Raw genomic sequence first — 72,089 nt, 5'->3', positions numbered from 1 at the left:
ACTAATTTACGCTCAGATAAGATATTGAGAGAACGCTGGGATAACCTTGCTAGTGCTGCCTCACTTAAGGATGTAACTGGATTCTGGAAAGAAGTTAAAGCCATGAGGTCTATGGGCTCAAATATTACTCCCATAAGCTGTAATATATCTAGCGAATTATGCGAGGAGCACTTTGCCAGAATCTACACAGCCCCCATGAAGATCTCTAATAGCCATACCTGCCCCTTAGTTTTAAAGGTTGTTATAACTGTAATTGAAGTCGAGGATGCCATAAAACAAAGCTTAGGGAATAAAGCCCCAGGCCCGGACGGGCTACCAATCGATCTTATAAAACATGAACCAGATTTTTGGGCCCCCCTTTTCTGCAATGTTTTTAATAACCTGACCAATACGGCTATCCCGATTACCTGGTCGACTAGTATCATTGTGCCCATTTTCAAAAAAGGTGAACGATCCAATCCCAGCTGTTACCGCCCAATTTCCCTAATAGACAATACTTTGAAGATCTTGGGCAGGGTTGTCTTCAACAAGATCAGGAATTGGGCTGAAGACAACCAAATTTTAAATCGTTGCCAGCTGGGCTTTAGAAGCAATGTTGGAACTGTCGAACAGTGTTTGAACTTAAATCTTATTCTGGGCAAATATACGATTGCTCAAAAAGTTTCACTCTACTTGGGTTTTATGGACTTAACCTCAGCCTTTGATTTTGTTAATAGATCACGTCTATGGGAGATTCTTTTAAATTATGGGTTGGATGAGGCTTTGGTCCATTTCTTGGCGCATTTGCACAGGGATTTGAAGGCACGGGTGAGGATAAGTAATGATGCGGAGGTTTCTGGGGATATTGCCATTGGCAGAGGGGTTAGACAAGGCTGTGTTCTAGCCCCTCTACTTTTTATTCTTTACATAAATGAACTACATAACTCCCTGTCTAAATTGACCAATGATGTAGCGAAAATTAATGGCAAATTACTCCCCGTGCTTTTATATGCTGATGACGCGGTACTCATGGGCCGCACCCCCAATGCACTTCGCACTTTAGTTACGGGGTTCGTGTCTTTTATGGCCGAACTGGACCTTTGCACTAATTTAAAAAAATCTTACATAATGATGTGTGGGCCGAAAACACATTGCATTCATTTTATAACATCGGGCAGCGGATCACTATCATGCACAAGCACTTTTCCTTACCTGGGATTAGTTTTTTCAGAATCAGGCTCTTGGCAAGCCCATGTAGCCCATAGCAGAAACAAACTTTCTAAAGCGGTTAATTCTATAATTAGCCTTAGGCAGCCAAAGGAAGTAGAGGTGGTGCTACCTTTAATCCAGATATACAAATCGCAATGTGTATCAACGGCCACCTATGGCGCTGAAGTCTGGGGGTACGTAAATTGTAGCGGGATCCAAATTGAGGAGAATAGATTTTGCAGAAAAATTCTCGGGGCTCAAATTTCATCTCCAACTTATATATGCCACAAAGAATTGAACCTACATTATGTGGAGGATTTTATTAGGTCTCACCCAGCTATATTCTGGCTAAAAATATGGCAGAACCCCGCTGCGATTTTAACAAGAGAGATAATTATAGATTGCCTTAAATGTGACAAGGGTGGCAGTATACCCTGGCTTGTTGCAGTCAAAAACAGTTTAGCCAGTGTGAAGTTGGAGCACATTTTTTTATGTCCACTAGCACTGGAAGGCACAAGTGTAAAATCACTCAGGGGGGCGCTGTATGATCTGTATCATAAAGAAAGACAGAACATCGAGTATCATAAATCATCGATTGTTAGGTACATGCCCCTTCTGGAGGTACCGAGCACCCTACATCACATGCCACAGAAATATCTCAGGAAGAACATAGGGAGATGGAAAAGAAGCTTACTCTTTCGCCTTAGGGACGGCAGTATAAAATATTCACTCTGCTTCCCTATAGGATTCAACAGTAACCTTGAGCAGTTGTGTTGCCCATGCGGTATTGGCAGTAAACAAACATTGTTACACTTTTTACTTTTTTGTAAATTTTACGCCAGACACACAAAACAGTATCTAATCCCCTACTTTAATGTATGGGCCATTTTTGATTTTAAATTAGCATACTTTGAAATTTTACGGCTAGGAAATGACGATTTGATTTTCCGAGTAAGCACGTTCTTACAAGTTGCGGTTCGCTCACGTGCTTCCATGAACGAACTCTAATGCGCTACAAATTTTGTAATACTTCCTAGTGAAATTCATTTTTTATCTGTGCTTTTATAATGGTCATCAAATTGCCCGTAACCAATTATTTTGATAATGCTGCTAGTATTGGTAGAATTGAAAATGGGGCCTTAGTCAAATTATATTTGCACCCTGATGCTTATCATTGCTTGACTTATTGCACGTTATCGCACTTTACTTGTAATATATTGTCGACTTTGCACACTGGTCTAAATGTCATACTTTGTTAGTAATGCTGCTAGATTCTACAGCCCGTCCAACCTTTTTATCGTGTTTTTACTACTGTAATTTTGTATTTGTATCGGATGATATTGTATATTTATATGTTTTAAAACTTGTACTGTACTTGCCATTGGTAGTGATGAACTGTGCTTTTATGGATATTTTTTTTAATCCGAATTATCTATCTATCTATCTATCTATCTATCTATCTATCTATCTATCTATCTATCTATCTATCTATCTATCTATCTATCTATCTATCTATCTATGTATTTAATAAAGGCAGACAAGGGTTTCCCACAACAATTGAATAACTTGCACCCAATTCACAAACATTTTTCTTTGAGTAGACGTTTCTTACTTCTGGTTTAGTCTTGAATTTCTAGGAGTGAATCATCCTTACTAATGGAATAAATCATTGTGAGTCTAGCCCTTTGGAATGGCACAGTCTTATTGGGGTTCTGTTATAAAGTTTGTATGTGAGAGCATCAACTACAAGAATAGAGTGCCACAAAAATGGCCAAAATATAGAAGAGGTAAGTATATTTAGGTAATTATGGATTTAATGTTCGTAACTCCACATCTGCGTACCTTGAAAATATGTATACCTTCAAGGTACATATATATGTGCAGGTAAGCATTATAAACCTACACATACTTACATTGTTGAGATTTTGGTTGTCGATTTTTTTGCAACAATATTTTTAGATCACAATATTAAGAACATGATGTTCTGGCTCTATTCCATGTAAAACTGAAGCTCTCGTGAACGTGGTGCCATAAGTGCTTGGCACATACAAGCAAAAGATTTCTTAGGAATATCAAAACTTATACAGCATCAAAGGCCTTTTCCTTATACAACGTGGAGAAGTGTGCCTCAATGATTAGAGTGGCAGACCCTGATGCAGAGGTCTAGCCCGGGACCAGGGTTCAATTCCCTGCCTCGGCGGGTCTTGGGCTCAAAAATTCCACGGACCTGATAATTCTCGCCTCGGTGCCATTCCAATCATGGATTCCCACTCTGCAACTCTGGGCAATAGCTTGCTTAATCTCCACAACGGCCCCCACAACGCTAAGGATGCCTGGCCTCCACCTTGGGGGTGCCCAGGAGTGGACACCTCACAGGGAAAGCCAGGATGGGTTCCACAGCGGTATTCGTACAAGTGCCTTGAGACCCTTGCGGGTGAGTAGTGTGCTATACAAATATCAATTTACAACGTGTAAGGGCTTGAAATCCTTCGGAGCGCTGGCCAAAGTAGAACGTAATATTGCTTGATGAGTATAGGTGAGAAGAAAAACGTGGTTGCAGAAATGTGAATCTTGCTATATACCACAACAAAACTGTGAAAGTGAGCACGGTCGAGCTGAAAGGTATTGGAAGAAAATGGGTCACACAAAGAAGACAATGCTTTTTCAAAGCTAGTAATATAGTTAAAGTTTACTCGATTTCTGAAGCAGCTAGTGCAGTTAGAAGCCCAGTGCTGATCAACTTAGGCCCTTAGATGTAGTGAACTGCTATGATTGTTCTGTTTCATTGTGATATGTGCAATGCAGGGTGATAACATTTTTGCCTTTTTACAACTTATGCCATCTTCATCCAACTATAGGTTTTGAAGCGCTCAGGGCCGGGAGGCCTTGAGTGGACTTTATCATGCTTAACACATCAATATTACAAAACTTTACCTAAATATGCAAAAGAGCCTTCTCGGTCTTCAGTTAGATGTATTTCAAATACCAGATGTATTCATGTGCAATTTCAGAGACTGACTTGCACTGTATGTTTAATATTCAAATGTGTTTTATGGATTTTGACCACAAATATGTGTGAGAGATTCTTAGAGATCAGCAATTTTCCAATTTGAACATGATCACATTAGCAAAAACTTTGCAAGTTATTAGGCAAGCTGCTAGGTACACCAAGGATACTCAACTTTCGAACCATCCGATGCCCTCTCCATCAAACCACACCCCCTCTTCTTAACTAGAATAGCTGTCTGCTTGTAAGTCGCTGGTAGAGGGCTAGCAGTTTTCAGACATTTAAGGCCACGAAGTCGGTCTTCTTAGCACACAAGACTCCTATTTCAGGAGATGGCAAACTTGGCCCCTTCGTTGGTCTGCTGTCTCAAACCTGTCTTTATGGGGTGACAACAAATTGGGTTTATTATTAATAGTAAACTGCCCATAGAAAAGCAAGCACGTAAATGAGTTATTGAGTAGCTATTTGTTCCCTCTGATATGCACATTTCCTTATTTGGGTTCATCACTTTGCATCAAAGTGGGAAACGCATTTATCAAGGCTAGATTGTTCAACCTGAACAGCAGCTACATGAATGGTTGCACCGTCACTCCCTTTGGGGAACAAGGGTTTATTTTTCAACAAAAAGGACGAGCCATTAGGTAGAACCAAGACCAGGTGGACTTGGTGTTTGGCAACCCAGGTTTTTGGCAGTCGGTAGAGCCGACAGCGGGCCCTAAGAAAAACTGTAGCCCTTAAACTATTTTGGGGCATATTATCAAGAAACGGCGTTAAAATTATCGCTTTAGCGGCAGTTTTCTGCCGCTAAAGCGGCGATAATGGGCTTGATAATATGCTCTTGTGAATTCCCATAGAAGCCCATGTTCTGGTGTCAACATGGGCTTCTATTGGAATTCTCTGTGGCATATTATCAAGCCCATTATCGCCGCTTTAGCGGCAGTTTTCTGCCGCTAAAGCGGCGATAATGTTAACGCCGTGCTTGATAATATGCCCCTTTGTTTCTTACAAATGAGATATTCGACTGAGATCTGCTAGCCAACAACGTGTACAGTATGCCACTCCCAGAGTCCTCTTGGGCCTCAGCAGGTTTGACCATGTCTCTTCAGCTTTCGGTAGCTTGGCCTGGATTTTTGTGGCACAGCGAATCATATTTAATCCCTTTGTTTAGTTCACAAACTGCTTTACTAAGCCTTCCCAGCTTTCGAGGAGAAGTACTTTAAACTCCATGTCCATTCGCAACAGTTTAGATCAGAGAGCCTTCCTGGGTGAAATTTCTTTCACAGTAATCTGGAGCGCAGCTTGGGAACGCGCTCTTGCCACAGGTAATATTAACTCATAAGTTGTATTTCTAAAAACAGGTAGTTTAGTAAATCTACCATGGCCCTTGCAAAGCTCCGAGTATTCAGTGACAAGTGTAGATAAAGTTCATAAATTCCAACATAGGTGAATAGACAGACAGACAGACAGACAGACAGACAGACAGACAGACAGACAGACAGATAGATAGATAGATAGATAGATAGATAGATAGATAGATAGATAGATAGATAGATAGATAGATAGATAGATAGATAGATAGATGGATGGATGGATGGATGGATGGATGGATGGATGGATGGATGGATGGAGGGAGGGAGGGAGTGAGGGAGGGAGGGAGGAAGGAATGGATGGATAGATAGATAGATACATAGATTCTTGTTAAATGTTGCAATATTTTATTGAAGAGGTCACTAAAGCTAATGCCATTATTCTTCTAGTATACGCACCTACAAACCACCATTTGCAACCGCCCAGTACTATTAAAAAGCTTGAGCATTAGTCGAATAATATTGTAGTAATGGAGGTGGATCCTGATAGTTTGATATCTTACATGTTTTTGCACAGTCCTTCCTTGACCCCTTGGGTCTCAATGCGCTAGGTACAAGACAAAGCAAGGGGCCTATTCACAATGTGTATTTTGTAGTGTGTGAAGTATTACTGCACTTGTAGTTCTCATGTACAACAAAATGCTATTCACACACCTACTGGATGAGACTTCCGCCTCTGTCTTTCCTATCTTTTTTAGTGCAGAGTTTTCCGCCAATGTGGTGGAGATCTCTTCACACATAGGTATATTGTTTTGTAGTTAACGTGTGACAGACAAGATGGTGTGGCTGGAAAGTGGGAAATATTTCTACTAAATGGGAAGGGATTAGGGAGGGATTAGGGAGGTGTATGGCGGTGTTAGGAGAGAGGTCTAGGGAGCAACTTGCTAAATGTAAACATCTAATCACAAAAAAGTAAGGGCCCTATTTATGAGGCTTTGCAACACTTTTGCGCCACCGTTGTGTCACTTTTTGTATTTGTATTTACAAACTGACACATCTAAACAGATGCGTCACTTTGTAAAGCTCTGCACTACATTATACCGGCGTCAGGTATAATGCATGCAGGGTGGGCGTCCCCCCGCAAAAAGCCTTGTAGAAGTGGTGCAGTAAATGATATTAGATTTCACTGCACCACTTCTAGGGACAAATGCAGTTTTGCTCAAAGTGTTTATCTAGTCTTGAGAACATATAGAATTATAGGGGTGCAATTGAAAGCGATAGGAATATTTTTCACTAAGGGAGTCTTCGCAGGGGCAGAGGAGTAATAGGGAGCCATGCATAACATGGTATCCTCACCCCATGCAAAAGATTTAAAAAAATATATATAACCACCCCCTCTATGCTCCCCCTGCCGAGATTGGAATATAAATCTTGTTTCCTGCAAATCAACGACAACCAACCTCTGCGTTTACTTTTTTACCCACACAAACTGATAAAAGAAATGTCCTCCCTCCTACCAACTGTCCCCAACACCATCTACTTTTAACCTAATTCTCCCTAGTGATATAAAATAAATGCCTGCCCTTCGGCCACTCATCTTCCCCCACATTTTGTGCTACAACTCCTACTCCCAGCTCCAAGCCACGCTCTCCACTCTCACATCATGAGAGCAGAGATCTAGCACCACCCTGACAGTAGCTCTGTGAAAGCCGCTGGTCTGTGCGATATGCTTTTCCTCGTGAGCAAAGGTCTAACAAGGCCTCTGCCAGTAGGGAAATATTGAGGCTGATGTAGGGAGCCCACCCCCTACTTTCTCCAATTTCCCTTGTTAAAGGGCAAGTGAGACGGGCAAACACAATTTGGTCCACTTGTTCGAGTCTCCGCTGACCATGCCAGGACGTAAGCACAAAGGAGAAGCAAATTGTGCTCCTGGAGATAACATAAAAGTGGGAATCAGTTTTTGTTTCCCACTGTAGTTACATCGTGGCATTGACTAACTGAATTCTGATCCAGTTATTCAAGCTGATGGCTTCCCAATGGAAGCAACATACAACAGAACAGTTATCTGTTCCCACTTCTGTGACATCATGGCATGTGTACATTAAAGGAAATAGCTGAAACAAACCGAAACAAGATGTTCACTTAGGCTGAATAGATTATTCAGTTTTTATATTCAAATAAAATCCAATAATTCAAAGCTCTGCCATATATTCAGACTTGAAGCATACTGACATATACTATGAAATCTTAAGTTTTCAGAATTTTTCTGGTGTGACTTCCTTAATCAAATACTGCACTGGCTTATTTAATACATGGGGCCTTATTCACAAAGGTAAGTATACATGCAGGGATCTCCACATTTGGAGCTCTCCAGCTATGGCTAGGTGGAGATCTCCTGATTGATGGAATTCACCACTTCCATGCAGAGTTCTCTGCCAAGATTTAGACATACAAGTCTAAACTCCCTCAAATGATTCTAGGGCCGAATTTAAAAGCGTAAAGTTTTGGGAGTGTCTGTGGAGATCTTCAGCACTATTACCCAATTTAATGATAACCAATTTACAGGGGACAGAAGGCAGCGTTAGCCATGTTGGGATTCTAAATGATAACCATTAGAATACTGAAGATGTCTGTCACAAATGTTACTTGCTGAGCCTTATAAAATGTTGAAGTCCCTATATTCCAGTTCGTCTCTATGACGCTTCTTCTGAAATGGCTGTGGAGGAGATAAAGTGGGGAAAAGAAGCACATGCGGTACGGAAAAGGTTTTACAAGGTAGGGGATAAAGCAGCGGGCATTGGGAAGACACGGTGTATGCATATTTAGTCTGACCAATCCTTTGCCAATTCTACCATAGACGCTTTTGATCTCTACATAATAATACACCTCGTGAATCAAAGATCTTTTTTTGTGGAGAAAGAGCATGTATAAGAGGAGAAGAATAAGATACATCTAGAATAGGAATAGGGCCGCCCAGGGTACCCATTTCCATGACAGGGAGATCAATCTTTGACATTGGGTAGCAACTCTGAACTTACTGAAATCCACAACTACTACATCATGAATACTCACAATCATTATCCCAGGGGCAAAAGGTTTGGTCTGTGATGTGACTGAGGGCCACACTGATGGGGGGAGGTTGCAGTAATGTGGGTCTAGGGGAAGTGAAGTGTATACATCTAGAGGCTGAATTGCACAATGAGAAACCAGAAAATCTGATATTAATCCCAGCTTCCCCATATTACCACATTGTGTGATCCTAGGCAGTTATTTTATTTCACTTTCCCTCCTTTTTCTATGTTATCACATATGAGGACCTCAAAGCACATGACTTCTGGATGTGTGCTGTACAAAACCTTTTCCTGTGTTTGATTTAAGTTTAATGTTGTTCATGTATAGTAATAACCTCGGCAGCCTAAAGAGTGCAAATAACAGCAAGTTTGCCTCTTATTTCACTATTGGCATTGTTGTCGAGTGGGTTGGGGGGAATTAATGTTTCTAAATTCATGTTTGAAAACTATCACATAAAATAAAAATCCTCAATGCACTGATATAATCAGATGTACTAAAATTAAAAGGTTCTGCATGGTAATGAAATACTCTTTTTGAATTTTGAAGAGACTTTATCATATTTTTTAATTTTTGCTGCACAATATCTTTACACTTTTGCTACAAGATATCTTGAAGGTGTTCCTAAAGTTAAGCAGTGCAGGGCTCCCTATTTACTTAATTTCTTTAACACCAATTAACCTTTAAATAAATACTTGCCTGTTTATTTTACATTTATTAGGTTGCACGTAGGCAGTGTGCATGTGCTGTCTTCAAGACATGCTGTATTCACTGTATGGGCTTTCATCCCGCCTAATGGCTTTTTATTGGTTGCTTATATTGTTCTTTAGAAAGATTTGCTGTCTGATGGTTAATCTTTTGTTTGTGGCCCTTCTTTGGGTGCTTGGTTCCCTCGCAGCAGATGTTACTAATTGTTCTTTTTTGTTGCCCATCTGAACGCTTTCACTGTTTCTTCTGGCCGGCCATCGTACACAATAGCAGTAGTATTTCACTCATTGGTCCTTCTTGTTCTTGCTGTAGTAAGTGCTCACGTTTAAGAGTGTCAATGTTTTTTTAGTGCTTCACTGGGAGATGATTGGCAGTGTGGTTAAATGGTGCAAATTGGCACATTATTTTGTAAATTACACACATTTGCAACAATTGAACAGTGTTTACTATGGAGGTCACGTTACTACATTTACTTAATTTAGTGGGTTTGTTTAACCTTCTGGTATTTCTTTGCTTTTCTTACTGATGAAAGTTTGCCCACATTTCTATTATTTCAGTATTTTAAGTTAACAAATTGCTTTATACACACCAGAACAACTTGCTGCCAATTTCCATTTGCATGCACTGTACGGTGGTAATTCCTCATTCTTAGCCCTCTAGACAGTGCTGGTAGCTAGTTCTCTAGTCTCGTCAGTAATTCCTCATTCTAAGTCCTCGAGGCAGCGGTGCTAGCTGCTTCTCTGCTCCCAGAGATAATTCCTTATTTTTAATCCTCTAGACAGTGCTTAAGCTGCTCCTCTGGTCCCAGTGGTAATTCCTCATTCCAAGTCCTCTAAGCAGTGCTGCTAGCTGCTTTTCTGTTCCCAGTGGTAATCCCTCATTCTAAGTACTCTAGACATTGCTGCTAGCTGCTACTCTGGTCCAGTTGATAATTTCTTATTCTAATTACTCTAGGCAGTGCTGCAGCCGTGTCTCTGGCCACAGTGGGAATTCCTCATTCTTAGTTCTCTAGGCAATGCTGCTACCTGCTTCACTGGGCCCATTGGTAATTCCACATTCTAAGTTCTCTAGGCAGTATTGCTAGCTGCTTCTCTGGTCCCCATGGTAATTCAATTTACGTCCTCTAGACAGTACTGCAAGCTGCTACTCTGGTCTCGTCAGTAATTCCTCATTCTAAGTCCTCTAGGCAGTGCTGCAACTGTGTCTCTGGTCACAGTGGTAATTCCTCATTCTCAGTCCTCTAGGGATTGCTGCTAGCTGGTTCTCTGGTCCTAGTGGTAATTGCTCTTTTTAAGTCCTCTAGATGCTGCTAGCTGCTACTATGGTCCCGTTGGTAGTTCCTCCTTCTAAGTCCTCTAGGCTATGTTAGTAGCTGCTGCTCTGGTCCCAGTTGTAATTCCTCATTCTAAGTCGTCTGGACAGTGCTGCAAGCTGCTACTCTGGTCCTAGTGATAATTCCTCATTCTTGGTGCTGTAGTCCTCTAGACAGTGCAACTAGCTGCTTCTCTGGTCGCTTCGATAATTCCTTATTCTAAGTCTTCTAGGCATTGGTGCTTGCTGCTTCTCTGGTCCCAGGGATAATTCCTCATTTTTAGTCCACTAGACAGTAAGGCAGCTGCTTTCGTGGTCCAAGTGGTAATTTGTCATTCTTAGTCCAATAGGCAGTGCTGCTAGCTGCTTCTGGTCCAAGTGGTAATTCCTTGTTCTAAATCCTCTAGAAAGTGATGCTAGCTACTTCTCTTGCCCCATTAGTAATTCCTCATTCTTAGTCCGTGAGCAACTGCTGCAGCTGTGTCTCTGGTCACAGTGGCAATTCCTGAGTCTTGGTCCTCTAGGCAGCACTGGTAGTTGCTTAGATTTGCATATGGCTGGGTTCAAACTGGAATGGCATGGTGAGCACAGGGGTGAATGTATGACATTGCTCTGCATTCTGTCCATCAATTGTTCTTTTTGCATTTGTCACCCCGAGTGCTCTCCATGCTACTGGAGTTAAGCTATCCTGGGTGATGAGGGGTGAAACCCTGAAACCAGTCCTAGGATGCTTGTTTCCAGTCCAGGGAGGACCTGGGTTGGCAGTTTGGGCTGGACTGTTCCCATTGAACACAGGGTTAAGACTGATTTGCATGTGTCTGGGTTCAAACTAGAATGGCATGGTGAGCAAAAAAACGATGGATTTAGGCCCAGATCTCTCTAATGGGGTGAATGTATGACATTGTTCTTCATTCTGTCCATCAATTGTTCTTTTTACTTTTAGAAAGTGGGCATTTTCTTGCTTTACCTTTCCGTACCTCTGTCTGTCTGTTGGGTCCACGTCTGGGGGCGGATGACATTTGTGCTCTTTGTGCATTCACTCTAGACAGGCAAAGAAAGGGAGCTGCGGTGTGCCCTGCCTATGCTGATGGCCCATCACCTGGCTGATGGGACTTCCTGAGCTACAGTGGTGGGAGGAGTTGTCACTGACATCTGAATAGGGCTGTGCCTGTCCTCACACAAAGCTGTCTCCACTCCTATGTAGTGTGTCTGGAGCCAGGCCAGGCCAGGGAAAGGCAGGGTCTTGTGCACTACAAAGCCATTTCTTTGAAGTTTGCCTGTTTCAAAGGCAGAGACTGATATAAGTACTGGATCTGTAACACCATAACTTCAGAACACTGCTGGACTTCTGCCAAGAAGAAGAGCTGAAAAGGATTACAACCCTGTGTGCGGTGATATACGAGTGAGTCTTTTTCATACCATAAGCCCATTGCCAGGAATGCCCACATTTGGGCTGATTCCTAGTAATCGGTATATGGTATTTTTCCACATATATCATGCATGAGTGTGCATCAGACACATATGCAGTCGAAATGCACACACACGCATCAATATATTTGGAAAAATCACTCCCCACTGCCGCAAGCTCCCTGCCTCCACACCGCCGGCCCAGTGGACAACTTGTAATACGGTGGTATTTGGACTGCCAGCAGTGAGCTTCTGGCGGAGGCGGAAGCTGTTCTACGGCAGTCGAACCGCCAAACTCGTAATAAGGCCCTTCATGTTTTTATGAACATGTATGTCATTTGCCTTTGGGGTAGCATACTCTATGTAGTACTTGGCATAGGGGCATGCAGGTGTACAAGTAACTTACTGAACTGAAAAGACCGTATCTCATCTTTTAAGCACAAACCAGCCTGATGTTTAGCACACCTACTGCATCTCTCATATGTGACTTGTGCATAATAAAACTGGGATTTACATGGCAAATCAATCTACAAGTAAACGTAGGAGTACACCTGTAGCAGTACCATGACACGTTTAAGTAAATGTGCCGGTATGGGACTGTCTATTTTAGTATCTCTATGACTCTCTAACTATCTATGTAAGTGGCAATAAACAAACACCTCAGTGCCTGTGCTATGGAAAGGAGAGCAATTTAGATGTGACTACAACTATGTTTGAATCTGCTGCATGCACAGGTAGTTCCAGGGTAAGTGATTGAATGCATATGTGCTTCTGTAGCTGTCCGACAAAGTAGTGTAACAGAACTACAACATCCAGAATTCAAAGAAAAACACTCTTTGAGAACAGCACATAATATATAAAAATGTAAATATTTCCATATCTTCTAATGTCTTGCTAGCTAAAAGTTTAACTCTTAATCTACAGTTTTTTTACTACCATTACACAATGTAATAAGTAGCAAATGCACAACACACTAATTCAAAGCAACAGATTGTGAACCACGTTCTCAGGCACCTAGTCTGCAAGTTAGAAAAACTGTTACATTCTCATACACTCATAAAGCATCTTACTCACCTTGTATTAAACATACATAGCTACTCACAAATCACTCATACATTACAGTGTATAGTTCCAATATTTTCTAAAAAATATCTGATACTGAGAAGAGTATTTTAGCGCTTTATGTTTTGTTTCAGTTTCTTTTGATAATTTCCATAGGAGTGCATTATAATCATGAGTATCCTCCCCTCACATACATTTTGTGTGACTAATTTGGGACCAAAAGGGTTTATGCTCAAGATATCATGGATGTTTTCATCTTACAATGTATTCCATGTGTATTAGAAATGTAACTGAGAACTTCGGACTTCACATTAAACCCAAGAATAGTGTATAATTAAATGTATTTGTGAAATAGTTTATAATATCATTGTCATAACCATGTAGTAGCAATTGGGTATGCATGACATCGTGGGTGATAAAATAACATGTTTTATGGGTCACAGAGAAGCTGCACTGAAATCTGTGTGATGCTAATTTAGCCAAAGCAGTAGGCCCGAGTTGTATTTCTGACTCATGTCCCTGACTAGCATTTAACATTATTTTGCTTGTACTGTGAAATGTTGCATGTATTTATTTTCCCACTGCAGGTGGACACTACATCATTAGTTGAAAGAAGGGTCCCTTGTTCAGTTGATAGTTTGGCCTGGGAGGGAATGCACTTAACAAAGACTAAATGAATTCTCTTGGAGCCGGAGAGGGCACCAAGAGAATGAGGGAGGGTTACTGTGTGAAGCAGAAGGTGGAGAAAGGAGTCAATGAAGGCTGCTGGGATAATGGAGGAGCCAGTATTGGAAGGCTGCTTTATACTAATGAAGTTAGGGACAACTGACACTCTTCTTGTGGACTTTTCGAGGTACCGACCTTTCCTGGTGATTGTGGCATTAGGTGACATAACCACTGTTAGAGTTTCTCTTAGGAGGGCTCTGATGACTGACACCTTTTTTGCTCGCCTTGACCTTGCTTAGTTTAGGATTCCCCTCTCCGTAGTGCAGGGATAGTTAGGGTACTTAGGTAATATTTCTTCTAAAGAATTCAATGCAATCAAACTTACATTTTTGCCTTTTAATAATCTATGTACTATTAGTTTATCTTTTGTTATGTAGGGTGAATCAGTTTCAGAGGTTTGGCTTCATTCTATTTTCTCTGTATTTCTATACTATTATGCTTAGACTGATATATTGGAATCTGTTTCAGAATTTACAGTTCCTGAGAAGTTTCTGTTTCGGAGTTGGTGAATTGAGGAGTTCCTTACCTCTCATGCTGTTTAAGAGGAACCATCGACCAAACATTGAGGAGACACATTTCCGAGCTAGCAGATCGTAGCTAGAGAGGATGTTTCTGCACTTGCAGTAAGAAACAAGTTCCAGGTTAGTTCTATAGCCCAATGGAAGTGTTCCATGCGTGGAACCCAAAAATGAGAGGAGGGAGATGAGCGTAGTTCTGGTGGCGTACGTAGTAACCAGTAGGGGAGAGGAAGTGAGTATTAACAGGGCAATGAGAGTGGTGGTTGTTAGATTGCTTTGAAGAGTAGGCTGTAGGATGTCTGGCGGAGATGCTGTGAGAGTGGTGTTAATGTGGTGATAAGTTGCTGAAGTTGTTATTAGTTCCAACGTGGCCTAAGATCCTGGGATATCTTAGTAAGGTGCGGAAGACATGGTGTCGTATTTGTCTGTTGTGTTTTGTTGGGGTCTGTTGTGAGATGCCGTCAACGGCCCCAATTGAGACAGGGAACTTTGTGTGAATGGGACAATTGTGAATGGTGTATACCTTTTGCATTGAAGAGAAACCACACTGATTCAGATGATTCCCGCTGGCCGATCATTTATGAGAGAGTGCATTCTTTGAGTGACTGACTTCTATCGATTCTCTTATAGTGGCAAACAATTGTTGTTTTACGAAAACGTGTGTGTGCCCAAGAGATATTGTGAAAGAGGATGAAGCGCTGCAAGGATTGAGGAGTTACATCAGAAGGTGCCATGCTGGGATATATGGATTGGGCGTTGTATTTTACTATTGTGAGACCTCCACTGTTTTATAATTTGAAGGCCAATTATTCATATTTCAAGAGAGAAAAGGAAAATTAAGTGTTTTAAAATGAAATTTTTAGAGGAGATGTGCCCGTTCTGACTAGTGTGGGGGAAGAGGCCCCCCGGAGGATACGCCCGCTCACTATATGGCAATGAATGTAGGGCTTCACACTATCAATTGGCTTAAAAATCGGCATAAGAGCACAGAGAAAGAGGATGCAGTAGTGTTTCCCAGCTATGGTACCTTTACTTTGAGAATAATAGATAATTTGAGGGAATGTTGTATGCTTTGAAACTTTTACCTAGATCCACACAGTTTGAAGCACTTGATGTATGGATACATGCTGCACATGCCAAGCAGAGGGAGTGTTATCAGGGAAAGATGAAAAAACCAATGCATGCATACCAGGAGGCACCATGGGATGAGAAGCAAAAGAGATGGAGTGTAAGCATGACTGAAGGAGTGAGATTTCACCCTGCATTGGTGACGGATGAGAGGAAAGCAAGGGGGATGGGAGGAAAGAGTGGAAGGGCAAAGGGGAGGAGGATAGTGACAGTGATGTCATCTATTGTTTGTTGGACATGTTGTTGGTGGAGCGGCCACCCCAATATAGTCCATCGTACCCAGGTAATGGGGGAAATCCTAATGTTACCAGTGACCCTGCTAGTGCCCTGCCACTCGTGACTGCCGATCCGAATGTTGTAGGGACTCTTTCAATGGGGAAAGCCCAGATGGTGAGACTGGAGGAAACACCTACAGGGGTTCCAGAAGCATCTACACATGGTGATCCTGGTCTTGCTTTGAAGATCCCCGATGCCCTCCTTGTAACTGTCACCATTAGCCCCATTGTTCCCATATACGACCCAAGCTCTAGTGGGAACGGAGGTCAAGGGATGCTGTTGGTGCCAGAATAGGAAGCTCACAGGAAAGATTAGAGCGCTCACACATGAATTTGTTCCTTTGACTCTGATGAATGCATGCACCCCTTGTGCCACTACCATGGATTCATCTGTATGGGCCGGGACTTGCAGGCCGCTCTCAGAATTGGCAGGGGTGCATTCGTCTATATGTGAGACCATACCCAGAGTGCGTAATAGAACACCAAGAGAGTAGTCTAATACACAAAAGACACCTGAAAGTCAGAGTATGGTTGATGTTTTGGACCTAGAGAAATGGTTAAAGGAGCATAGTCATACTAACAAGATTCAGAGCACAGACGCAAGTTCAGGGACACTTAAGTCAGCTGTGAAGTTGTATTTGGTGGATGTGCTTAAGCTGAAAACTGAATTACACGCAGTGATAAGTGAGATCTTTAAGCTCTATTGAATAGCCTCATACTAGCCAAACGAATAGTTGTTTGTGAGTAAGGATGTCATTATAAGGGCAATGGAGGTACATGGAAAATTGTCTGAATTGGCCACTAAATTTGAAATTGATATAGGAAGAACGAAGGTGCTGCAGAAAAATCATCAGCTTGAGTAAAGTGACCAGGACCTGGCGGATCTGAGGATGCCAGTGTTGTGTCTTAACATCAGGTGGCTCAGTGGTTGCCTTAGCAATGGAGCCTGGATTCTTCGGGAGTATCCATGGGAACTGGATGCTGGGGAGAGGAGTGCTGGCAGTTGCGGGGAGAGGATGTAACTGGGGGTTGCTCTCTTTATCATAATAAAGTCCCTTCTCTTTAACGTGTCTGCTGTCTTAAAAGTGGCGACGGAGGATGGGATCGTTGTGAGCAGACCAAGGAGAAAAAAAAAAACCCGAAACGAAGCGAGAACTGACAACCCCCAGATGTACTGATGAACTGAATATACACAGCTGTTTGGCATCGTGATCCCTGTTACAGGATTTTCGAGGACATCCGAAGGGTGAGATCGTCCTTGAATGGGAGTGGATTGCCATGCGTAAAAGTCTAATTGCTAACGTTGCTGTGTGTGAGGAAAAGAATTGTCCCCAACAAAGAAATGTGGCTAGCGTGAACTGATTTAGACATATTGCTGGCTTACAGCACCTTGAGGACTGTCTTGAAGAGGAATTCAAAGACCTGGAAAGGCAAGATTATAAAAAAAACAGTCGCGTTGGGCATGATCAGATCTTCCTGTGTATGTGTAGTTGCGAGGTGTATAAACGCACTTGAAGCGCACTTGAAGCGGTGATCGAAGAAGTCAGGAACATTTTGTGTTGTTTAGCAAATTTTGATCGTCAAGTGAGCCTCGCGAGCGCAACATTTAAAATAGCTTACTTTTGAAGCGTGGCCACGATCTCATCTGCTACCATAGATACGGCATCGCGTGAATCTACTTGATTGTTCTCTCCGTGTTGTTCTCTGCGACGGATGCGTGCAGTGCATCATGGGAGCGGCAGCACGTCATGACGCATGAGTCGTCAACGCTGTGAGATCACAACACAACGTTCCCATAGCAACTAGTCCACCCGATGCACCGAGTGAAGGGAGAGATCTGTACTAACGAGGTGTGTGAGGCAAGAATAAACGGTGCCATTAGAAATAAACAAGTTTATACAGACGTAGTACGCGTGGCAAGAAGACCAGTCTGCACTAGGAGTTTGGAATGTAGGGTAATGAAACATCAGGATAAATATGTACAAAGACACAATGCAAAAATAAAAAGGAATGAGATGTTTACAAAAATTTGAACACTGTATTAAACTAAAAGCACAAAATGTACCATGTGTTCACAAAGTGAGGAGTGTACCATTCACGTTGAGGGAGAAGCTAAAATTAGAACTACAAAGATTGTGCGAAGCTCAGGTAATAGAACCCATAGAATCTTCGGAATGGCTTAGTCCGGTAGTTTTGGCACAAAAACCGGATGGAAATTTACGAATGTGTGTGGACTTAAGAGATCTAAATCGAAACATTCTCATTGATCGTTATCCATTACCACACATAAATGAAATGGTGTCTTCTGTGAACAATGCGGCATATTTTTCTCTGATTGATCTATCTAATGCTTATCATCAGATTAAATTAAATCCATCTTCTAAACACCTCACATCTTTTATTACACCGGAGGGAGCATTTCAATTCATAAGAATGCCTTTTGGCCTAGCATCGGCATCGGCGGTTTTTCAGAGGGTGATGTCCAGGATTTTATCAGGTACACACAGAGTATTGGTGTTTCAAGATGATATTTTGATCTGGGGTGCCAATCGTTTAGAGCATGATGAAACGCTGACTAAAACTTTGGAGAAGTTGCAACAGGCAGGTTTAACTGTAGGTATCAAAAAATGCAAATTTGGTGTCCAAGAGATTGAATACTTAGGACATACCTTGTCTAAAGATGGAGTCAAACCAAAAAAAAAATTATTAGATGCAATTACAAATGCTCCATCACCGCAAGACAAAGAACAGTTACGTTCCTTCTTAGGTCTGGCGGAATTCTATTCCAAGTTTGTCAATCACTTTGCAGACAAAGTACACAGACTCAGAATCTTAATGAAGAAGGGAGAGAAGTTTAATTGGACAGAAGAATGCCAAAATGATTTCACTTATATTAAAGAACAGATTGTCAAATCTGTTCACTTGAAACCGTTCAATCCGTCACATCGGAGTATCATTGTAGTCGATGCAAGTGCTTATGGTTTGGGTGCTGTCCTTATGCAAAAATATTTGGATCAAGAACGAATAGTAGCATTCGCGTCACGCACTCTGAAAGGGGCTGAGGCAACTTACTCTGTAATCGAGAAAGAAGCACTCGCGTGTTGGTGGGGTGTAACATATTTCAGGAATTACATATGGGGCACTCGCTTTGAGGTTAGGTCAGACCATAAACCTCTGATAGAGTTGTTCACAACCAAAGGAGCTGCTAAGGCTACTCCTAGAATAGCCAAATGGCTGTACAGATTACAGGGATATGATTTTTCATTACAGTATGTACCTGGGAATCGCAATGTTAATGCTGACTGCCTTTCACGGTTACCATTGGAGGGTGATGACAATGACACAGACCACAATGATGATTGTGTGGTAGCGGAGGTAGTGGGATCGTGTAAAGGTGCTATATCTTGTGATGAATGGAAGGAAGCTTTAAACAAAGATAAGATCATCACAGAGTTAATGGTTGAATTATCAAATCCATCTGTTCCGGATATTACCTTAAAAAAAAATTTGGTGAATTCTGGACAGTATGGACAGAGCTATCTGTGGTGGAAGGTGTACTACGCAGGAATGGTAGGTTAGTAGTCCCGACTAGCCTCTACAACAGATTACTCACTTTGATACATGAGGGACATAGTGGCATGTCGGGAATGAAAAGGAAGGCCAGAGAGACATTTTGGTGGCCTGGGATGGACAGGAATATTGAAGAATACGTTCGTGACTGCATGGAATGTATGTGTAGTGACAAAACTCATAGGGTAGAAGAATCAACCATTTCCTCGACACAATTTCCTAGCAGACCATGGGAGAGGGTTGCTATGGACATCTGTGGCCCATTTTCATCCAAAGGCATCACTAATAAGTTTGCAATAGTACTGATAGATTATTATTCTAAGTGGCCGGAGGTAGCATTCACAAATGACATTAAAGCTTGTAATATTATAGAGTTTTGTGACCAGATCTTCCGCAGGGAAGGGTGCCCTGAAAAGTTACTAACGGACAATGGCCCACAACTAATATCTAGTGAATTTAATTCATACCTGAACAAAATGGGCATCATACATCACACTACGGCTGTCTATAATCCAAGAGAAAATGGCCTGGTAGAAAGGTTCAACAGAGTGTTAAAGGAGTGTATACAATTAGCTGAGGAAAGTGGTGAAGATTGTAAAGAGGCGGTAAAAGAAATGTTGTGGAATTACCGTACCACACCGCACTCAGTTACCAAGGAATCACCATTTAAACTTCTTAAAGGCAGGCAACCAGGTACCAAGGTTACTCCAGGGTGGATGTTAAAGGGGTTTTCTAGACCAGTCTGCACTAGGAGTTTGGAATGTAGGGTAATGAAACATCAGGATAAATATGTACAAAGACACAATGCAAAAATAAAAAGGAATGAGAGACATTTCACAATTGGTGATTGGGTGAGGACATATAGTGTTGGGTCTCAGAGGAGGGGATTATCGAAGTGGTCTGTACCGAAGCGAATAACAAAGATTCGGGGTAATAGTGTCTGGTTAAACGATGGTAAGGTGTGGAACATTCGTAATGTAACCTTATGTAACAAATTGGAGGTGAAATCTTGTGCATCAGGGAGTAGTGACAACAATGGTCACAAGGGGGTTGATAAAACATGTAAAGACAAACGTACCCGGAAGACTCCAAGATGGCTTAATGATTATGTAACTTATTGATTGTTCTTGTGTTGATTAGGATGTATAAAATGTATATAGATACCATTGTTATTAATGCTTAAAGTACAATTGTTATTCTTATTGTATTATTGTATTGTAAAGAAAGGAGATGTGTTGTGTCTTAACATCAGGTGGCTCAGTGGTTGCCTTAGCAATGGAGCCTGGATTCTTCGGGAGTATCCATGGGAACTGGATGCTGGGGAGAGGAGTGCTGGCAGTTGCGGGGAGAGGATGTAACTGGGGGTTGCTCTCTTTATCATAATAAAGTCCCTTCTCTTTAACGTGTCTGCTGTCTTAAAAGCCAGGACTTAGAACGCAAATTAGGGAGCTCATATTATGCATCTGAGTTTGGACTTCCTTAGAGAAGTTGAAGGAAAGTTGGGTGAAATGGGAAGGCAGCAAAGGAAAAGGGAGGCAGTGTACAGGCATTTCCTTTGTGAGCCGTACCGAGAGGAGGATACGAACATGTAACCTAGAGTAGGGGTGATCTGGACGCTTTTACAAATGACTACCTGAGATTGAGAGAGAGGCCCGTGGAGTGGTACACACTGGTAGATAGTTTTGTGAAGATTTCTAAGGTTTTGTGGGTTGATCTTAACACATTGTTTAAAATTGCAGTCCCGAGCGACTTATGATCAGCATGCAAAATAGCTATAGAATGGCCTGATGGTGAGCACGAAAGATATTCAGTGACTCATGGTCCATCCGTTTGGTGATGATGAAATATGATCAGGGGATTATCTTGTTAAAGGTCAAGGTGGCAACACAGGAAGTGGACTGGGTTAAGATAGACAGAACTACTCAGAAACCTAAAGAGACAGTGCATGCTTACTATGAACAGCTGTTGCAGGCTTTTAAACAGTATAGCAGAATTGATACACGAGAACCTAAGGACATGGGACAGTTTGTGTCTAAATTTGTGACTGGGTTGCGAATTGAGATCAGGCTAATGATTCAACAGCATTTGATATGTTTTCAAAACAAGACCATAGATGAAAATTTGTGGTATGCCAAGTATTGTAATGACTAAATAAATCGAGGTAAGGCATAAGAAGATGAAAGAGAAGTTGATGTTAGTCTAAATGAAAGCTGTGCAGAGGGAAAGTCAGGGTCAGACATACGGAGGAAACTTGGCCCCTATGTCAGGAACTTACCCTCAAGGAGTACAGGTACCCCAAGGGGGAGGAGTGCAGGGTCTAGGAGGCAAAGGGGTGGCCCAATAGACCTGAAAATTTAAATAGACGTTGCAACTCTTAAGAAAACCAGCCAGTGTCACTATTGCACCAGATTGGGGCATTGGAAACACCGGTGTAATTTGAATCCTGCAACTCAGAGTGGAGTCTCTAATCCACCCCAGAGTGCTTTGTAACATTGAGAAAATGACTCATCCCAGATACTAGAATTTGGGAGGAACACAGGGGCCTGTAATCCAGGTGCCTCAGCCTCCCGTGCCACCACAGACTTTCCAGAATGTTCTGTATGGGAATGCCTCAGTCCAACAGTACCCCATGTTTGAAGCCTTCAAAGGTGCAGAGACAAACCTGATCATATGATGGTGCCTGAGGGGGGAGGAAGACTGTACACTTGGCACAGTCTTGGAGGTAGAGCAGAGTGGACCCTATGTTGAGGGGGATGTAGATGGTCACAACGTTAACTTTCTAGTTGATACTGGTGCTACTTGCTCTACTGTGAGGACAGCAGAGGCTCCCAACCTCCCCTCTAGGGAAAAACAATCCAAGTTGTAGGTGTAGCTAATAAGAGAATGACCAACCTTATGAATGAGGAGGTCCCTGTGAGAATAGGGACCTTCGAGGACAATCACCAGTTTGTGGTGTGACTCAAGTCCTGTAAGGCTTTTGGGACGAGACTTGTTGTGTAAGCTCAATTTTACCATATACTGTACCCACGAGGGTATTGAGGTCAAGACCAAAAATGAGGATGTAGGGGCAGATTTATGTTCCCTGGCGCATCCCTGCAAATCAGCATGGATGTGCCAGGGAAGATGCGTCACACAAGTTTGCCCTTGCGCCACCGCAGATGCGCCGCATTTACAATGCGGTGCATCGTGGCGCAAGGACAAGCAGATACGTGACGCATCTGCCGGCGTAAGGTTGGCGCAGTGTTGAAGTTGCGTCGCAAGCGCCACGCAACTCCAGCACTGTTCCAACCTACCCTATCCCTAACATGGTGCGTCAAGCCTTACGCCTGCTTCAAGCAGGTGCAGGGTTTTGACGCATCAGCGTTGGGAAAGTGACTCAGTGAAATCTTATAGATTTCACTGATTCACTTTTCAGGGGCGTTCCTGCGACGGAACGCCCCCCCTGAGTAGAAACGCCCACATGAAACCTGACGCAGGTTTCATGTGGCGCAGGGCTTTACACCGTGACGCATCTCCATAGAGGCGTCACGATGTAAATGGGGCGCAACATGGCACAGGGTTTACGCCGCCGCTGTGTCACAAAAGTGACGTAACGGCGGCGTAAAAGTGGCGCAAGTCGGAAATAAATCTGCCCCGTAGTATTCAAAGTGGTGAGTCAAAAGGAAGGGGTTTCATTATTCCCTTTGTTGACCGTAGAAGATCTACCATTAGACCTCAAGGAGACAGTGGCTAAAGAAGTTTGGGATTTCACAGGAAAGGACATCGGACTCATTAAAGGGGTCAAGCTTCTTTGCATACAGATTAAGCCTTATTTGGAATATCCCAGGACACCACGATACCATCTCACCCCAGACACAATTGCTGGGCTCATGTCTGTGATTGAGTCAATGACTGAGCAGGGGAATTTGAAGGAGATCCTGGGGAGCCAATATAACTCGCCATTTTGGGCATACATAAGCCCAACGGCAAGTACCATTTTGTGCAGGGATTTCCGAAACATCCACAATATTGTGGCCCCTTGTTGTCCTGTGGAACCAAATCCATCTGGGATATCGTTTCAGATTCCATGTGAAGCCGAATCGTTCACCGTCATTGACCACTGTCAGGCATTCTTCATGGTCCGACCGTGTCTTAACCAGCCGTGGCTTCTGTAGTTAAGAGCAGTGGGGCCAGGTGAGGGGGGATTTCAAGAGATGACCACAAGAGAAAAATAAATAAATAATACATTTTCCCTCGTGGTCATCTCTCGAAATCCCCCTCACCTGGCTCCGCCACTCTTACCTGCAGCGGCCGCGGCTGGTCTTAACGTGGTGTCATGTCCCACAATGGTCTACAGAAAGTCCTTTTATCTTCAACCAAATCTTGAAGAAAAACTTTGAATCACTAGTCATGCTCTGCAATTCAGTCCTGATACAATATATTAACAACTTAATGGTTGCATCAATTACTCAGAACGAGTGCCGCACTGATACCATTGCTCTGTTGAACCATCTGACTGAGAATGGACATAACGTATCCCCAAATAAGCTACAGAACTGTCTGAAGGAAGTTCTATATCTAGGGCATAGGGTTGCAAACGTTGTCAGAAAGGTGTCGCAGGAGAGGATCACGGTGATCATGTAAATGAATCTGCAGTAAGAGGTTAGGATGTGCGTGGGAAAAGTGGGCTAATGTCGTCAGTGGATACCCAGCTTTTCTCTAATGGCCAGTCGTGCTCCAGCACTGGAAATACCAGATTACAACAAAGCGTTTTTGCTCTTTTCCTATGAGAGAAAGGGCTGCGCTCTCTCAGTGCTAAATTCCGACTCATGGAGGTGACCGCAGACCAGTTGCCTACTTTTCTGCTACTTTAGATCCAGTAGCATCTACATTACCCAAAAAGGTGTGAAGGCATTGTGATTGGTTATCTGCTTACGGTGTACTTTCCTCACTCAGTACAGTTGTGGCTTACTAGAACACGCACACAGCATCTCACAAACAGTAGACGTACTTGTTAGGAGCAGGTTACACTTACTGCTGAAAACATCACCTTAAAGCGCTGCTCTACACTGAACCTTTTACTTTACTACTTTGTTGCCCTTGCCAGAAAGTGGTGGGGGTGAGCCTGACAGAGAACATGACTGTCTTGATGTCACGGAATTATGTACAAAGACCCGTCCTGATCTTGTTGACAAACCATTACTAGATGGTGACCAAACCTTGTTTGTAGATAGTTCATGCTTAAGGAACCATGAAGGAAATCTCAGGGCTGCCTATGCTGTCTGCACTATCACAGGTGTGGTGGACGCTCCCTGTTTACAGGGAGTATTTTCCACACAGGTAGCTGAGCTGATTGCTTTGACACTGACCAGCTAAGGGTGACTATCTTTACCAATAGCCAGTATGGCTTCGATGTGGTGCATGACTTCAGACTGTTGTGGTATCAAAGGGGTTTTATAACCTCGTCGGGATCACCCATCAGGAACGGGGAAGTGGTGAGAAGATTGTTGGAAGCTCTTCAATTGCCTTGAGAGGTGGCCGTGGTCAGATTTCACTGTAAGGGAAATTACTTTGTTACCATCAGAAATAGATACTCCTATGAGGTCCCATGATATTGTGCTCTAAATACCTGTGCCTTCAATGGGGAATGTGTAAATGCGCCAGCTAATGAGACCAATCTTAACCTGTTGTTGGCAGTTGCCAATACTTGGGATGAGGTAAAATACTATGTTTTACTAATTCTAATAGTATAGCCGATATTTGGGATGAGGTAAAATGGTTGCAAGAGGTGGTTTCTGAAGAAGAGCAAGCTAGGTGGGTCAGGGTTGGATGTGTGAAAAGAGAAGATCACATTTGGGTTCTAGTGATGGAAGACCAGTGTTGCCAAACAGCTTGTTACAATGTATGGTGAGACACATTGACGAACCAACAAATGTAAGGAGGGATGCAATGATGAGAGTGTTCAGACAGACCTGGTTTAATCATAATTTGTGAGTGATTTCTGAAGCTTTGTGCTACAGGTGCATGATGTGTCAACAGATAAATGTTGGGAAAGGGACAGCAGTTACCCTGAGTCATATTGGAAAGTCAGGGGGACCTTTTAATAGAATGCAGTTAGACTTTGTAGAGAGACCTGTCTGTAATGGACTGAGGTACATCTTGGTGGTACTGTGCATATTCTCTTGTTGGGTGGCGGCTTACCCAACTAGGAGATGTGATAGTCTGACAGTGACAAAGTTGTTATTGAGGGAGCTCATTTCGAGATTCGGGTTATAACCACTTTGGAGTTAGATTGAGGATCTCATTATAATAATGAGATAATGAAACTGTTGTGTGCAGATTCACAAGTGGAGCAGAGGCTAAATTGCAGTTATCGACCTGAGGCTCCTGGAACTGTGAAGCAGATTAATGGTACCTTAAAGTCCAGGCTAGCCAAGTGTGTGATTCAATCTCCCTAACGTGGCCTGATACCTTGCCACTTGTATTGATAAGCCTTTGTAGCATTCTGGTCAGAAAGACTGGCCTTTTGCCACATGAGATCCTCGTGGGGCTCGATATGAGGCTACCTGCTGTGCCTGCCAATATTCTTGTAATATCTCGGACAGTCTAGTGCTCAACTATTGCAAGGGATTGACTGATGTGGTTCATTCTGTGTCTCACCAAGTCGACACTGCAGTTGCACAGCCTCACCAGGAGCAGTGTCCCGACCTTGCCCCCAGAGATTGGGTACTCATCAAAAAGCATGTGAGGAAGAGTTGTCTTGAACCTCGTTGGTGTGGCCTATTCCAGCTGATCCTGGTGAAAACAACAGGAGTGAAGTGTGGTGGCCTCCCAAACCGGGTGCATGCCTCTCATACCCACAGAGTCCTGTGTCATCTCGATGAAATAGCTGCTCTTCCAGAAGAAATGCATGCAGTGGTCAGCAAAGCTGTAAGGGATACGCTGGGTCTGAAAGCGCACTAGAGCAACCCTGTTAGAGTCGGGGATCTCTGGTTGGCGCAAGGTTGCCCTTGTGTCAAGCAGGAACCCTCTCCTCTACGTCAGGGCGCAGGATAACCCCTCGTGAATGACCCTTGCTCACCCTCTAGGTGCGTGGCGTGAGCAGCCAAGGCGATTCCTCAGGCGTTGTTGGTTAAGCACTTACAATCATACATACAGTAAATACATCAATCCCCCCAGAAACGGACACCAGACTTGGATATGTAGAAAAATACGCTTCTTTATGTAAAAATAGGTATATATCTCAGCAGACTTATCACAAGACCAATAACGTTTTCGCTAGGCCACCAGGTTGTAAAGCAGGCAAATGTTCTCTGTTCGTAGCTTCAAAGGGAGACTCTGTAGTCTCTTGCAAATGTTACTTGTGGTTCCAGTACTCACAGCGATCGGCTCCTGCGAACGGGGAAATAAGGCGTTGCGGGCCCCGAGCCCGATACTGGAACTTCTTTCGTGATGTGGAGAGTCGGCACAGGTCGGTGCGACTCTCAGCTTCGGAAGTGTTCTTGGGTCCTCAATCAGCAGGTGTGGGCAAGTAGGCAGACGCGGCCAGCGACCCTTTAGCACGGCGGTGCAGGGGGGTCTCCACAGCGGGGGCGGCGCGGCCTGAGATGTCCGGGGATAGCGAAGCGGGGTCACAGGGCACGGTCAGTGCAGCTGGATGACCCGGCGTAGATCACAGTCGTCGGACGGCTTCTGGCGGGAGGGGTGAAAGCGCGGTCAGCGCGCTCCAGTAGCAGGCGGTGACAGGGATGCAGGCGGCCTGGCCCGGGGACAGAGAGCGGCTCTGGATGGAGCGGGGCTCTCACGGGTTTGAGGCAGGCAAGCTTCTGAGTGTCACGGCCCTAGGAGGGGCGATGAGGGGCGCAGTCTCTTTCCAGCGGGATGCACACACGGCTCGAATTGGAGGACGAGCAAAAGCACAGAGAACCCACTGGTCCTGGGGTTCAGTTCAGGGGGCAAGCTCAGATCAAGCCCTTGGAGAATGTTCAAGCACAAAGTAGCAAAGTCTTTTCAGTAAGTCTCTTCCTCTCCTTTCTCAGCAAGGCAAGCAGCAGGCCAGCTCCTCCAGCGTCTTCTTCTCCTTCTAGTCGGGCAGAGGTTCTTTGTGGTAAACAGGATTCTGATTTCTTAGGAGCCAGGCTCCTACTTTTATACCATGATTCTTTTGTTCTTTAGCGCCAGGGGGCCTGGGCCTGGCTCAGTCCAGTTCTGGAGCACTTTGTTATGGTGACTCTGCTCTTTCCTTTCAGCAGCAGGGCAGAGACATCAGCCGCTCCACAGGGGGCGGCGCCGGCTTTGTGGTGGCAGAGCACAGGTCTATTCAAGAGTCAAGGTGTACTCCTCCCACCCATCCAGGTGTCACCTCTCTACCCACCACCTGGCAGCCAACCTGTCTCTGGGGATTCCCCAACCCTGCTCCTTACTGTTGCTAGGCAGAACACACACACAGCAGAGGCGGACTGGAATGGTCAGGTCAGTAAATACTAACTTTCTAAAAGTAGTATTTACAAACCCAGGATATTAAAATAAACTTGACTACAAGAAGTATTTTATTATTCTGAGTTCAGGCATACTAAACTTGACATTCTACCATGCTCTCTGAGTCCACTGGGGTCACAGCGTGTAGTGACTCCAGCAGCCCATTCTGGCCTATGGAGAGCAGGTAGCCTTCAATAGTGAAAAACAAAAATGGCTGTAATTCACTACTAGGACATGCCACACACATCAGGGCATGTCCTACCTTATGCCTACAATGCACCCTGCCCATGGGCCTACCAGAGGGGTGGCTAATATGTAGGTAAGGGAAGGTTTAGGGACTGGCAAGTGGGGGCACTTGCGCAGTCAGCGCGACAGTCCCAGACTGCACGCAGGGTCTGCGGTGGCAGACCCTAGACACATTTTACAAAGCCGCTTTCTGTGGGTGGCGCAACCAGCGCTGCAAGCCCACCAGCAGCATTGGCATTCACAAGCCCTGGCACCCCTGGTGCACTTTACGGGGGACTGACAGTGAATCCAATAAACCAATCAGGAACATCAATTACAGGTACACTTTACCTAGGGAGCACTTGCACTGCGGCACGGATTAGCCGTGGCGCAGTGCCCTGAGCGGACAACACCAGCAAAACAATCGAGGCACACCATCAAAAAGTGGAAGAAAAACTCACGCCAAGGTGCCAGGTCTAACACGTGTCCCCTCCAGCTGAAATGTGGGGAGAACTACCCTTGCCCAGGGGGTTCCTCGTCACTAAGGCGGAAATACCTGGACAGACCGTCAGCGTTGGCGTGATCTGTACCAGGACGGTGTTCCACCGTAAAGTCCATACCCTGTAGGGAGATGGACCACCTCAACAGCTTCGGGTTCTCACCCCTCATTTGCATCAACCATCTGAGGGGCCTGTGGTCCGTCTGAACCCGGAAGTGAGACCCAAACAAGTAGGGTCTTAGCTTCTTCAGCGCCCAGACCACAGCAAATGCTTCTCGCTCAATTGCACTCCACCTACTTTCCCGTGGAAGTAACCTCCTACTGATGAAGGCTACGGGTTGGTCCCAGCCCTCCTCGGTCATCTGTGAGAGAACAGCTCCTACACCATGCTCTGAAGCGTCTGTCTGCACTAGGAATTCCTTGGAGAAGTCAGGGGCCAAGAGCACGGGCGCCGTGCACATGGCAGTCTTCAGGGTGTCGAAAGCTTTCTGACAGGTGTCAGTCCAAATCACGTTCCTGGGCTGCTTCTTGGAAGTCAGCTCTGTCAAGGGGGCAACTATCGTTCCATAGCCCTTGACAAACCTCCTGTAGTACCCAGTGAGCCCCAGGAAGGCCCTCACTGCGGTCTGCGTCTTGGGGGGTGCCCAAGCCAGGATGGTCTCAATTTTGGGTTGCAAGGGTGCCACCTTGCCACTCCCCACTTGGTGTCCCAAGTACACCACAGAACCCTGCCCGATCTGGCACTTGCTTGCCTTGATCGTGAGGCCTGCTCGGCGCAGAGCCATCAACACTTCCCAGAGGTGGCGCAGGTGTTCGGGCCAGGTGGCACTGAACACTGCGATGTCATCCAGGTAGGCGGCACTGAACGCATCCAGCCCAACCAGTACCTGGTTGACCAACCTCTGGAAGGTGGCAGGGGCATTCTTCATTCCAAATGGCATGACTCGGAACTGGAAGTGCCCATCTGGTGTAGAGAATGCGGACCTCTCTTTGGCCCCATCGGTCAAGGCGATCTGCCAGTACCCAGACGTTAAATCAAACGTGCTGAGGAACCGGGCAGCCCCCAGCCGATCAATGAGCTCATCAGCTCTGGGGATGGGGTGCGCGTTAGTCTTCGTTACTGAATTGAGTCCTCTGTAGTCCACACAGAACCGGAGTTCAGGTGTGGCTCCCGCCGCAGCAGCTTTGGGGACCAAGACCACGGGGCTGGACCAAGGACTGCTGGAGGACTCAACCACACCTAGCGCAAGCATTTTGGAGACCTCCTCCGTAATGCAAGCTCTGACCCTGTCAGTTACCCTGTAAGCCTTGTGCTTCACAGGTAAGCTGTCTCCTGTGTCCACATCATGGACGCACCAATCTGTGACACCAGGAACCAGGGAGAATCGGTCGGAAAACTGTCCCAGCAAGTGGCGGCAATCTTCCTGTTGTTCGGGCGTCAGGGTGGGTGAGAGGTTAACTCCATCCACTGACCCATCTTTCTCAGAGGCCACTAAGAGGTCAGGAAGAGGCTCGGTCTCCTCTTCTATTCCATCATCAGTGGCCAGCAGCATGCCCACTTCGGTCCTCTCTAAGTGGGGCTTAAGGCGGTTAACATGTAGGACCCTCAAAGGGTTCCTGGGAGTCTGCATGTCCACCAAGTAGGTGATAGGACTTTTGCGCTCCACAACCGCAAATGGACCTGTCCACTTATCCTGAAGTGCACAAGGCTCCACTGGGGCCAAGACCCACACCTTTTGTCCAGGTTGAAGCTCTACCAGAGTGGCATTCCGGTCGTACCACCGCTTCATCTCCTCCTGGCTGGCTTCCAGATTTGCCTCAGCAAGTTGCCTGAAACGCCTAGTCTGGTTTCGGAAGGCCAGCATGTAACTGTATACATTCTGGGGAGGTTTCCTGGGAGATTGCTCCCAGCCTTCCTTTACCAAACTCAGAGGTCCTCTTACCGGGTGACCATACAGAAGCTCAAAGGGGCTGAATCCTAGAGACTTCTGTGGCACCTCTCGGTAAGCGAAGAGCAGGCATGGCAAGAGGACGTCCCACTTACGCCTCATTGGACCGTCCAGGCCCATGATCATGCCTTTGAGGGTTCGGTTGAATCTCTCAACCAACCCATTTCCTTGGGGGTGGTAAGGAGTGGTGAACTTGTAAGTTACCCCACACTCCTTCCACAGGGATTTCATATACGTGGATATGAAATTGGTCCCCCTGTCGCTCACCACCTCTAGAGGGAATCCCACTCGGGAGAAAATTCCCATCAGTGCCCGTCCCACCACGGGGGCCGTCATTGTCCTCAGAGGGATTGCTTCAGGGTACCGGGTGGCATGGTCCACCAAGACCAGGATGAACCTGTTGCCCAGGGCTGTCTTGGGGTCCAGAGGCCCCACAATATCAATACCCACTCGTTGGAATGGCGTACCGACCACAGGGAAAGGTTGCAGAGGAGCCTTGTGCTTCCCTCCGCTCTTACCACTTGCCTGGCAAGTCTGACAGGTTCGGCAGTAGGAATCTGAATTCTTATGCATTTGGGGCCAGTAAAAGTGGGTGACAAGCCTGTCATAGGTCTTGTCCATCCCCAAATGTCCTGCTAAAGGCACATCATGAGCCAGCCCCAGTAGGAAGGTTCTGAACTTCTGGGGTACCACCAGCACACGGGCTGACCCAGGTTCAGCAGCCTTAGGCTCGGAATACAGGAGGTCACTCTCCCAGTACACGTAGTGTGTTTTGGCCTGAACACCATTGGCCTGGTCTGCAGCCTGCTGCCGCATACCCACGAGAGAAGGGCATTCTTTCTGCTCCCTGCAGAATTCCTCCCTGGAGGGACCTCCTTCTTGCTGCCAATGGGTCAGCTCAGGCAGGTCTCCCAGTTCGGCAATCTGTTCCCCGGTAGGCTCCAGAGCATCCCCCTCAGGGTCTACTTCCTCCTGGGCCGTGGGAACTTCGGGGGCCGGTTTCCCGCGCCTCCTGCGCCTTCTCCCTAAGGCCGGTTCCTGGACCTCTCCCTCAGGCTCCAGGACCCTCTCAACACCCCTACTGGCTGCCATGGACCGGGTGGTCACGCACGCCCAGTCGGGTAGACCCACCATCCTCAGATGCGTGGTCTTCTCCACCTTTTCCCAAGGGGAGCTCTCCAGGTCGTTCCCTAGCAGACAGTCTACAGGCATGTCAGTTCTCACAGCGACTTGTAGAGTACCAGAGACCTCCCCCCACTCAAAGGGAACTTGAGCCATTGGACAACGACTCTCTACGTTGTCAGCATTGACAACCCTACAGTAGGCATTGGGTACAATTTGCTCTTGAGACACCAGGTGTTGCCTCACCGAGGTCACGCTGGCTCCTGTATCTCTAAGAGCCTCAACCTTCTTTCCATTGATGGTCACCACTTGCCCATATTTCTTAGTGTTAGAGGGCAGGTAGGTTACAGGGACCATCTCACTGTCTCCTAGCGAGACTAGGGTCATCTGCCCGGGACCCCCACCCTCCTGGACTGCTACCTCCTCCCCAAAGTTAACACTAGCTACTTGCCGGGGTGGAGCACCAGTGGGTGCGGTCTTACCAAACAGGCGACACTTAGGATCAGAGGCAATGTGACCCGGGTCACCACACCTATAACAATTGAAGGGCCCCTTTGGAACAGGTCTACCTGTCGGGGCACCGTTCTGCTGCGGGGGTGGGGGAGGCTGAGAACCCTTCTGCTGGTTCCCTTGGGAATTACTTTGGGGGCCTTTTTGGAACCCCTTCTGTTTACCCTTGTCCCCCCCACTCTTCTGCTGGGGACCCTGCCCACCTTTGGCGGAGTCTCCCACTTGACCCTTGTGGACCCTGGTGCTGAGCCAGCGGTCCGCCTCCTCAGCAAGCTTCCTCGGGTTGGACAGCTTGCTATCTATCAGGTGCTGGCGTAGCTCAGGAAAACATTGACTGGACAAGTGCTCCCATGCAATTAAATCAAGCAGCCCTTGATAATCATTCACTTTGCTACCCTTCACCCAACCATCCAGCGCTCTGCAGAAAAAGGTCACATACTCCACATACGTACTCTCAGGGATCTTCTTGGTCTCCCTGAACCTCTGTCTATATAGCTCAGGAGTTAACCCATACCTGGTCATTAAAGCTTCCTTCATATGGGGGTATGAGGTCTGGACTTCTAAGGGCAAATCTAACAGTGTGTCCCGCCCTTCCGCAAGGAACCTTCCCCACAACCCCGCTCCCCAGTCTTTCTCAGGGACCCGGTGTGAGTACATGGTCACCTCGTAGGCTCTAAACCACTACCCTATGTCATCCTTTCTAAAATACTCCTTTACTACATCTTTGGGGATGTACACCTTGGACTCTACCTGCGCTGGTGGAGTGCTGCCACCAGAAGGAGCGGTGTCCAAACTTTTCGCCTTCAGCTCCAACTCCTTCAATCTTATATCATGATCCATTTGGCGTTGTTGTGCCTCCAGGGCCAACTTCTGCTTTTCCATTTCCATTTGTCCTGCCAACTTTGCCATCTCCATTGCATGCGCCCTGTCGGCTGCCCTGTCTGCCAGCTCCTCTGGCGACCGGACTCTGCTGGGTTCCTCAAGGTTGTCGGGTGGAACGATGTCCCCCGCATTCCGTGGGTCTCGTGACTCCCTCCAGGCTCTCAGCGCCTTGGCGTACTGGGTTCTCCTCTTGAATCCAGCATGGGGAACTCGGAATTTTACACTGTAGCCCTTCAATTGCTCTATCGTGTAGCCTTCCAGTCTTTCCCAATCCACCTCATCTATTCCGGAAATCACAGAGAGTGCTCTCCCAGCGGAGAGTGAGCCAGGCAGGGTTGCAGTAATGGCAGATGTCTCAACAAAGTTCAACAAATAAAAACCTGTGGCTGCGTTATTTGGTCTGCTCTCACTATCTGGTGATTAATAATTCACTGTATGCAAATTACAAGTGCAAATCCGCAATCCCACCGCTGCCACCAATGTTAGAGTCGGGGATCTCTGGTTGGCGCAAGGTTGCCCTTGTGTCAAGCAGGAACCCTCTCCTCTACGTCAGGGCGCAGGATAACCCCTCGTGAATGACCCTTGCTCACCCTCTAGGTGCGTGGCGTGGCGTGAGCAGCCAAGGCGATTCCTCAGGCGTTGTTGGTTAAGCACTTACAATCATACATACAGTAAATACATCAATCCCCCCCAGAAACGGACACCAGACTTGGATATGTAGAAAAATACGCTTCTTTATGTAAAAATAGGTATATATCTCAGCAGACTTATCACAAGACCAATAACGTTTTCGCTAGGCCACCAGGTTGTAAAGCAGGCAAATGTTCTCTGTTCGTAGCTTCAAAGGGAGACTCTGTAGTCTCTTGCAAATGTTACTTGTGATTCCAGTACTCACAGCGATCGGCTCCTGCGAACGGGGAAATAAGGCGTTGCGGGCCCCGAGCCCGATACTGGAACTTCTTTCGTGATGTGGAGAGTCGGCACAGGTCGGTGCGACTCTCAGCTTCGGAAGTGTTCTTGGGTCCTCAATCAGCAGGTGTGGGCAAGTAGGCAGGCGCGGCCAGCGACCCTTTAGCACGGCGGTGCAGGGGGGTCTCCACAGCGGGGGCGGCGCGGCCTGAGATGTCCGGGGATAGCGAAGCGGGGTCACAGGGCACGGTCAGTGCAGCTGGATGACCCGGCGTAGATCACAGTCGTCGGACGGCTTCCGGCGGGAGGGGTGAAAGCGCGGTCAGCGCGCTCCAGTAGCAGGCGGTGACAGGGATGCAGGCGGCCTGGCCCGGGGACAGAGAGCGGCTCTGGACGGAGCGGGGCTCTCACGGGTTTGAGGCAGGCAAGCTTCTGAGTGTCACGGCCCTAGGAGGGGCGATGAGGGGCGCAGTCTCTTTCCAGCGGGATGCACACACGGCTCGAATTGGAGGACGAGCAAAAGCACAGAGAACCCACTGGTCCTGGGGTTCAGTTCAGGGGGCAAGCTCAGATCAAGCCCTTGGAGAATGTTCAAGCACAAAGTAGCAAAGTCTTTTCAGTAAGTCTCTTCCTCTCCTTTCTCAGCAAGGCAAGCAGCAGGCCAGCTCCTCCAGCGTCTTCTTCTCCTTCTAGTCGGGCAGAGGTTCTTTGTGGTAAACAGGATTCTGATTTCTTAGGAGCCAGGCTCCTACTTTTATACCATGATTCTTTTGTTCTTTAGCGCCAGGGGGCCTGGGCCTGGCTCAGTCCAGTTCTGGAGCACTTTGTTATGGTGACTCTGCTCTTTCCTTTCAGCAGCAGGGCAGAGACATCAGCCGCTCCACAGGGGGCGGCGCCGGCTTTGTGGTGGCAGAGCACAGGTCTATTCAAGAGTCAAGGTGTACTCCTCCCACCCATCCAGGTGTCACCTCTCTACCCACCACCTGGCAGCCAACCTGTCTCTGGGGATTCCCCAACCCTGCTCCTTACTGTTGCTAGGCAGAACACACACACAGCAGAGGCGGACTGGAATGGTCAGGTCAGTAAATACTAACTTTCTAAAAGTAGTATTTACAAACCCAGGATATTAAAATAAACTTGACTACAAGAAGTATTTTATTATTCTGAGTTCAGGCATACTAAACTTGACATTCTACCATGCTCTCTGAGTCCACTGGGGTCACAGCGTGTAGTGACTCCAGCAGCCCATTCTGGCCTATGGAGAGCAGGTAGCCTTCAATAGTGAAAAACGAAAATGGCTGTAATTCACTACTAGGACATGCCACACACATCAGGGCATGTCCTACCTTATGCCTACAATGCACCCTGCCCATGGGCCTACCAGAGGGGTGGCTAATATGTAGGTAAGGGAAGGTTTAGGGACTGGCAAGTGGGGGCACTTGCGCAGTCAGCGCGACAGTCCCAGACTGCACGCAGGGTCTGCGGTGGCAGACCCTAGACACATTTTACAAAGCCGCTTTCTGTGGGTGGCGCAACCAGCGCTGCAAGCCCACCAGCAGCATTGGCATTCACAAGCCCTGGCACCCCTGGTGCACTTTACGGGGGACTGACAGTGAATCCAATAAACCAATCAGGAACATCAATTACAGGTACACTTTACCTAGGGAGCACTTGCACTGCGGCACGGATTAGCCGTGGCGCAGTGCCCTGAGCGGACAACACCAGCAAAACAATCGAGGCACACCATCAAAAAGTGGAAGAAAAACTCACGCCAAGGTGCCAGGTCTAACACGTGTCCCCTCCAGCTGAAATGTGGGGAGAACTACCCTTGCCCAGGGGGTTCCTCGTCACTAAGGCGGAAATACCTGGACAGACCGTCAGCGTTGGCGTGATCTGTACCAGGACGGTGTTCCACCGTAAAGTCCATACCCTGTAGGGAGATGGACCACCTCAACAGCTTCGGGTTCTCACCCCTCATTTGCATCAACCATCTGAGGGGCCTGTGGTCCGTCTGAACCCGGAAGTGAGACCCAAACAAGTAGGGTCTTAGCTTCTTCAGCGCCCAGACCACAGCAAATGCTTCTCGCTCAATTGCACTCCACCTACTTTCCCGTGGAAGTAACCTCCTACTGATGAAGGCTACGGGTTGGTCCCAGCCCTCCTCGGTCATCTGTGAGAGAACAGCCCCTACACCATGCTCTGAAGCGTCTGTCTGCACTAGGAATTCCTTGGAGAAGTCAGGGGCCAAGAGCACGGGCGCCGTGCACATGGCAGTCTTCAGGGTGTCGAAAGCTTTCTGACAGGTGTCAGTCCAAATCACGTTCCTGGGCTGCTTCTTGGAAGTCAGCTCTGTCAAGGGGGCAACTATCGTTCCATAGCCCTTGACAAACCTCCTGTAGTACCCAGTGAGCCCCAGGAAGGCCCTCACTGCGGTCTGCGTCTTGGGGGGTGCCCAAGCCAGGATGGTCTCAATTTTGGGTTGCAAGGGTGCCACCTTGCCACTCCCCACTTGGTGTCCCAAGTACACCACGGAACCCTGCCCGATCTGGCACTTGCTTGCCTTGATCGTGAGTCCTGCTCGGCGCAGAGCCATCAACACTTCCCAGAGGTGGCGCAGGTGTTCGGGCCAGGTGGCACTGAACACTGCGATGTCATCCAGGTAGGCGGCACTGAACGCATCCAGCCCAACCAGTACCTGGTTGACCAACCTCTGGAAGGTGGCAGGGGCATTCTTCATTCCAAATGGCATGACTCGGAACTGGAAGTGCCCATCTGGTGTAGAGAATGCGGACCTCTCTTTGGCCCCATCGGTCAAGGCGATCTGCCAGTACCCAGACGTTAAATCAAACGTGCTGAGGAACCGGGCAGCCCCCAGCCGATCAATGAGCTCATCAGCTCTGGGGATGGGGTGCGCGTTAGTCTTCGTTACTGAATTGAGTCCTCTGTAGTCCACACAGAACCGGAGTTCAGGTGTGGCTCCCGGCGCAGCAGCTTTTGGGACCAAGACCACGGGGCTGGACCAAGGACTGCTGGAGGACTCAACCACCCCTAGCGCAAGCATTTTGGAGACCTCCTCCTTAATGCAAGCTCTGACCCTGTCAGTTACCCTGTAAGCCTTGTGCTTCACAGGTAAGCTGTCTCCTGTGTCCACATCATGGACGCACCAATCTGTGACACCAGGAACCAGGGAGAATCGGTCGGAAAACTGTCCCAGCAAGTGGCGGCAATCTTCCTGTTGTTCGGGCGTCAGGGTGGGTGAGAGGTTAACTCCATCCACTGACCCATCTTTCTCAGAGGCCACTAAGAGGTCAGGAAGAGGCTCGGTCTCCTCTTCTATTCCATCATCAGTGGCCAGCAGCATGCCCACTTCGGTCCTCTCTAAGTGGGGCTTAAGGCGGTTAACATGTAGGACCCTCAAAGGGTTCCTGGGAGTCTGCATGTCCACCAAGTAGGTGATAGGACTTTTGCGCTCCACAACCGCAAATGGACCTGTCCACTTATCCTGAAGTGCACAAGGCTCCACTGGGGCCAAGACCCACACCTTTTGTCCAGGTTGAAGCTCTACCAGAGTGGCATTCCGGTCGTACCACCGCTTCATCTCCTCCTGGCTGGCTTCCAGATTTGCCTCAGCAAGTTGCCTGAAACGCCTAGTCTGGTTTCGGAAGGCCAGCATGTAACTGTATACATTCTGGGGAGGTTTCCTGGGAGATTGCTCCCAGCCTTCCTTTACCAAACTCAGAGGTCCTCTTACCGGGTGACCATACAGAAGCTCAAAGGGGCTGAATCCTAGAGACTTCTGTGGCACCTCTCGGTAAGCGAAGAGCAGGCATGGCAAGAGGACGTCCCACTTACGCCTCATTGGACCGTCCAGGCCCATGATCATGCCTTTGAGGGTTCGGTTGAATCTCTCAACCAACCCATTTCCTTGGGGGTGGTAAGGAGTGGTGAACTTGTAAGTTACCCCACACTCCTTCCACAGGGATTTCATATACGTGGATATGAAATTGGTCCCCCTGTCGCTCACCACCTCTAGAGGGAATCCCACTCGGGAGAAAATTCCCATCAGTGCCCGTCCCACCACGGGGGCCGTCACTGTCCTCAGAGGGATTGCTTCAGGGTACCGGGTGGCATGGTCCACCAAGACCAGGATGAACCTGTTGCCCAGGGCTGTCTTGGGGTCCAGAGGCCCCACAATATCAATACCCACTCGTTGGAATGGCGTACCGACCACAGGGAAAGGTTGCAGAGGAGCCTTGTGCTTCCCTCCGCTCTTACCACTTGCCTGGCAAGTCTGACAGGTTCGGCAGTAGGAATCTGAATTCTTATGAATTTGGGGCCAGTAAAAGTGGGTGACAAGCCTGTCATAGGTCTTGTCCATCCCCAAATGTCCTGCTAAAGGCACATCATGAGCCAGCCCCAGTAGGAAGGTTCTGAACTTCTGGGGTACCACCAGCACACGGGCTGACCCAGGTTCAGCAGCCTTAGGCTCGGAATACAGGAGGTCACTCTCCCAGTACACGTAGTGTGTTTTGGCCTGAACACCATTGGCCTGGTCTGCAGCCTGCTGCCGCATACCCACGAGAGAAGGGCATTCTTTCTGCTCCCTGCAGAATTCCTCCCTGGAGGGACCTCCTTCTTGCTGCCAATGGGTCAGCTCAGGCAGGTCTCCCAGTTCGGCAATCTGTTCCCCGGTAGGCTCCAGAGCATCCCCCTCAGGGTCTACTTCCTCCTGGGCCGTGGGAACTTCGGGGGCCGGTTTCCCGCGCCTCCTGCGCCTTCTCCCTAAGGCCGGTTCCTGGACCTCTCCCTCAGGCTCCAGGACCCTCTCAACACCCCTACTGGCTGCCATGGACCGGGTGGTCACGCACGCCCAGTCGGGTAGACCCACCATCCTCAGATGCGTGGTCTTCTCCACCTTTTCCCAAGGGGAGCTCTCCAGGTCGTTCCCTAGCAGACAGTCTACAGGCATGTCAGTTCTCACAGCGACTTGTAGAGTACCAGAGACCTCCCCCCACTCAAAGGGAACTTGAGCCATTGGACAACGACTCTCTACGTTGTCAGCATTGACAACCCTACAGTAGGCATTGGGTACAATTTGCTCTTGAGACACCAGGTGTTGCCTCACCGAGGTCACGCTGGCTCCTGTATCTCTAAGAGCCTCAACCTTCTTTCCATTGATGGTCACCACTTGCCCATATTTCTTAGTGTTAGAGGGCAGGTAGGTTACAGGGACCATCTCACTGTCTCCTAGCGAGACTAGGGTCATCTGCCCGGGACCCCCACCCTCCTGGACTGCTACCTCCTCCCCAAAGTTAACACTAGCTACTTGCCGGGGTGGAGCACCAGTGGGTGCGGTCTTACCAAACAGGCGACACTTAGGATCAGAGGCAATGTGACCCGGGTCACCACACCTATAACAATTGAAGGGCCCCTTTGGAACAGGTCTACCTGTCGGGGCACCGTTCTGCTGCGGGGGTGGGGGAGGCTGAGAACCCTTCTGCTGGTTCCCTTGGGAATTACTTTGGGGGCCTTTTTGGAACCCCTTCTGTTTACCCTTGTCCCCCCCACTCTTCTGCTGGGGACCCTGCCCACCTTTGGCGGAGTCTCCCACTTGACCCTTGTGGACCCTGGTGCTGAGCCAGCGGTCCGCCTCCTCAGCAAGCTTCCTCGGGTTGGACAGCTTGCTATCTATCAGGTGCTGGCGTAGCTCAGGAAAACATTGACTGGACAAGTGCTCCCATGCAATTAAATCAAGCAGCCCTTGATAATCATTCACTTTGCTACCCTTCACCCAACCATCCAGCGCTCTGCAGAAAAAGGTCACATACTCCACATACGTACTCTCAGGGATCTTCTTGGTCTCCCTGAACCTCTGTCTATATAGCTCAGGAGTTAACCCATACCTGGTCATTAAAGCTTCCTTCATATGGGGGTATGAGGTCTGGACTTCTAAGGGCAAATCTAACAGTGTGTCCCGCCCTTCCGCAAGGAACCTTCCCCACAACCCCGCTCCCCAGTCTTTCTCAGGGACCCGGTGTGAGGACATGGCCACCTCGTAGGCTCTAAACCACTACCCTATGTCATCCTTTCTAAAATACTCCTTTACTACATCTTTGGGGATGTACACCTTGGACTCTACCTGCGCTGGTGGAGTGCTGCCACCAGAAGGAGCGGTGTCCAAACTTTTTCGCCTTCAGCTCCAACTCCTTCAATCTTATATCATGATCCATTTGGCGTTGTTGTGCCTCCAGGGCCAACTTCTGCTTTTCCATTTCCATTTGTCCTGCCAACTTTGCCATCTCCATTGCATGCGCCCTGTCGGCTGCCCTGTCTGCCAGCTCCTCTGGCGACCGGACTCTGCTGGGTTCCTCAAGGTTGTCGGGTGGAACGATGTCCCCCGCATTCCGTGGGTCTCGTGACTCCCTCCAGGCTCTCAGCGCCTTGGCGTACTGGGTTCTCCTCTTGAATCCAGCATGGGGAACTCGGAATTTTACACTGTAGCCCTTCAATTGCTCTATCGTGTAGCCTTCCAGTCTTTCCCAATCCACCTCATCTATTCTGGAAATCACAGAGAGTGCTCTCCCAGCGGAGAGTGAGCCAGGCATGGTTGCAGTAATGGCAGATGTCTCAACAAAGTTCAACAAATAAAAACCTGTGGCTGCGTTATTTGGTCTGCTCTCACTATCTGGTGATTAATAATTCACTGTATGCAAATTACAAGTGCAAATCCGCAATCCCACCGCTGCCACCAATGTTAGAGTCGGGGATCTCTGGTTGGCGCAAGGTTGCCCTTGTGTCAAGCAGGAACCCTCTCCTCTACGTCAGGGCGCAGGATAACCCCTCGTGAATGACCCTTGCTCACCCTCTAGGTGCGTGGCGTGGCGTGAGCAGCCAAGGCGATTCCTCAGGCGTTGTTGGTTAAGCACTTACAATCATACATACAGTAAATACATCAATCCCCCCAGAAACGGACACCAGACTTGGATATGTAGAAAAATACGCTTCTTTATGTAAAAATAGGTATATATCTCAGCAGACTTATCACAAGACCAATAACGTTTTCGCTAGGCCACCAGGTTGTAAAGCAGGCAAATGTTCTCTGTTCGTAGCTTCAAAGGGAGACTCTGTAGTCTCTTGCAAATGTTACTTGTGGTTCCAGTACTCACAGCGATCGGCTCCTGCGAACGGGGAAATAAGGCGTTGCGGGCCCCGAGCCCGATACTGGAACTTCTTTCGTGATGTGGAGAGTCGGCACAGGTCGGTGCGACTCTCAGCTTCGGAAGTGTTCTTGGGTCCTCAATCAGCAGGTGTGGGCAAGTAGGCAGGCGCGGCCAGCGACCCTTTAGCACGGCGGTGCAGGGGGGTCTCCACAGCGGGGGCGGCGCGGCCTGAGATGTCCGGGGATAGCGAAGCGGGGTCACAGGGCACGGTCAGTGCAGCTGGATGACCCGGCGTAGATCACAGTCGTCGGACGGCTTCCGGCGGGAGGGGTGAAAGCGCGGTCAGCGCGCTCCAGTAGCAGGCGGTGACAGGGATGCAGGCGGCCTGGCCCGGGGACAGAGAGCGGCTCTGGACGGAGCGGGGCTCTCACGGGTTTGAGGCAGGCAAGCTTCTGAGTGTCACGGCCCTAGGAGGGGCGATGAGGGGCGCAGTCTCTTTCCAGCGGGATGCACACACGGCTCGAATTGGAGGACGAGCAAAAGCACAGAGAACCCACTGGTCCTGGGGTTCAGTTCAGGGGGCAAGCTCAGATCAAGCCCTTGGAGAATGTTCAAGCACAAAGTAGCAAAGTCTTTTCAGTAAGTCTCTTCCTCTCCTTTCTCAGCAAGGCAAGCAGCAGGCCAGCTCCTCCAGCGTCTTCTTCTCCTTCTAGTCGGGCAGAGGTTCTTTGTGGTAAACAGGATTCTGATTTCTTAGGAGCCAGGCTCCTACTTTTATACCATGATTCTTTTGTTCTTTAGCGCCAGGGGGCCTGGGCCTGGCTCAGTCCAGTTCTGGAGCACTTTGTTATGGTGACTCTGCTCTTTCCTTTCAGCAGCAGGGCAGAGACATCAGCCGCTCCACAGGGGGCGGCGCCGGCTTTGTGGTGGCAGAGCACAGGTCTATTCAAGAGTCAAGGTGTACTCCTCCCACCCATCCAGGTGTCACCTCTCTACCCACCACCTAGCAGCCAACCTGTCTCTGGGGATTCCCCAACCCTGCTCCTTACTGTTGCTAGGCAGAACACACACACAGCAGAGGCGGACTGGAATGGTCAGGTCAGTAAATACTAACTTTCTAAAAGTAGTATTTACAAACCCAGGATATTAAAATAAACGTGACTACAAGAAGTATTTTATTATTCTGAGTTCAGGCATACTAAACTTGACATTCTACCATGCTCTCTGAGTCCACTGGGGTCACAGCGTGTAGTGACTCCAGCAGCCCATTCTGGCCTATGGAGAGCAGGTAGCCTTCAATAGTGAAAAACGAAAATGGCTGTAATTCACTACTAGGACATGCCACACACATCAGGGCATGTCCTACCTTATGCCTACAATGCACCCTGCCCTTGGGCCTACCAGAGGGGTGGCTAATATGTAGGTAAGGGAAGGTTTAGGGACTGGCAAGTGGGGGCACTTGCGAAGTCAGCGCGACAGTCCCAGACTGCACGCAGGGTCTGCGGTGGCAGACCCTAGACACATTTTACAAAGCCGCTTTCTGTGGGTGGCGCAACCAGCGCTGCAAGCCCACCAGCAGCATTGGCATTCACAAGCCCTGGCACCCCTGGTGCACTTTACGGGGGACTGACAGTGAATCCAATAAACCAATCAGGAACATCAATTACAGGTACACTTTACCTAGGGAGCACTTGCACTGCGGCACGGATTAGCCGTGGCGCAGTGCCCTGAGCGGACAACACCAGCAAAACAATCGAGGCACACCATCAAAAAGTGGAAGGGAAACTCACGCCAAGGTGCCAGGTCTAAAAAACCCGAGGTAGGACCAGGAAGCCGAGTAGCAAGTGGCTCGAGAACATCTTGTATTGAAGCGGTGTGCAAGCCAAGTCCTAACTCAGAAGAGGGAACTAGTACTGTGGATCAACAGGAGGCAGAAGAAAGCTAGCCGTTGGGCTATGAAGGAGAAGTCTGCGATTATCCCCTGATGCAGAGATCACATCTGTGAAATAAACATTTGAGCCTGAGCAAAGTGAGAGCAAAACAGAGGAATATAGTTTGAGGCGGTCCAAGAGACTTAGGGTGCCTTGTCGGAGGTATGCTTCTCCTGAGTGGACACACCTCACTGCCAATGCCGATGAGAATGAACTCTGGAACATCAGTACTGATCATCAATGTTTTGCTGAGGATTCTGGAGACTGAATAGCATATTCTCTCTCATTTGACATTCCTTATCTACCAAGATTGAGTGGCTTGTGAAATCTAATATCGAATGACCCTCTTTTCCTCAACTGAATACAGAACAGTCCTCAGAGGAGATAGCTGAATTGAGAGCTGATTTGCAAAAGTTGCTCATACACAAGTTAGGGTCTGAACTTATATGAGATGTTGAATGAACTTTGTGAATGTTGCTTATGAATTTTGAAGAAGATACCTAGGCCCCAGTGGACAAAGAATAAAGTTAGGGAACCAGACCGGTAGAAGAACATGAAGTAGGGCTAGGGAAGTCTCATGAAGAACTGTGTATACATGCATATGAACTGAGATTTGGTACAAGAGACTGTTTTGATTTTCCACAGGTGGAGGACCACAGAGAAGACTCTGTAGTTGCTATTTCTCCGCTGAACTTGGTCTGAGTCTAAAGTAGAATGGAAACGAATCCTTCTAGTCGTAGACATAGATGCATCTTGTGTACTTCCATAACGTTTATTGTGATTGGAATAATAGTGTTGGTTGAAGTATTATGTCTTAGGCTGCAGGAAGAATAAGTAAGTCACATGTGTTTAAAACTACACATTCCCCCAAGCCTAGGGAAGAGGTAGTAATGTTAGAAGGGCAAAACATACAAACTAAACCTTTTAGGGGAGATTTTTCCTTAAACGCATATGCTAGGTTGCTTTATCAGTAGGTAGGTACCATGGAAGCTAGGGATTGTTATGTCTGCATGCAGTTACCCGCTTCAGCAGCTAAGGGCATTACTTACCACCACTTACCTTTAACATATGGTATTAGTTGCAGTCTGCTTCTTAGTATATTTTATAACAAAAATCATTTTGAGTATTACCTTTAGAATTTGGATTTAGCCCGCTCAGGAGTGCCCTTGTTTAGCACCTGAATCAGCATAATGACGCTAAGACATCTGAATTTGTTGGGAGACACTTCATTTAGCCCAAGTCCATAGATACTGCTTATGCACACCAACATAATCTAACTTGTGCGCTCACAGGGATTGAAAAGAAATGTATTGACCAGGTGGAAGATAGGTTTAGAGCAGAGGGTGGCTACTGCTGATATTGGGTTTCGTACCCAGGAGTGGACACAAGAGTAAAATGATCAGAAAACAGCAGGCGAGACAGGAGCTTTGTCTATAGATTGGCAACACAAAGGGAAACTGTGTATATACCACAAACAGACTGATCATAGTTCTAGATTTGCAGGGAAGAGTGTATGCGATCATACCTTTGAAGTCAGTGGGTCATGGAAATTATATGTGGATGGGAGAGACCTGGTGATCCCTGGAGCTTATTACATTTGTGGGAAGAATGCTTATTTCTCATTATCCAGTAGATGGTATGGAACTTGTTATCTAGGAGTGCTATTTCCAAAGATTTATCATGTGATTGATCATCCGGTTTGGGGAGAGACCTCAAGACATAAGCGTGGCTGACATACCGAGTGTTGGAGTGATACTGAATGACATTAAGATTAGAAAATGTTATACTTTAGTTGATAAATTATCGACTAACACAGCTGGATCATTGTTACTAGTTAATGCAGAAATGGTTGCTATTAGATTAATGGTTTTGCAGAATCATCTTGCTCGCCAAAGAGGGCGGGGTCTGTTTTGTGCTGAAGGTTCAACAATGCTGTACTTATATCCCTGATAAGAGTAGAGACCTGCAAAATATATAAGGAACATCACTGACCTGCACCAGAATTTAAATGGGGTGGCAACTGAAGGGGTTTGGGATTCACCTGGAGATGGATTTAGTGCTATTGATAGGTGGTTTGCAAATTTGGGGAATGGCATAGTTGAGTCTATTCTGAAACCGTTGTTCATAATTGGCATTTCTGAGCTTGCCTACTAGTGAAGGGATACAGAAAGTATCGAGAAAGGAGAATAGAGTCAGAGAAGGGGAGAAATGTGTTTGGAGAATGCAACAGATAGGTATTATCATGACCTGAAGAGATTGGAGAATTTCAAGAGGAAACAGCATGCAACCATGATGGATTAGATCGGTTCATCAATGAGCACATCTGATAAGATGTGGAGATTGTTGATAACTTGATACGCCATCAGAGGGGGGATTGGAGAGGCTTAGTTTTGCGCTTTTTGTTTTGATTCAGTTTCTTTTGATAATTTCTGCACGAGTGCATCATAATCATTAGTAGCCTGCACTCACGTACATTTTGTGTGATTAATTTGGTACCAAAAGGATGTATGCTCAAGATGTCATAGACTTTTTCATCTTAGAATGTATTTAATGAGTATTAGAAATGTAACTGACAACTTCGGACTTCATATTAACAGCCAAGAATAATCTATCATTGAATGTGTTTGTGAAACAGTTTATAATATCATTGTCATAACCATGTAGTAGAAATTGGGTATTCATGTCATCGTGGATGGTAAAATATAATGTTTTATGTGTCACAGAGAAGCTGCATTTAAATCTGTGAGATGCTAATTTAGTCAAAGAAGTAGGCCCAAACTGTATTTGTGACTCATTTCCCTGACTAGCATTTAACGTTATTTTGCTTGTACTGTGAAAGGTTGCATGTATTTGTGTTCCCACTTCAGGTGAACATGACATTGTTAGTTTAGAAAAAGGCCCATTGTTCAGTTGATAGTTAGGTCTGGGAAGGAATGCAATAACGAAGACATAATAATTCTCGTGGGAGACGCAGATGACACAAAGGACATGAGGCTAATTTACCGTGTGAGGCAGGACGTGAGAAAAGAGTTGATGAAGGCTGCTGGGATAATGGAAAATTACTTCACGGTTTGAGAAGTGCCAGTATTGCAAGGCTGCTTTATATTAATAAAGTTTGGGGCAGCTGACACTCATTTTGCGGACTTTCTGCAGTACAGACCTCTCCTGGTGATTGTAGCATTAGGCTACTTGACCACTATTAGAGTTTCCCTTTGGAGGGATCTGAGAACTGACACCTTTTTGTGCTTCCCTTGAACTTGTTTAGTTTAGGATTTCCCTTCTCAGTAGTGCAGGGATAGTTATAGTACATAGAGAATGTTTCTTCCAAAGATTTCAATGCAATATAACTTAAATTTGTGCCTTCTTTTTCAAAATTTACAATAAATTGACTAACAACTATCTAGTTGTGGACCTGAGTTCCTGAGAAGTTTGTGTTTCTGAGTTGATGAATTGAGGAGTTCCTTACCTCTCATGCTACTTAACAAGAACCATCGACCAAAATTTGAGGAGACACGTCTCTGTGCTAGCACACTCTTATAATATTCTTACATACACATATACGTTTTCAATAATTTTTTTCTTCAAATTAAATGTAATTCACATACCTGAAAATTTAGTTTGTTGATCAAATACAATTTTTGGGTCTTATCGGATAGGTACAATACTGTCAGGAAATGTAAAAACTTAGATAAGAATGGCTCACCACTCTCACACAAAGCAACCATTTATGGTAGCATTTTCAAAGTTGCACCCTCTGATAGTGCGGAAGGCAGCAAATAAAAACATCTTTCATTTTTTTAATTGTGTCACTCCATTCCTGATTGTTTAAATGCACTTTTATTAAGAAGCCCAATATTTTGCACACTTCTGACATAGATAGGGCTTTACGTGGGCTACATTTGAGTGATATTTGTGCAACCTTTGGGCTCTTTTCTCTCTGGTGGCCATCTTGGGAGACTTATTTGTTATGAAGATCCCTAATCCCCTCATTTGCTGTGGTATCCTCAGTAGAAAATGCTTTTAGTTTTCCACTTTCATTTCATCATGTTGGTCGTCAGATGGGCCACACTTTTAGCATAAATTCAGAATGTTAGCACTCTAGATGCTCATCAGACTACTGTAGTAAACTTCTGATCACCAGGGAGTTAACTGGAAGTGTGCTGCTGGTGTTGAAAGAGCATGTTTCAGTCTCATTGTCAGAATGTTTAAAGAAATAGAAGAGGAGGATATTTGGGTACTCACTCTTGAAACGTGTCCTAATTTTTCTTTCTACAGCACTAACTATAATTTCTATGATAAAATGAAACCCCTCATTTTGTTCCTTTCTAAATTAAGTGTTTTAAGTTTGACCAGTTTGATTAAATTAAGATGGCTTCAGGTGTGCAATACTTTTGTCATGAGTAAGATTGTTAGCACTCTAGCTGTTCTTTAGCACATTGTGGGAGCTACAGTAAAACACAAGGAGAGCCCACTCAGCAAGTTTACACGGGAAGAGCTCGGGCATGCCCGGGCCGTGTCTGGGCAAAGCCCGGGCCAAGGGCAGGCCCGTCTGCACCCATAAGAGCCCAGTGGAGGCTGGGCTGGGCCCACCCTCTTGGCTTTTTGGTTTCTTTATATTGGGACTCAGTCATCAACCTCAACCCCAGTGTAGGAGCTTTAAGGTAAAGGTCCCGTTTTATTTTTTCTCCATAACTGGTCACACCCTAAGCTAAAGTCTTTTGAAAACTCATTCTTATCTAACATGGGGAAACGGAAAACTGCCCTCGCGCCAAAAACAACTGACACTACCTAGGATGGTTTTTTGCAAAAGGCGGTGGGGGTACTAAACAAAGAAATAGAATTGGAGACTGTCACTAGTGCCCACCCCTGATCTCCCAGTTACATCCACTGTTACTGAGAACTCTTATAGAGGCCAAGTGAAAAGTAACTTGGGCACAAGCATGCACTGCATAAAAGATATACTTCATTTATAACAATCTTTAACAGAATTTGAATTCACTTTTCAAGTATTCAATCTCATAATCTGTGATTTATCAAAATTCTCAATAGTAACATGATTCCATGGAGAATTCCATCACACATAAATTGGCTTGAACACATTATTATGGCAAGGAGGGTGGGCTGGTTAGGCCCTACAACCAAATGCTTAGAAGGAGACTGTGTTGTATTTAATTTCAACAACGCTAGGTGTGCGTTCCTTGCCCTGAAGCACACCAGAGACTCATTAAATGATTTGACAAAGGTATGTCCTCTGGGTGTCTTCTACCCCCACCCCCCATCAGGGGACGAGCAAGAGTCAACATCTTCTAGGGTACGGGCCAAAAATACACTTTCCTCTCTAGCCCCTTTCTTTTTCCCACCCTAACCACTTTGATGTCCTTTCTGACCTGACAGATATTGACTGACTGCCTGTACAATCAGGCAGTCTAGTCGATATGAAAAGTTTATGCCTGTGCCGCCCTGTTTTAAGGATAAACGTAGATACAGATGATATTGGGAGTAGGCAATTAACAGATCTATTTGGTCCCATTTTGCTAAACACCAGCAGCCCTAGCAATGACACATTGAATTCTGAAACCCCCATGTGGGACTTAGCCCCTTCGACGCTCATGACGGAGCGGTTCCGTCATGAGCGTCGGTTGCGCTGTGCGCATGACGGAACCGCTCCGTCATGGCCCCAACCGGTCAATAGAACCCTCAGCCCAGCGCGAAAATCCGCGCCGCGCTGAAGTGGTTAATTCCTGTTTCTAATGCGAATCTGGGAGGGGAGGGGTCTGGTATATCATCCACGCTCACCATGCCTGCCTCGCAATCAACCAAGGTAAGCCTGGCAAGTCAGGCATATGCTACCCCCTGTGTAGATCATCTCATGGAACATTGAAGGAAAACGTGCAAAATTACCCAATGAGGATTGGGTGGATTATATTAGGGGCTTTGACATTATTTGCCTCCAAGGAACATGGCACCAAGCTGATATCGTGATGGATGGTAATTGCTCCTTGAATGTCAAAGCAACACCTTCACCGGCTGGGAGGGCAAAAGGAGGGCTTGTAACTTTAATCTCAGTCAAATACGGGCATATACAAGCTTACGTTGTAAAGACTTCACCCTGGTACCAGTTAGTCCTCGTTTCAAACCTGATTCGGGCTAAGTTATTGTTAATAAACTGGTATTATATTATCTTTGACCAGAATAGCAGTCACGTGATTGAGGACTTTCAGGTGCAGATTAATAACATTGCAGGGAAGTGGCAGCCCCTATGTATTCTGTGGGTGGGGGATTTTAATTGTACCATTTGCGCTTTCAGCAATAGTGGGGTTTGTGGGCTGTTAGACACAGATGGTCAGTCACAGCCACACTTTACCCATACCATACAGGGCGAGGCCTTGAACTCCAGTATTATTGATAATGATTTATGCCTTATTGATACTAATTATTTGAACTACTGCTTTCAACCTCAGTGTCCCACATATGTCGGAGGAGGTAGAGGATGTACAATTGACTTTAAGTTTATTACTAGGAAGTACTCACCGTCTGTTGGTGACTTTGAGGTAGTACAAAATGTTGTAAGTGATCACAAACCACTAACGGTACCTTTTAGTATAACAGCTAGGGTTGGGAAAGGTGATAGATGCCCTGTTGATTTTAACTGAAACCAAGGAATGAGGCTAAATTGGAGTAAAGTCGATCCCACCCAAACTTAAACCTTATTATGAGTTGTCTCCATGATGACACTTGCCCTGATGTGATGGTTCATGACTTTGAACTTATCTGTGCAGATGTGGCAAAATACCTGACCAGATCGGTTCGAAGAAGGGAATCCCAGGATGTGCGATGGTTTAATGTGGAGTGTTCTAGAGTACATAGGAATTTTAAAATGGCTGTTCACGCCACCCCATGTGACAGAACAAAAATAAAAAATTTAAGGCAGATTTACAAGTGTACTATCAAACAAAGACAAGACTAATTCAGGAGTTTGGCTTTAGAGGACCTGGAGAGAGCAAGTGCTCTGAAAGATTCGAAAAGTTTCTGGGACATAATTAATAACCCCCTATTTAAGGATGAACTCAAATTTGTGGATTGCTTGATTTTGGGGCTACCTGGGAATCTAACTTCTCAGCCATATTTATTCCCAAAACTGCCTCAATAGTCGAAGGAAGTGGGGAACCGTTATTTGATCTAACCTTGGCCTCACAATTAAGTTTATCAATTACAGTAATAGAGGTAGAGGAGGCTCTACCAAGGGGAATTAGCATGAATGGGGTTCCTCTTGATTTGGTTAAAAAAAATAATGAAATTACGGGCACCCATACTTACTAAAGATTTTAAAGCTGTAGTGATTGGCCCTATTCCATCAACCTGGAAGGAGGCAATTGTTGTTCCAGTATATAAGAAAGGTAACAGGAATGACCCAGCCTGTTATAGGCCAATTTTGCTAATCGATGCCACTGCTAAGATACTAGGGAGGGTTATCCTTGCCCGCCTTGAGACCTGTGCGAATAAAACAGGGATTGTGTCCAGACTGCAGTATGGTTTTAGAAGGGGGATGGGTACTACAGAACAGTGTCTAAACCTGTCCCTTATTATGGGCAAGTTCATGAATGGCCAGGAGGGGTTCAATCCATCTGACCTTCATGGACTTGTCCAGTGCTTTTGACATGGTTAACCGGGAGAAATTGTGGGGACTGATGGAGCAAATGGGTTTTGAAGAAGCTCTTATATGCCTCCTACGTAGGCTTCACACCACCACAATGTTTGCCGTACAATACGGTCTTAGGGGAAAGAAGACGGGCACCATTGTTTCCACAGAAGGTGTCCAGCAGGGTTGTATTTTAGCCACATTCCTTTTTTTACTGTATAGAAATGGCTTTGGGGCTTTTTTAATAGAGAAGGATTTGATTTCCCTAAAATTGGAGGCTATGGTGCCGATTACGATCCGGTAAAAACCGGGTACGAACCGTCGGTCGGAGAGTTTTCTCCGTCCGACTCGTACCCGGTCGGAAAACTTTACAAACATGGAATTACGATTCGCACGGAAACACCATTTCCGTACGAATCGTAAAAAACACGGACCGACGAAAATATACGTACGAATGTGATCCGGGAATGCTGCGACGTGACGTCGGGACGCTTTCAGGCAGCGTTTCGCGACCCAGGAAGTACGATTCGAACCGACAGCAGTCCGGACGGCGATATTTTCACGGCACCCAAAAAGTGCCGGAAAAGCGAAGTACGGCGCGAAACGACCAGAGTAGGTGGCCCGTAGCGCTGGGGGTACGCACCGTACATACACGGGTGGGGGTACGACTCGAACGTACACGGGTGTACATACACGGGGGGTACGACACGTACACGGGTGTACATACACGGGGGGTACGACACGTACACGGGTGTACATACACGGGGGGTACGACACGTACACGGGTGTACACACACGGGGGGTACGACACGTACGTACGGGGGCTGGGGGGGTCGGCGCGTACATACGGGGGCTGGGGGGTGTTGGGCGCGTATGCGGGCACATGTCTCCATGGTTGCTATGGGAGTTCGGTGCGGACGGTGTTTTTTCCATACGGTTGTAACATCGGACGCACGGGATGGATCGTAATTCCGCGGTCGGTCTTCACTTTTCACATTTGTACGGTAAATCGTCCGAGGACGTGTCGGACACATTTTCCGACCCGAGGACGTGTGGGGAACAATTCCCAATGCAATTCGTATGGTCTTTTTCCCATGCGAATCGTAGTTGGCAGTTTGTACGGCACTTGTACGATTCGTACGGTAAAAAGACCGGATACGAGTCGTACGGGGAATTTTTTTACCGGATCGTAATCGGCACCAAAGTGATCCCATTGTTATCTTATGCAGACGATACAGGCTCTGAGAGCCAACAGCCTCCAAAAGTCACTTAATGCTTTTACTGATTTTATGGCCACATCGGGATGTGGCCCGAAAGGCTCTAAAACAAGAAAGTTTGAGTTTAGGAGCAAGACCAATGACAAGTTGAAAAATGTTACATACTTAGGGAATATTTTTCATGATACTAAGAATTGGGACCCTCTTATCACAGCTAGGGTACAACACACTAGTTGGGTTGTGGAGGGATTCTTTTGCTTTGCTCGCAAGCTAGGCCATAAACTAGTGAGAGAACTGATTACCCTCTACAAAGCCAAATGTTTGTCAGTGGCATCTTATGGGGTGGGGGTCTGGAATATTGTAATACCTGACAACTGCAGGTCTTGGAAAATAAATTTATAAAGAGATTATTATTGGCTCCTAATAGTGCTCCCACACCTTTTTGCCACCAGGAGTTGGGTTGACCTATCTTGAAGATCAAATTGCTATAGCTCCATTGCTCTTATGGGCTAAGATTTGGTTATCTGAGGACCTAACCTTCTCAAGAGACGTTATTAAAGATTGTACCAACTTACTCACTCACTGTCGATTCCCTGGCTCCACTTTGTGAAGGATAATTTACATTAGCTATGTTTGGGGCATTATTATGACAATCCTGCAAGTATTGATACAAATGTGAAAGGTGTTATAAAAGAGGCATTTTATGCCAGGGCCCACCGTCGTCAAGCACAATTGGTAGTATCAGATCCCCCATGTTTATTTCCCGGAGAACAGAAATTTTATCTAACCTTTACTACTAACGTTCACGCATGATTTTACCTGACTAGGTTTCGATTGAGAACATTGCACTTTCTAGTGGCATTCCGGTTGGGTTCATAGTTTATGACTAGCCAAATTCGGGTAGTTAAACTTTCTGCAGTCTCAAAACGGCACGCTGATTTCTTGTTTTTATGGTTACATGGTTATTTAATACATTCTACTATAGACATGCTCACGGTGAGGGTGGAGTCTATCGCTCCTACTTTGAAGTCCCATGTACCACCTTAGAGGTGGTGCATTTCATGAATGGGGGCAGTGTATATTCTTTTTCACACAGGCACGTGTCTTGCATAGTCGCAGGAAGATGGAAGCTGTGGTGCTTACAGACCTTGCCTGTCTGTGCCTCATTAGCAAAGTACTGTTACACAAAAGAATTTACAATCCTAACGTGATTTTGTTGTTGTTTGTCCCACCAACCTGCTGCGTCAGACATCGGTACATGAGGGTCAGTGCCAAGGACAGGAAAAGACCTGAGAGGGTGAAGACAAATCATCCGATCTATCTGTAAAACAGTTACCTTGATTTAAGGTAAAAGGTGGATTGGATGTATGGGGACTGCAAGCAACATGCAGAGCGGGGCATGAATCATTAGGAAAGTTTCACTTCAAAAGCTGCGCATAATTTCACTGATGTGTAATTATTAAATACATTTAAAAAATGCAGGTGTCATTGGTTATTGAAAATGTAGATTTTAATAAGTTATGAAATGAGGATCCACAATAGGAAGCAGAGCTCTTCCCAGGTAGCAGCATGTATTTTGCATGCCTGTGCAGACATGTGCTGATTCATTGCAGTCTCCAGTATCTGACTTAAACACAAAAATCTGCTATACTCATGATAACTATTACCATCACTCCACCTTACAAAACCGTTGAGCATACAACTCCTCGCAGCGGTATTAAAGTAATTGTTTTATTTGCATTCATTTTGAACCACAACTTTCCAGTGAAATGCAGCGTTTAAAGTGTGAGTCTAAGTTTATTAAAAAGGAATATATATTTATATATATATTGCAGTATGCATTTTACTTTGCTGCTGAGGCATATTGGATGGTACTAGTTCTTTGAATCACTCACTAATGCAAAGCCCATGTTTATAGTAGATCCTTAATGCCGACAATGTCCAATTCCGAGAATGATTTCATCAGCCCGGTCTTATTAATAGCCTCTGCCTTAATTTTAGCTCCCTTGCCAAAGTTGTAACAAGGCACCCGAGTCTTTTAGTGGACAATGTATTATTGATTCTTTTTCTGCTTCATGTTCATATTAATGCAGCTACCAGTATGTCTCAGTCAACTGAATGTTTGCAATGAGCCATGCAACATTTTCACATCAGAATTTTGAGAAGTTTGCATCCCAGCGTTTGTTATTTACAGTACGTAGAAACGGCAGAATTGTAGTATAAAACACTTTATAAAACAAGTTTTTATCATTTGCAGTGATTACCAGCAGCTACCCTGGGCAAGTCTAACTTTGGCCACTTTTCTCTTGTAATGAGCAGTCAAAAATGATATGCAATTTCATATGAAGGGATTCATAACTCAGTGAAGGGTATGAGCCTGACCTTATGGCATTTGGTCAGAGTCTTCACATCATTTAATTTCAATGCATCCCTATATCTAGGGATACTATTTGAACCTGGCAACATAAGTGGAGCATTTGTAGCAGGAGTTGAGTTTTTTTCTTTTGAAGTTTCAAATTTATTCTAGTAATAATTTTCTATCCACTTCCATTATATCACTGGTTGTGATTGGTTAATGGCATATGTCACTTCCTGTGTAATTCAGGGTCAAAGGGCACATGATGTCACTTCTGCTACTCCTGGCATTTTTGTGAATTGATAGCCATGCCTGCAGCCTGCTTGTGTTGCACACATGGGAGTGCCAATGCGCCCAGCAGTTTTATTAAGGTATGATAAGAAAGATCTTTTTTCTTTAGTAAAAAAACATGAAATGTAGTCTCTGGCTATTGTGAAGGGCTTTCTCTTGTGTCCTGGTAAAAGCTTCGCTCTGTTTAAGACTGCCAAGTTAAAATAGTGACAACTGATACAATATTAGATTAGATCGTACTGGTTATCTGCGCTCTAATCTCATTTTCCTAGAGTTAAAGCAAATTGTTAAGGTTTGATGCTGAAAACAGATACCCATCTAGTGGTTGTATCCTTGCTTGACCTAATTTTAGGATCCTGGGAAAATATTGTATTTAACTGATCCTCCTGTTTTTTTGGGTCATTTTCACATAAACGAGCACACGATGTACACTATACAAAGACCTCTTGTGTTTTATCTAATTGCCTATAATGTTGAGCCATCTATGGTAAGGATCTAAGCCACATATAGGCCCCACGTGAACCTTGACTAGTCTCTTGGTTCATTACCAGCATTTTCATCAGGGAGGGGGCAGGAATCTTTCCCTGTTCACGTTTAAAAACTTTCATGTTTAATACATACATCCTGATGTGGTGGTATAATTTGATGGGCTAAAAATAAAATGCTTTCACATGTTAAAAAGACACTTTTTTGAATTGTCAAGACACCATATCATATTCTAACATGATTTTTGTTGCATATTTACATGGCAAATATTTTCATGGCTCCGTTCCAACTAGGCTTGCCCGCCTCTATTGTATATATGTATCGCTCAGTATGTTACTGCTTTTAGCACAGAGATCCCTTTGTTATTTGCAGGTAATATGTCACAATCCTTCTAATATAGCACAGTGAGGTATGACCTAGCATCAAGAAACTGCATGCAAACTAAAAGACATTACTTTAGAACCTTGTTTGTATCCTCAATTCTTTGTTATTCCAAGGCTATTAAAAAGGGTTACTTTGGATGATAAAGTCTTCCAACAACTGCATAGCATTTTAATCCTGACTTTGCGTTTCCACAAACCAAGTGCTCAGTGGTGTTATGAAGCTTGAGGGGTGCCAATGCAAAGTCCTTGGAGATGGCCCCCGCACTCTTGACCTAGTCAGAAGCTCTCAGGCCAGGGGCCTTTGCATGTTGTTGGAGGGGACACCTTGGATCTCGGTGCACCACGGGGGCTATGGTTATGCCACTGCAAGTGCTCTTAACATATAATGCATACCAGTTTGCATGATATATGACTCCTACAAATTGTAGCCCTCATTGTTCACATACTTTGTAGTGCTTTCATTTGCAATGGGCATTTATATAACCATTGCTCTGTTTGCTCTCCTGAGAGGGCAAGGATTGGATGGGTATTTAGTCTGAACACCTTAATGACCCTGTGGTGGGTACTGTGAGAAAGCAGTACTGCCTTCAGCCTCGGACTCTCAATCGTTCCCATCATAAATTTCTACTCACAATCTGAACTAACCAAGACCAGTAGGCGGATCATTTCACAATTTGTACTATATTAGTTTGTTTTCTGAAAATAAAACTAGAGAAACACATCATCTGGAAAAAGTAAATACTCATAGGGAACACTGTATAAAGTAAAACACATAAAATGTAAACATGGACTGCTTTGCAGATATGGATTACCATAGGGTGTTTACAGTCATTGCTGAGAAAGTTAAGAGCATGAATAATGAAAGCCCTGGGTCGGTGATAGGTTTAAAGGAGTCTCAGGAGATGGCCCAGGCCAATAGTAGTATGGGAGTGGGACAGCGCAAATGATGAAGGGTAATGGAGTGGGATGGAACAAGAAGAGTGATAACAGAATCAGCAAAGTATCATCTATTACAGAAAAAACTCGTCATACAAAAAACAATAAAAATCAACAGTAACCCCAAGGAAAACCATTTAACAACCACTCTCATCAGGCACACAATCACACATACCCTAACACTCATATACAAAACAATCTCATTGCGCAAGGAAATCCTATTATTTATCTAGACATACATTTCTTGCATCATTTATTGGTTTGATTTAATCTAAACTCTTTCACCAATATGTTGTCTTGAGAAGGATTTCCCATATAAACAACTGTGGTCAACGCACTTTTTGGTGGGGAGGCTTAACAACCGGTAAACGGCGTTTACTTAGCATGCGTTACTTCGCATGCCATTACTACGCGGACGTTAGTACGCACGCGTTGTTACTTAGAAAACCTTTACTACGCAAGTCGGAACAGCGACTTGCGTTAGGGGGGGGAAGGTGATGGATTTAAAATCCAACACCTTCCCTAGTGTCCGCATAGACTGGAGTTGGAATAGTAAATTATACTGTTCCAACATCCAGCACCCCCTACTGCAATTCGTTGTTCCGAATTGCGTAGGAAAGGAATGCAAACTAAAAACGCGGTCGTACTAACGACCGCGTAGTAATGGCATGCGTACTAAACGCATGCAAAGTAACGTCGTATATTCTTAACAACCACCTTCATCAGGAGAAAACTTTTTTGAGAGATGAGTTTCAAATAGTGGGCCAGGGTTATCTCAAAAATCGAAAATCGAGGAGATCCCATGTACCTCTCTGCCTCCGTCCCAGAATTTTTTTAATTAGTTATAAACGAAGCAGAGCAATGACTCATTACAAGTGAACACACTTCCATGCTATCTGGTGGGTTCTATGGTATGGTATTCCTGTTTGTCAGCAATCGGCAGGGAATCAATCCTACATCTGCCACTTTGTAGTATCCCTCTGTAACTTTGAATACGGTGATTAATTTACATGGAGGGCTCAGAGGCGTGTGTTAAGCTGAATCGTATAGTATCCTATTCTTTGACCATTATCGTAGCAGTTCGTCTCACATAGCACCACTGGTAGCCGGGCACCCAGAGGAAGGCCAGTTGGCCTGTGAGCACCTGAGGTGCCGGTAGGATGCAAGGCCTTAATGTGGTGCATAATGTGTTTATGCCTAATGTTATTTTGCATAATGTATCTATGCTAGGTGCTACTGAGGTGCACTGCTAATGTAGGATCTATGCCTAGGGTGGTTTATACCTAATGCAGTTTATGCATAATGCGTTTATGCTACCTGTGATGTTACATGTAGTTACTGGTTGTGTTCTACTACTTGTGATTCTAATGGTGATGATAGTGGCCCGATTGGCCCTGTCCTGTTTATAATCCCCTGTGAAGACTACCTAGTGCCAGTTGGCACAGTGTATATTTGTGATTATGATCCAATGTGTTTATGAGTGCTAAAAAGGCTATTTTTTTATATAACCTTGTGTGGAGTTTCTTTTGTGGTGTGCCTAGTGTGTCGCTGTTGTATGTGTGTGTTGTGCAAACACTTTACGCATTGCCTCTGGGATAAGCCTGGGATTGCTTGTGCCAAGCTAACAAGGGGGTAAGCAGGGGTTCTCTTCAGCATGTAACTCCCTTGCACTGACTAGAGTGGTGGTTTCTGTCTGCCTTAGGTGCATGCTGAGGTTCCGTGTGGGACGGAACGACACTTTTGAGTGGTGACGAATATGGATGAGTTGGGTATCTACGAACCGCAAATGATGAGTATAGTGGGTGTACGCAGTTTCGCTACGCAACCACGTATGGTTCGTCTTATTTTTGGGTTTATTCATCTGAACCCTTGGGTTCCATTTTAGATACGGCATCCATTTTGTTTCTTGCCCTCAAGTAGCCAGCGAACGGACTTTTGTCCGCTTCGTGACCCTGGGACTCTCAAGCTTACACGAGAGACACGTGTTCCTTTGAGTATGACTTTTATGATGAGGGAAACGACACGACGAGGGCAGATGGCCCCGCTCGAGGCTCATCTTGCCGTGCCGGTCTATTGTTTCAGCCATGCATACATTAGACACGGTGTCTCTGATCCCGTTATCAAGTTTCCTTTATTACTCCGAACACTCTTCTTTAACCTGTTGTGCATCCTTGTTCTTTCTTTGCATCTGTTTTTGTCCCTTCTCCTAATGTGTTTACGATCAGGATGGAATGTGTTTTATTGCAGAGAAGATATGCTTTTACAGTTGGGAATTGGCAATACTGTGGTAATCATGTTCCGGCCTCCTGAAACATGAACGCGACCCTTTTGAAGTTTATTGTGGGAACTGAGTTGTAATCTTTGTTCACTGTATTGGGCTATGGGAAAAACGTGTATAAAAGGAGCGATCCACTATTGCAAATTGAAACAGTCTCCGAGAACCTACACGCTGTGTACTTCTTGTGACCTCTGTATCCCTGCAGTAAAATAAACGCTGATCTCTGACGCCGCTGGAAGAGTCCCGTGTCTCTGTGTTTGGTACGCCAGAACAGGTAACCCACGAAGGTTTCAGGTGTTGTTCCCTGGCACCGCTGGGTCTTAGAAAAACCCAGTCCTTCGGTTGGCGCCCAACGTGGGGCGACATCAGCGGTACCGGTCCAAAGCCCGACGATCGTGAGGAACTTCGTGTGAAATCTCCGAGGGAAGGTGCACCCCGCTTCATCGATCCAGTTGTCGAAATAAGTGGCCCGACGTCTTTTCCCGCGAAGATCCCCGCCTCCTGATGGCTGCGACGGACTGCTGCCCTGACTGTCGACCTGTTTTTGGCGTCTGGCGTAGTCCTTTGTACGGCGAGACGATAGACGGGCCTTCCTGGTGACGCCATTGTTCTTTCAGTTAAGTATTTGTGGGTCGCTCCCTGTGTTCCTTTGTTGTTTACATGGTACCATAGCATTTGTGGTTCTTAGTTGTTGGGTTTTATTTGACGATTGCAATTGCCAAAAACCGAGGGTCTCGCAAACTTTTTGCGAGGATATCGTAAATTCGATAGCCCTTGAAGTTTGTAAACTCGGTTAGTGTGCGCGATGCCTAGCCGTAGTACTTTGTTTGGGTTTCTTAAATGTTGCAGAATGGATTCCCGGCTGGAGTATTCATGTCCGATACCTCCGGTTGGAACTCCGATTTATGAGCTCTATAGTCGCCATGGCGTAGGTCCTATCGTGTATAATGAATATTGGGTCCGCTACACTAAAAATGATGGCGTTCTTAGTTGGCCATCTTATGGTAGTTTCGAAACTGCCGTTTTAGATCATTTAGAATCTAAACTGTTTAAAAAGAAGGCTAGGCCGGCCATGTTTGATTCCTTCTGGTTGTGGCGGAAAGAGGCCAAGCAGAAAGAAATCAAGCAGAGTAAGAAAAGTAAAAGAGAAGGCGTTATTGCGGTGATGCGAGATGCTGAACAGTATCAGCGAGACAAAGATGAGAAAGAGCAGGAAGTTAGTGCTCGACTTCATCATATGGCGGTGGATAAGTGTTATCCGGTGCTACCGCCTAACAATGATAAGTCAGGAGAAGAAGCGGTAGAGGATTCGCTATTGTCTTATCTGTTGAAATCACCACCCCCCTATGCTCCCGATACTCTGGGTCCTGTGATTCTACCTCTTCCTCCACCTGCTGTTTTGGCGGCTGCTGGTCAGCCCGCTGTTCCTCCCGCTCTCCCGAATCCCCTTGTGCCACAGATCGGTCCTCCTCTTTTACCGGCTTCTCTTCCTACTGCCCCTTTTCAAGTCCCTCCTCAGTCTGTTGTTCCTGCTACTCCTGGTGCCGCGTCTACTGCTATTGTCTCCACCCCTACTGTCGCCGCGCCTGGATCTTCTTCCTCTTCTCCTTCTGTTCGTAGTCGTCTCTTGACTGCTGTTGCTTCTCTTTATTCTCCGCTTTTTGGGCCAATACTCGGCTCGACTCTTTCAGATGTCGCTCAGAGGCGCAGCCAGCTTCCTGACGATAGAGAACGCGAATCACTGGTAAAAATGGCACGTAAATGGATTCGTAATCCTGTTAAATATCCTTCGCGTGTAGTGTTTGACACATTTTCTCAGTTTAATGCGCCCACTCAACGATTCGTGTTTGAGGAGTTGTGTAAATCATTGAAGGAGGAGTGGGATTATGATGTGGTAGATACTGTACCGTCAGAGGTTTCTGAGCTCCAGCATCGGTTCACAACTGGTGTGATTGTAGGTGACAAGGTTCGAGAAGCTCTAGAACGTTTGTTATCCTTTCGATGTACAGTGCAACCCCGAGCATTGTTTAAGGAGGAGACGGCAGCATGGATGGCACAACCTGGTCAATATCCGATGCGGGAAGTTCCCCCAGTATGGATGCCAGGCGATCCTAATGCTAACCCTGCTGTCCCAGGCCGTTTTCAGAGAGTGTGGATACACCTCCCTTGGAAACGATCGGAAGTCTTACAGGTGAAGCAAACTTTGCCTGACCCCCGTAAAAATCCAGCAGGTTATTATAAGGAGTTGTCCCAATTGGTGGATGCTACTGTTATGAATCTAGCTGATATTGATATGTTGTTTGGCAATGTAGTGCCTCAGCCGATTTGGGCGAAAATTCGTCACGAGAATCACGCGGCTGAGTTAGGCGGTGGCTGGGCTGCCCTTACAGCGGCAGACGCTCAGCAAGTCGGTGGGGCTAAGCCTGAGCAGCTTATTGTGGCGTTGCCCCAGAGGATTATTACTCTTATGAAAACGCTTATGCCGGCGATGCACGTTAATTGGGACAAGCTGTCCGCGTGCAAGCAAAAGAGGGATGAAAGCGTATCCGACTTCTTTACGAGATTTGAGGAAGCATTTGTCGATCATAGTGGCCAGGACATGGGCTCAGAGGGTGGTCAGCGGCTGTTTGTTGATAAGTTCGTGTCGAACTTGTTGCCCGAACTTAGCAATAAGTTGAAAAATTCTGAGAGTTCATGGGCTGTTTCTACCACTGCTCAAATATTGGCTACGGCCCAATATTACGAAAATAGGGAAAAGGAGGAAAGTGAACGTGCAGATAAGAAAACAAAGGATCTTAAAACTAAGGTCTTATTGCAGCAAGCGTATCCTCCGCGCTCGAATTTTAATGATTCGCAACAGCCAAATAGATCGCAATCACAGTTCTCTAGATCGCAGACGCGAAATGACTCTCCTGCACCTCGTTTTGTGTTGGGATACAATCAATGTGCGTACTGTCGAGGGGAGGGCCATTTGAAGTTTAATTGTCCGGTTCTCCGTGATAGGAATAATGGTGTGTCAGCTCGAGGAGGACGTGGTGGTCCTCAACAAGCTTCACGTGGTAGAGGTCATGGAGTTACTCAGAATCAGGCCGAGCGTTTTGCCACTTCCTCAGACTCGCAGAATTGTTTCGATCGACGCGATCTCTCGTCTGGTAGATCTGCTCAGTATCATGTGGATGACTGTTACGTTGAGCGTGATGTTGATTTGGATGGTATCTACTAGGACAGCCATAGACGAAGGAAGGGAGACGTATCAGTTCCGGTTGATCAGAGAGGGCCTTATGTTGAAGTAGCTACATTGGGTATCGTTGAGCCTTTTCTATTGGACACTGGTGCAGCGAAAAGTTCCATTATGCATTCGAAACTCCCTGGCGCGCCTTTGTCTGGCTTAACGAATGTTTCCGTTGGATTCTCTGGCGCCCCCGTTAGCAATCCAGTTTCTAGCCCCTTGCCACTTACGATTGGGTCTCATGAGTTAGAAGCTCCTTTGATTTTGACTACTGGTTGTGGTGAGAATCTTTTGGGTTTGGATTTGTTGAAGAGGTTACATGCGACTCTGTACTGCTCTCCTACGGGTGTGGAGCTTACGTTGGGTGAGAATGTGATTTCCCCTATGTATCTATCGATCGATAAGCTCCCACCGGAATTGAGTTCTCTTCCAGCTTCTTTGTGGGCAACAGGTCCCAATGATGTGGGCCTGTTGGATATCCCACCTTATGTTGTTCAATTGAAAGTTGATGCGCGCTTACCACGCATACCACAGTATCGTATTTCCCTTGATGGTGAACGGGCACTATTAGCGATCATTTACGATCTGATCGGTAAAGATGTTATCGAGGAGACACGAGGTAACGTGTGTAATAGTCCCGTATTGCCTATTCTGAAATGAACTGATCCGTCCAAGCCTCCCGTGTACCATCTAGTTATTGACTTACGGGAAGTCAATAAAATTGTTGTCCCACAGTTTCCTGTGGTTCCAGACATTACAGCTTTACTGACTCTGATTCCAGCCTCTGCATCATGGTTCTCGGTAATCGATCTGAAGAATGCGTTCTTTAGCATTCCGAAAGTCGTGATTTGTTCGGATTTTCGTTAGGAGGTCGCAGTTTCCGGTTCAAACGCGCACCTCAAGGCTATTGTGAGAGCCCATCGATATACAGCCAAGCTCTTAAAAGTCAATTGGATGCATTTGTGCTGCCGACTGGTGCGGCTTTGATTCAGTACGTTGACGATCTGTTGGTAGCTGCAGACACTGAACAAATTTGCAAGATTGCTACTGTGTCACTGTTACAGCATCTCTGTGACTTACACCACAAAGTGTCACCTTCTAAATTGCAATATTGTTGTCAAGAAGTTACCTACTTAGGTCACTTATTGTCAAAGGCGGGAAGAAGGTTGACCCCTGAAAGAATCGCAGCAATTGCTCGAATGACTGTGCCAACAACTCAGAGAGATGTGCGTGCCTTTTTGGGTATCACGTCGTACTGCAGACAGTGGATTCCGAATTTTTCACTGTTAGCGAAGCCATTGATAGCTCTCACGTGCAAGGATGTTTTGACTCCTATGCCGTGGACGGAGGAATGTCAGAAAAGTTTTTCTGAACTACGTGATGCGCTGTGTTCGGCTCCCGTGTTAGGTACTCCTGATTATAGCAAGCCATTCACATTATACGTTCACGAGAGGGAAGGTTGTGCGTTGAGTGTTTTAACGCAACAATTTGGCGACAAGCAGCGCCCGTGTGCATATTTTTCCTCGACCTTAGACCCGGTAGCTAGAGCGTTGCCAAGTTGCTTGAGGGCGACAGCGGCAGCAGCGGCGTCTATTCGACAGTCCGCGGGTCTTGTTATGGATAATATGCTCATGGTGATGGTTCCGCATGCAGTTGATACTCTCTTGAATCGGACAAAGACTCAACATCTGACGAGTGCAAGGTTGTCTGGGTACGAGCTGACCCTTTTGGCAAGTCATATACAGATCAAACGTTGTAATGTACTGAATCCAGCGACATTGTTGCCGATTAATATGGAATCAGATGATGTGCCACCACATGATTGTTATTTACGAACTGAGGAGGAAACAAAAGGTCGTGTGGACCTGAAAAACACTCCCTTGACAGATCCCGATGGTACCTTGTATGTGGATGGGTCGTGCTTTAAATTGCCGAATGGCGATGTGACGACTGCGTACGCTGTAGTAACGTTGAGCACGGTTGTGGAAACTGCGAGATTGAATCAGAATTCAGCACAAGCTGCAGAGTTGATCGCATTGACAAGAGCGTCCGTTTTGTCTAAAGGAAAGCGAGTGAATGTGTTCACCGACAGTCAGTATGCATTCGGTGTTGCGCATAACTTTGGAAGATTGTGGAGAGAAAGAGGATTTATGACATCGCATGGTACGAAGATCCAACATGGACAGCTCGTGAATGACCTTTTGGATGCACTTACACTGCCTAAACAAATGGCAATTGTTAAATGTAGTGCACATCGGAAAGTGACGGATGATGTCGGTCGTGGTAATGCATTTGCGGATGAGATTGCTAAGGAAATGGCTAAGGATCTTGCGACCCGAATGTATGTCACGAGTTCAGTAAGGTGGCCGACAGAGACTGGTATGTGTGAAAATACTATTGAGAGTGTGAAAGCAATTCAGAACGAGGCTACCAAAGCTGAGAAGACTAAGTGGAAAGAAAGTACGGGAAAGTTGGATATGTATGGATGTTGGGTTGACCTGACGGAATGTCAGAGGTGGATGTTACCAGATGCGTATGTATTAGCTGTTGTGACGATGGCTCATGGGTTGGCACATATCAGTGCGAAAGGAATATGTAGGTTCTTGTCCCCTGTATGGAGAAATGAGGGTATTGCTAAATGTGCCGAGAGAGTGGTTAAGAATTGTATGGTGTGTTTGATGCACAATCCTGGCAAGGGTACCCCCACTCCACCTGGTCATTTTGCTCCTCCTGTTTGTCCCTTTGAGGTTATCCAGCTGGACTTTATCCATATGGAGAGATGCAATAACCTAAAGTATGTTTTGGTTGTGGTTTGTGCGTTCTCCAGATGGATTGAGGCCTATCCTCTTAAGGATAACACTGCCCTGTCCACAGCAAAAATCCTGCTGAAGGAATACTTTCCTCGGTACGGAATGCCACGGATTGTATGGTCGGATAATGGGAGTGAGTTTGTGGGAAGTGTAATGCAGAGTGTGTGTAAGGGCCTTGGAATTTGTCAGAAATTCCATAGTGCTAATCATCCTCAGGCAGCGGGTTTGGTTGAAGGGTACAATGGTACCCTGAAACTGAAACTCGCCAAGATTCAAGCTACGACTGGTTTATCGTGGCCTGATGCCTTGCCTCTGGCTCTCCTATCGACCAGAGCGACCGTACACTCTCGAGTAGGGCTTAGCCCATATGAGATTGTGTTCGGCCGCCCTGCGAATATTTGGGGGGTTCCGAGACCAAGGGCCTTTGATAGTCTTGAGTATCCAATGTTAATTGATTACTTGCATGATTTGACCACTAAACTACGGTTAATCCATCAACAGGTCTTTGAAGCTCTACCGGCGCAGACAGAGGGTCCTGGACACCAGCTCCGGCCAGGGGACTGGGTTGTTACCCGAAATTTTGGTCGAAAGCGTAACTTGGAGCCAAGATTTGTAGGACCCTTCCAAGTCTTATTGACGACGAGGACTGCGGTTCGGCTGGAGGGCAGGAAAAATTGGGTACACGCCAGTCACACGAAGAAGGTGCCGATCCCCTTACCAACGCATGGTTGGGTGAGGACTGGGATTTCGGCAACAGAAACTGAGACTCCTTTGCACTTTGTGCCGTTTAGCGACGCTCAACCGGTGGGGAGTGATTTGTCACTGCCAAACCCACCTGAAGAGTCATCGGTAGCAGAGAACCAAAGGTCTGACTCGTTGTCCATTTCATCGAACACTGTTGCGCCAGCTGAACAATTGTTTGTAGAGCAAACTCAACCTGGAAGAAGCCGATATTTTCTTCGTTCAAGGACTAATAAAAATTAGTTGGATATTTGTTTTTTTTGTTATGAACATTATGGACAATTATATCCTTTCTTTTTGAGTTTTTATGTGCTGTCCCGCGGCTAAGAGATTTGTGATTTGAGCTTTTCGAGGAAACCTCTCCATCCGGGTCACTGTAGGGCCGTGCGGGTACTCCTTTCTGTTTAGCAGGTTTCTGACGCTAGGTCGGTTACTTTTGTCGATTCCTGGGAACTCCTGGGGATTGATAATTGCTTCTCAGAACGAAGTGCGTCAAGTACGTCACGGACGGTTTGTAGAGGATGGCATTCTCTAAGCTGTTGGAAGTAGAAAGGATGTCGGCGCAGAGATCAGAATTAAGAAGAGTTGTATGTACAAAATGTTTTTTGTTTCAGGTGTTCCTACTGTTCCTGACCGTATCTATGTTATTGGTGGGTGGAGTATATTTCGGAGTACAGTTGTTATTACCTTCTGTTTCACCTACCCTTTCTCCTAAACTAAGCTCCCTCACCACTGTTTCCCCACATTCTTTTCATCCTCTGCCTCAACATGAACAGGTTAGACGTGCGGAGTTCATGAACAACTCCTTTGTTCAACTTCTACATCAGCATCAGTTGGTGATGAACACTACCAATTGTTGGGTGTGTGGGTTAATGCCACATACCATGGATAGGGGTATTCCGTATTTGGTTCTTCCCTACAGCTCCCAGGGTTCGGCTCGAGCATTCCAAACTATGTTCCGTAGTGCACTAGATTCCTACCCCAGTCGAGAGCCACGTTCTGCTACTTTTGGTCCTGGGCCGTATCACAAACCTTTGGCGATAGCGATAGCGGATTTAGATAGAGATGTTTTTGATGCATCGCTTATCCCAAGTGAGGAGGTACAGGCTTACACGGATCTGAGCGAGGCTGAGTATAGTACGTCAGTGGGTGATAGACAGCTTAAGAGCTCGTCCCCAATATGGATTGTACCACACCTCGGTAATTTCTGCTTGAAAGGTTTGGGTCGAAATCCGAGAGCACAACTTGGGAACAGTGCTTGCACTGATACGTATGTTTTGCCGATGCTCTCTTCCCCTGTTTTTCTTACCGCTAAGGGCACTTATTTTGTATGTTATGAACGCGCATATACGTGGTTACCCCGTGATTTTTCGGGTACCTGTTATATTGCGAATCTTCTACCACCGACTTTCACAGTTGCCTCAGATTATCACAAAACTAGAGTTGTGAGAGGTGTTATTAGCAAAGAGGATACTGCCGGTCAAGAAGCAGGAGACTTCTTTAAGGGTTTCTTGCCGTTTTGGGGACCTATGGTTAATAGTAGGAACTTAAGACAACTGACACGTGTAGTAGAGTCGACTGCTAATATTACTGCAAGTGCCCTTGGTAATCTCACGGCTGAACTTCAGGCGGATAGACTCATGACGTTACAGAACCGTATGGTTCTAGATGTTGTTCTCGCAGATAGAGGTGGTGTGTGTAAAGTTATCCATTCGAGTTGTTGCATTTATATTCCTGACAATGCTCCAACTGTTTACCAAGCCATCTCAAAGTTGCACAAGATCTCCGAGTCCATACACGTGGACGAAGGTAATTGGACGCTCCTAGGATGGTTTTGGGGCCTGATGTCAACTTGGGGTTGGAAGATTCTGATGATCGTAGGGGTTGTTGTAACGTTTCTGTTCACGTGTTGTCTTTGTGTACAGTGTGGTCCTGCCTTATGTGGCCTATGTGCTACAACGTGTATAAGACGACCATCTGTTACCAAGGAGACGTTGATTAATAGAATGATGTTCCAGCAGCAACTGAACGACCTGATGAATATTGAAGTAGATTCTGATCTTGACTAGTGCTTGCCTACTTGAGGGCAAAAGGAGCGTCTGAGGTTCCGTGTGGGACGGAACGACACTTTTGAGTGGTGACGAATATGGATGAGTTGGGTATCTACGAACCGCAAATGACGAGTATAGTGGGTGTACGCAGTTTCGCTACGCAACCACGTATGGTTCGTCTTATTTTTGGGTTTATTCATCTGAACCCTTGGGTTCCATTTTAGATACGGCATCCATTTTGTTTCTTGCCCTCAAGTAGCCAGCGAACGGACTTTTGTCCGCTTCGTGACCCTGGGACTCTCAAGCTTACACGAGAGACACGTGTTCCTTTGAGTATGACTTTTATGATGAGGGAAACGACACGACGAAGGCAGATGGCCCCGCTCGAGGCTCATCTTGCCGTGCCGGTCTATTGTTTCAGCCATGCATACATTAGACACGGTGTCTCTGATCCCGTTATCAAGTTTCCTTTATTACTCCTAACACTCTTCTTTAACCTGTTGTGCATCCTTGTTCTTTCTTTGCATCTGTTTTTGTCCCTTCTCCTAATGTGTTTACGATCAGGATGGAATGTGTTTTATTGCAGAGAAGATATGCTTTTACAGTTGGGAATTGGCAATACTGTGGTAATCATGTTCCGGCCTCCTGAAACATGAACGCGACCCTTTTGAAGTTTATTGTGGGAACTGAGTTGTAATCTTTGTTCACTGTATTGGGCTATGAGAAAAACGTGTATAAAAGGAGCGATCCACTATTGCAAATTGAAACAGTCTCCGAGAACCTACACGCTGTGTACTTCTTGTGACCTCTGTATCCCTGCAGTAAAATAAACGCTGATCTCTGACGCCGCTGGAAGAGTCCCGTGTCTCTGTGTTTGGTACGCCAGAACAGGTAACCCACAAAGGTTTCAGGTGTTGTTCCCTGGCACCGCTGGGTCTTAGAAAAACCCAGTCCTGCAATGCCCTAGCCAACCAGAATTCCCATTTCTAACATTGTTTGTCAGCGGTGAGGATAGGACTTGCGTTTGCGCAGTGCCTCAGCGACGCCTGGTTGCGCTACAATCTCTACAATTTTAGACTAATCACATGTTTGGGGATTTGTTATTCTGATTATTTTTTCTCCTGAAAGTGTCAGTTTTTAGTTTTGTTTTTCTGCTCTTCGAAATTTTGGTGACACCCCCTTATGTCTCACTTCGGTGATCCAGCAGTTATTGGGACAGAAAGTGCATTTAATGTAAAGAAGTTGCGTAAATATACTGTGAAGGACTTAAAGAGGTTCTGTCAGGATCTTGGGTGCCAAGTGCATAGGTCCGCCAGGAAGGAGGAACTGCAGGAGGCCGTGTTGGCCTACTGGACATCCCAAAACCGGGTGACGGAGGAGTCTGGGAGGGAGGACCCCGAGATCAGTGAGGCCTCTGAGAGTAAGGGTCCCCGAACAGCACCCCTAAAGGGCAGTGGCCCAGGAGAGTTTGAGCTGGAGGGAGAAAATGACAGAGCAGGGACGACAGTATGTAGTTAGGACCCCATAAACAGGGAGTCCCTTGCTGGTCCAGTGCCGGGGGCAGTGCCCCATCCCTTTCCCTGTCCCGTGCTCACTACGCCACTGGAGTCAAGCTATCCTGACTGAAGAGGGGTGAAACCCCGAAACCGGTCCTAGGATGCTTTGTTCTGGTCCAGGGAAGACATGGCTTGGTAGTTCGGGCTGGACTGTTCCCATGAGGCACAGGGTCAAGACTGATTTGCATATGGCCATGTCTGAACTGGGGTGGCGTGGTGAGCAAAATAACGATGGATTAAACCCAGATCTGTGACTGGGGGTGAATGTTTTGCCAATGTGCAACATTCCATCCATCATCTTGTGTGTTTTGCAGATTGCAATAAAAGGCTACAAAAAATCCTTGTTGTAAAAGTGAAGGACCAGAAAAACGGCAGATTGGCGTTTAGATGTGCCTCCGAAAAGGTTTTTATCAGAGATTGACATACATGGAAAGGAAAATTAATTTTTGTGTGGTGTTGATATCTCAGGTCATCCATTGGCAGATGTGAGTTCTTGTTTTTCTTATTTTGTCTATTGATTTGTAGACTTTTTGTGCATTCTAAATTGGACACTACAACAGAGTTAAAGGATTCACTGGTAGGCAGAGGCTGACTTAGTGAGGTCAGAAATACTGTCTGGAGGAAATGGAATTTAATGCAGTCTGGCCTGAATATTCCACATGCTGGAAGTGCCAATCCAGGTGACCTGGCTCCAAATTGGGGCCTGAAATACTGCAGTTAAGAGTCCTCAAAAAGGCATTGTTGTGTTCCGTTGTTGCAATTTGTTTTTGTACATTCCACGTAGATATTTGTGAGGCCATTTCTGAAATCATGATTGTGTGGGCCAAAGTTAGTGGCAGTAAACCAGTGCAGTTGCCTCATTTGCATCTGGCCATGATGCAAATAATGGAATCTCCTTGCCCATGGGCATGTACTGAATGAATACATTTTGAATGAATGTATTTATTTGCCTAATTACTTAAAATCATTGCAAAATTGTTATACAGTATCAAAATTAATGTTTAAAAACATCTCACAACTTTGTTTTTCATGTATCAAATCTTGTATCAAAAATAACATTTAAAACAGGTCTCAGACCATTTGTGAAATGGAGTTTTACCCTAAAATATGCAGGTTAAAATTACGATTAAAATGTCCGGGTCCCTTATATAATCATTGACTATGGGAAAAAGAGTCTACTTGATGCATTACAGTTTTCATGGGCCCCTCGTGGTCCTTTTTCTGGAGGGGGAGCCTCACTGTTCATCCCTTTCTGTGCCGAAAGGCATCTTTGCAGTTTGCATCTGTATTGTTTTAAATTAGGTCCCTTCGAGCCATTTTCATGAATTTGCCAAATTTTGTCAGGTCCGTGGGCACTGTGCAGGACTGGAGCAAGGCCACTGCATCAACACATTTTCGGATCCCATGTCATGGACACATTGGTTTTAACAATTTACAATGGTGTTGGTTTAGGACAGGGCAGCAACATATTAGATGTACCAATGATTCTGCACTGTAGTTACACAGCCTGCATCTGGTTATGTTACTCAGGGATTTCCAGCCCGGGTTCAGTTCCTTTATTGGCAGTGGCATGAGGCGCGTCCATTGAATTTCTTTCAAGCACTTCCTTCCTAGAGACTTATTCATGTATGGATGGATTTTGTGTGACTCATGCTTTCATTAGGCCTACAAACCATCCGATATCCTTGAATCTGGCTATGTCTGCATTCATTGATATCTGGGTGATGTAGTTATTCGGCGACTTCTGTATTGCTGAATAGTTTAGTTCCTCTTGAGACCAGCACGCTGTGGATAGACCCAACTCAGCCACTGTCTCCAGACAGTACTTCTGCCAGGGGCTCGGTCCCTCTTTCACGTATCATTCTCAGTACCTCCTTAAAGGGTCCTTTCTGGGCTTTTAGTGTCTTAAACCAGAACTTTACAAAGGTCCTCCTTCATTTGTATTTTTTTTGTACCAGGCCAAACTCTAGATGGAGCAAGGAATTTCATATGTATTTGGGGAGCCTGAAAAGCCTTTTATAGCATAGGCACTGGGCTTTTTCTATGATCTTTTCCATCTTCACTGGGAATGCGTGTGATGCATACGCAGCAACGACGAGCAGTATAGATTTTGTCACTCTCCTAATAGGTTCTGTGGTAGGGACATGCACTTTGCCTTGTTGCTTGCACAGCGCATAGATTATGGGTTGTATTTTGATTTGCGTCTTAGCCTGGTCCAAGTTTGCCTTTCCTTTATCATTTAGCCATGTTTCTAGAAAGTGGTATGCTCATTCTGTTGCTATATTATTGCTGCCCAGTCTCCACTTTAAGCACACTTTCTTCGAATATTTTCCAAACACCACGACTTTCGTTTTACAGGGATTTGCCACAAGCTTGTTTTCCTGGTTGTAGATGTTTAATGCAGTCAGACCTCTTTGCAAGCCTTCTCTGGTGTGGTTGAGAATCACCAGATAGTCGGCATACTGGAGCACTTGTAGACATTGCTGTCTGAATTTCGGAGTTACCAAATTTGCACCTTGGAGGGCTTTCCCCGGGTCTGCCGTGTAAAAGTTGAAAAGTGTTGGTCCTAGAACACAGCTCTGCTTTAGACCTCGGTCTGCTGACAGTTTATGTGTGACTGTGTCCCCTGCCACTTTGATTCTCACCCAAGTGTTGGCGTACAATGACATAACTGCCTTCAGTAATTTACCAGGGATCTTCCAACTGGCCAATTTCTGCCACAGCTTGCTTCGGTTTACCCATCAAAGGCTGCTGAATAGTCTACAAAGCATGCAAATACCAGCAAGTTGTTTCTGGAATTTGCCTGGTGTGCCAGGAATGAAAGTGCCATTATGTTATCTATAGTGGAACAGCCTTTTCGGTATCCGGTTTGATAAAAAAATAATATTTCATTGTCCTTGATCCAGGCTGTTAGTGCCTGTAACAAGGTACTTGTGTATGCTTTACCTTTGATGTCTAACAGGGCGAGAAGCTTATAATATTTTAGGTCTGTTTTTGCTTCCTTCTTATAAAGTGGCTGCAGTAACGAGCCACGCCAGAAATCTTGTAGGTCCCCCAAAGCTCTGCATTCAATATACAAAGGTGTTAGCAGCTCCGCCCACCCCTTGGAATCCTGTTTTAACAGGACACCCGGTAGGCCATTGGGGCCTGGGGCTCTGTCCCTTTTTATCCTTTTTATGAACTTTGGGATCTTTTT

This window comes from Triturus cristatus, chromosome 3_1 (assembly GCF_964204655.1).
Source record: "Triturus cristatus chromosome 3_1, aTriCri1.1, whole genome shotgun sequence".
Classification (NCBI taxonomy): Eukaryota; Metazoa; Chordata; class Amphibia; order Caudata; family Salamandridae; genus Triturus; species Triturus cristatus.
Note: the sequence above shows the minus strand (reverse complement) of the source record.